The sequence below is a fragment of the Schistocerca americana genome, chromosome X (genome assembly GCF_021461395.2).
Source record: "Schistocerca americana isolate TAMUIC-IGC-003095 chromosome X, iqSchAmer2.1, whole genome shotgun sequence".
NCBI classification, from domain to species: Eukaryota; Metazoa; Arthropoda; class Insecta; order Orthoptera; family Acrididae; genus Schistocerca; species Schistocerca americana.
Genome location: NC_060130.1, coordinates 337,566,293 through 337,638,381, shown reverse-complemented (window position 1 = coordinate 337,638,381; position 72,089 = coordinate 337,566,293).

Here is a 72,089-nt window from a genome sequence, read left to right as displayed (position 1 = left end):
TACTTTGCCTATAAGAACTTTGTGTTTTAAACTAAATTCATATCCAGTTCTTGTAATTGTGGCGATTCCTCTATTCTCCTTTTTTGTTGTTCTCAAATAGTACTGTTTTGGTTTCTTTTTTATGGAGAATTAGGGTCGGCCATTGGTGGCCGAGCGGTTCTAGGCGCTTCAGTCTGGAACCGCGCGACCGCTACGGTCTCAGGTTCGAATCCTGCCTCGGGCATGGATGTGTGTGATGTCCTTAGGTTAGGTTTAAGTAGTTCTAAGTTCTAGGGGACTGATGACCTGAGATGTTACGTCCAATAGTGCGCAGAGCCATTTGAATTTGGAGAATTAGGCTACTGGTTCCTAGCAACTGGGTGATAGACTCAGACATCAGTCTAATTTTTTTATATGGTATCACATGAATTTGTGTCAGCGTTTATGCTGGTGGAATCATTTCGCTTTCTGTGTTAAGAGATGAGTCATTTAAATCCATTCGAAACAACAGGGACACTATGCTGCCTTGTTCTAGACCATAACTTATTTGAAATTGACAGATATTTCTCTCGCTCGAATTGTATTTTTACTGCTTCTTTCCTATTTTGCAGGTATGATTTATTGATACAAACAGCTGTTCCTCTAATCCCATTGTGATTAAGTTTAGCCGGCCAGTGCGGCCGAGCGATTCTGGGCGCTACAGTCCGGAACCGCGCGACCTTACGGTCGCAGGTTCGAATCCTGCCTCGGGCATGGATGTGTGTGATGTCCTTAGGGTAGTTAGGTTTAAGTAGTTCTAAGTTCTAGGGGACTGATGACCTCAGATGTTAAGTCCCATAGTGCTCAGAGCCATTTTTTTGATTAAGTTTCTTTACTAAAATATCATCTTCAACTAGGCGAAAGCTTTCGATAACTCATAAAATATACAAAGTGGAATTCGGCCTGTATCCAATCCCTCTGAAATTATATTTATACGTTCAAATTCTCCAGAAACAAAAATCAAATGGATATCATTTTTCCTATACCTTTTAAGATAATTGACAGTAGGATAACTGGTCTGAAGTTGCCTGAGCGCAGTGGACCTTGATCTTCGTGCAATGGTAAAACATTGGCCATTATCATTCTGTCTGGAAAACTACCTTCCGTCAGACACGAATTAACTAGATTGCAGAAAGGTTTCGCCACTTTATTTGTTGTTAACTTTAAAATTTTATTTGAAGGCCCATTTAGGTCAGTAGAGGTTTTATTATCGGATTTATCATTTTTACTACCTCTTGCTCTGTTGTAGGATTGCAACATAACTTCAGTTAATGATGGAACCTTGTTTATTCTTAAGCAGCTTGCCGAGGATCATTTTTATTTTGTTCAAGTCTTTGTCATATGTTGGTAAAATATTTGTTGTAAGTGCTTCTGACAGCTAAAGATTCTTCTATTATTCAGTTGTTTACTTGGAGCTTTATTGTTTACACTTATTGTCAGGAGATTTTTCCTGTTTCTTTTTTCATTTCTTAGCATGTGTTCCTGCCTCTGCTTGCTTTTAAGTAAATATCCAATAAAATTTTATCAGTTATATAATCAGAAAAGTACAATGGCCTCCAATTTCCATTTTCCACTTTTTCCTTATAATCTATTCGTTAGAGATGTTGATGTCTCTGTAAGAGAAACAGTAGCGAGTCTCTACCTTCACAGAATTTATGTTTGAGGACAGTGAACTGCGGTCAGATAGACTCACTTCCTTTATTGGGCACCTGTACTTGTTGGATTCAACATTTATAATCACAAAATCAGTGGCAGATTGAGTATTTTTGCTTAATCTAATAAAACACTTAACGGTATTATGAAAACCACATGTAATATTAGAGAGAAACTCTTTTACAACCTTGTGTCAGATAAAGAGTTAATACTGAAGTCCCCGCATAAAACTGCTTTACTTTTCCAGAAGTGCAACAGCGCGCTATCCATTTCTTGTATAGATCTATTGAAAGCACGAAATGGTGCCTAATATACAGATATTATTGTATATGTTACGTTTTGTAGACAAGTATTTGCACCATTGAATTCTCAGTGCTTTTTTGCAGCATATTTGTCTATGAGAAATGCTGCTATTGGGAATGTTATGCTTTCGTTTACAAATACGCAATTACCTCCACTAATGAAGAGTTTCCTGCAAAAATGTGACATTAATTTATAACTTTCTGTATAGATTTACTTACCTTTATTTCCTCTGAGCCAGTGCTCTGTTACACATATAATTAATAGTCTTAATTCGGCGTCAATAACAAGTTTAAAATTTTACTTTTTATGGACTGCATAGTTCTCCTTAAATGAGAAACATATCGACTTGTTCTTAGAAGGAATACATCATTCACATTCGCTTGATTCTACGAGCCGGCCGAAGTGGCCGCGCAGTTCTGGCGCTGCAGTCTGGACCCGCGAGACCGCTACGGTCGCAGGTTCGAATCCTGCCTCGGGCATGGATGTGTGTGATGTCCTTAGGTTAGTTAGGTTTAACTAGTTCTAAGTTCTAGGGGACTAATGACCTCAGCAGTTGAGTCCCATAGTGCTCAGAGCCATTTCAACCATTTTTTGATTCTACGATACTAGTCTTACCGTTCCTATTAGCGTTGTATTGCGAAACCATCGAATTGTGTCAGGAAACTTGACTGTTTACGTTGCATGCATTGTGTGCTGCACCACGGAACTTCCTTCTTACACGACAGTGGTCTGGACATGGAGTTTATGCTTTTCTGTCTAATGGCAGCCCACAAACGCGGCATTTGCAGGCTTTCTTGTATAAAGCATCATTGGGTTGGGGTTGGGTTGTTTTGGGGAAGGAGACCAGACAGCGACGTCATCGGTCTCATCGGATTAGGGAAGGATGGCGAAGGAAGTCGGCCGTGCCCTTTCAAAGGAACCATCCCGGCATTTGCCTGGAGTGATTTAGAGAAATCACGGAAAACCTAAATCAGGATGGCCGGACGCAGGATTGAACCGTCGTCCTCCCGAATGCGAGTCCAGTGTCTAACCACTGCGCCACCTCGCTCGGTATAAGGCATCATTCTCATGTGAGTTGGACACGAGAATGTCAGTGCTGTAAATGTGATCAACACACGAAACGATTTGCTCAAGCTCACCGTGCAACAGTCTCACAGAATTATCCCCGACAAATTCTCTGAAACGATTTTTAATTGAATCATAGGAGCACACAACTTGATAAACAGCTGCATATGGTACATGCCACTCTGTGTGGGTTGTATGGGAGGCATTCCAATTCAGGATGTACTGCAGGGGGAGAACGCTCCTGGTGGTGGAAATTCTTAAACTTCATAAACTTGTCTTCCTCAACTGGCATTTTTACAGATACTTGTTCTTGGGCGGAGCAATCAATAAGATGCTTCTCTTGACCCTTACTCATAGTAAAATTGTTGAAGCATCTGGAGCAATAATACTGTACATCATTGTGTTTATTCTGTCATGTGTTAAGTGGACACGTCCTTGACCCATATATAGTGCTGTTTGTGGCCCTTAGAGAATAACAGCAAATCTGCATGTTTCTCACGATGACCACATACTTTGGAAAGGCACGGGAGTCCAAGAGTTTTACGATTCTCTTGTTTCTCTTCCCACAGTACATACTTCTGGCTTCCTCTTTTGCGTGGTATATAAACATGAAATGAATATAGTGTTTTCTGCCTTTCAAACTGAGGCACAGCCTGCAGCGTCACAGGAAATAAGATGCCCTTCAGGCCAAATAGCGCACGAATATCGTCCTTCCCTTATGTGGAAGCATGTTTAGGTCGTAGAATTCAATTCTTTTCACAAGCCGGTATTGACCAGACAAAGCAGAATTCGTCTTTAAGGTTCTGAACAATGATACACGCGTTTTTAGCAACTATATCCTTCAGAAGTTGGATATAGCTTGATCCCTAGTCAAAGAAGTTGGTGTGGACATCCAAATAACATATACTGCTGAGTATATTACTACTCTGTCTTAACCGCATTTCAGAAAAATGGCCTGGTATGGAACTCAAGATGAAATCATAAACCCACTTTATAACTGAGTCACCCTACATTGTCACACCAATCCCCCCTACCCCAAATATAGATGGTAACTTTCTGCTCCACACCACCTTCATGTTTGGGTGTACATTAGTTAACAGCGAAGTACTGCTCTACATGTAATACTGGGATAACAAAGATCTCTTAAGATTCTAGTAAGCTTCACTCCCAGAAATGGTATACGCACATTAAGGAAAGGTTAGGGTCTATAAACCTTGCAGGAGAATTATGTATGTGGGCATTCGAGATCTACTCCCTAAATGGGCCTCTAATCACAGAGTAGTGTGATACTGGCATACTAATGACCTGGTCCAGTCCTAATCCCATAGGATGGGTGAATTAGTTGCTGCTGCTAGACTGCTGATAACTATAGTTAGATGATCCTGGGTGAGGAGACGGAGAGTGTTGCAATTGGGACCCTGCAGACATCGCCATAAGAGGACCCTGCGCGTAGGGAATTCATCCAATGAAGATCCTGGAGGTGGTAACGGCGCCATAGACGCTCCCTCATGGAACAAGTCCATCCATGACGACCCAGCATGCGGGAACTATAGAAACTATTGTCCCATAAATGGTAATGGTGCCGTAGATGGTCGCGCACTCAGAGGCAGTGCAACAGATAGCCCTATACATGGGAGTGTATCTACGAAGACCCCACACATGATGGTGGCGCCAGCAACGGGCATATCAATAACAATTAGGAGATGGTATTTTAGTTGCTGGCTGAAGTCCACCTCCAGACGGCATCCTCAGATATTCTGCAAGGAAAAAAAGACAGTGATAAGTATCTTACACGTGTAACGATGTCAGGAAAGAAAAAAATAATCGTATGTCAATGATAATCTATGGTACTAACTCATAGATTGAACTGTGTCGTATGTGGCTGTCATATCATTTTCGTCTGTTTGTAGGCCTCCTCTTGTTACCATCTTCAGATCATCTTCATCATTATTGTCGAGCACACACAGAAACAAAGAAACTTGTCATCAACATTCCACATAAATTTGACATTCAAAGTTATTGCAGAAGAAGCATTACTCATGCATCTGCTCATCTATTACGGGGCAGATTCATCCCTGTGAGCCAATGGATGATAATGGGGTCATAGGCTGAAACAGCTCAACCCATACTCTCCCCATGGCTTCATTGTTTTTTATACTATCTAGAAACAAGAAGACAGACATTCAGTTATCAGTTAATGCAAGTGTGACTTATTGTAGAGAACGAATGAATTGCTACACTTACATACAAATTCGTCCGTCGATTATTAATGGCCATTCCTGTGGGCAAAGGACAAAAAGTGTCAAGGCCTGGGGTGAATGATGCTGGAGTTGACGTCCTATGATGTTCCATATGGGCTCGACTGGAGACAGATCTGATGATCTAACAGGACAAGGCAACATCTCGACACCCTGTAGAGTATGCACAGCTACAACAGCGGTACATAGCGAGCGTTGTCCTGTTGGGAAACATCTCCTGGAATGCTGTTCATGAATGGCAATTCAACAGGTCGAATTACCAGACTGACGTACAAATTTGCAATCAGGGTGCGTGGGATAACCCTGAGAGTGCTCTTGCTCTCATGTGAAATCGCACCCCAGACCACAAATCCAGTGTGTCTAGAACACAGACAGGTGATTTGGAGGCCCTGAACCTGCGTCCTTCTAACCAACACATGGTCATCACTGACACCGAGGCAGAACCAGCTTTTATCGGAGACCTCCACCATTCCATCCAATGAAATCTCGCCTGACGAAATGTAGTCGGAAATGACGGTGGTTGGGGGTCAGTTGAATGCATGTTACAAGGCATCTGGGTCGGAGCTGTCCTTAGAGTAACCGATTTGTAGCAGATCGTTGTGTCACAGTGGTGCCAACTGCTGCTCAAATTACTGCTGAAGATGCAGTACAATGCACCAGAGCCATACTCCGAACAGTATGATCTTCCCTCTTGGTAGTGCCACGTGGCCATCTGGAGCCCCGTGTTCTTGCGACCATGCACTCTGATGACCACTGCTGCCGACAATCCTGTACAGTGGCTACGTAGCTGTCAAGTCAGCCTGCAGTATCACAGAAGGAACATCAAGCTTCTCATAGCCCTGTTACGCGGCCTCGTTCAAACCCCGTGAAGAGTTGATAATTGCGTCTTTGTCAACTTAAAGGTAGTACTGACTAACATCAACTCACTACGTCCAGTCTCAAAGGTAACCAACGCTCACGATTGTTACAGCATGTATTTAAAGCAAACCCGATTTGCATCCTCATAGTGGCGCTACTAACGCCACTGTTATGCGACTGTCATGAAATTGGAACAGACATCATCTTCCAGACGTAGAGACACATCTACCTACTCTGGTTTATATCGCACAACGCCTTCTTGGTGTTGTGATTTTATTTCGTCGGTGTATGTCGGGTAATAGGCTTTACACTGTAATACTCCCTTTCAGCTGTAAGTTATCATATGGAAAGAATTTTCTGTATAAATAACCTTATCATTATTTATTTAGCAGTTCTCGCATACACTCGAATCTGTCTTAAGGTTTCCGTGTCTAACAGAATGGACACCACCCACGATGATGTGGCTGATACATACATTTATGTGGAATAGAGGATGGGGAAAGAAATGGAAAGGGTGGGTGGGAATTCTTGACTTCACCCATACAGGGTCGTGTGGTAATGCAGTGACGAAAGATGAATATATGTACCGAACCGGGACTCTAACCTTGATGCTCCACTTCTCTAGAAAGAGAACGGTTGCCTTTATCATCCCAGCCATATATATATACATGGTGAGTCACCTAACGTTACCGCTGGATGTATTTCGTAAACTGCAACAAATACTGACGAACCGATTCCACAGACCGAACGTGAGGAGAGGGGCTAGTGAAATTGTTTGATACAAACCATACAAAAATGCACGGAAGCATGTTTTTTAACACAAACCTACGGTTTTTTAAATGGAACCCCGTTAGTTTTGTTACCACATCTGAACATATAAACAAATACGTAATCAGTGCCGTTTGTTGCATTGTAAAATGTTAATTACATCCGGAAATATTGTAACCTAAAGTTGACGCTTGAAACCTCCGACGTTCAAGAGCGTGTTGTAACAAACAGCTGCAACATACATCGCGTTTCTACAGAATGATCTGCCAACGTTGCTCGAAAATGTCCCACTGGAAACGCGTCGACGTATGTGGTATAAGCATGATGGTGCACATGCACATTCCGCAATTAACACTAGGCTGAAACTTGACAGGATGTTCGACGGGCGTTTTATAGGACGTGTAGGACGCATAAATTGGCCAGCCCGTTCTCCTGATCTTACACCTCTGGGCTTCTTTCTGTGGGGTACGTTAAAGGAAAATGTGTACCGTGATGTGCTTACAACCCCAAAGGATATGAAACAACGTATTGTGGCAGCCTGCGGCGACATTACACCGGATGTACTGCGGCGTGTACGACATTCATTACGCCAGAGATTGCAATTGTGTGCAGCAAATGATAGCCACCACATTGAACATCTATTGGCCTGACATGTCGGGACACACTCTATTCCACTCCGTAATTGAAAACGGAAACCACGTGTGTACGTGTACCTCACCCCTCATGGTAATGTACATGTGCGTCAGTGAAAAAGACCAATAAAAAGGTGTTAGCACGTGGACGTAATGTGCTGTTCCAGTCTCTTCTGTACCCAAGGTCCATCACCGTTCCCTTTGGATCCCTACGTAATTCGGTGCTCTCCGATACACACGATCGAACAGCGGAGGAGTGGTACTCAAGCGTCAACTTTAGCTTACAATATCTCCGGATGTAATTAACATTTTACAATGCAACAAACGGCACTGATTACGTATTTGTTTATATGTTCAGATGTGCTAACAAAACTAACGGGGTTCCATTTAAAAAAACGTAGGTTTGTGTTAAAAAACATACTTCCGTGCATTTTTTTATGTATTAATCAATTACACTAGCCCCTTTCCTCACGTTCGGTCTGTGGAATCGATTCGTCAGTATTTGATGTGGTTTACGAAATATATCCAGCGGTAATGTTAGGTGACTCACCCTATATATACATTCCTGGAAATGGAAAAAAGAACACATTGACACCGGTGTGTCAGACCCACCATACTTGCTCCGGACACTGCGAGAGGGCTGTACAAGCAATGATCACACGCACGGCACAGCGGACACACCAGGAACCGCGGTGTTGGTCGTCGAATGGCGCTAGCTGCGCAGCATTTGTGCACCGCCGCCGTCAGTGTCAGCCAGTTTGCCGTGGCATACGGAGCTCCATCGCAGTCTTTAACACTGGTAGCATGCCGCGACAGCGTGGACGTGAACCGTATGTGCAGTTGACGGACTTCGAGCGAGGGCGTATAGTGGGCATGCGGGAGGCCGGGTGGACGTACCGCCGAATTGCTCAACACGTGGGGCGTGAGGTCTCCACAGTACATCGATGTTGTCGCCAGTGGTCGGCGGAAGGTGCACGTGCCCGTCGACCTGGGACCGGACCGCAGCGACGCACGGATGCACGCCAAGACCGTAGGATCCTACGCAGTGCCGTAGGGGACCGCACCGCCACTTCCCAGCAAATTAGGGACACTGTTGCTCCTGGGGTATCGGCGAGGAGCATTCGCAACCGTCTCCATGAAGCTGGGCTACGGTCCCGCACACCGTTAGGCCGTCTTCCGCTCACGCCCCAACATCGTGCAGCCCGCCTCCAGTGGTGTCGCGACAGGCGTGAATGGAGGGACGAATGGAGACGTGTGGTCTTCAGCGATGAGAGTCGCTTCTGCCTTGGTGCCAATGATGGTCGTATGCGTGTTTGGCGCCGTGCAGGTGAGCGCCACAATCAGGACTGCATACGACCGAGGCACACAGGGCCAACACCCGGCATCATGGTGTGGGGAGCGATCTCCTACACTGGCCGTACACCACTGGTGATCGTCGAGGGGACACTGAATAGTGCACGGTACATCCAAACCGTCATCGAACCCATCGTTCTACCATTCCTAGACCGGCAAGGGAACTTGCTGTTCCAACAGGACAATGCACGTCCGCATGTATCCCGTGCCACCCAACGTGCTCTAGAAGGTGTAAGTCAACTACCCTGGCCAGCAAGATCTCCGGATCTGTCCCCCATTGAGCATGTTTGGGACTGGATGAAGCGTAGTCTCACGCAGACTGCACGTCCAGCACGAACGCTGGTCCAACTGAGGCGCCAGGTGGAAATGGCATGGCAAGCCGTTCCACAGGACTACATCCAGCATCTCTACGATCGTCTCCATGGGAGAATAGCAGCCTGCATTGCTGCGAAAGGTGGATATACACTGTACTAGTGCCGACATTGTGCACGCTCTGTTGCCTGTGTCTATGTGCCTGTGGTTCTGTCAGTGTGATCATGTGATGTATCTGACCCCAGGAATGTGTCAATAAAGTTTCCCCTTCCTGGGACAATGAATTCACGGTGTTCTTATTTCAATTTCCCGGAGTATATATATCTATAAGTGGTATCTGTTTTGTCGGGCATGTTTGAGAGAGTAGAAACCACATGTTGTCGTGCATCTGGTGTTTACATTCACATGAAATAAAAAATGGAAAAAGAAAAGGGAAAAGATGGGTGGAACTTCATGACTTCTACCAGCACGAGACATTGTAATAATGCAATGGCAAAAGCAGAAAACTTTTGCCAGACCAGGATTTGGAACTGGATGGTCCACCTCTCTAAAGGAGTTGCCTTAACTGTCTTAGCCACCTGGACGTGCTCTCAGTCTGAACCCAATTCTCAACTTACTGCATACTACAATGCAGCGTCCTTTGTCCATTAATCTCCTTCTCGAAAATTATTGATCTCCATAGGAGTTTTGACAATGCTAGCGTATAAATACTGAAACAAGTAGCCATTGCGCTCTTACAGAAATGTCGGACATGTCCGACAGAATGGATATCACTCAATTATATACAAAATCAGTTCTTATTTCGAGTGCATCATGACTTGCCTCATATGTTCAAGGAATCCCAAAAGCATCTTGAGTGGTAATCATAACATAAAGAAGTCATATTCACGTACCGATCCGTTCAAGGAATCCCAAAAGCATCTTGAGTGGTAATCATAAAATAAAGTAGTCATATTCACTTACCGATTCGTCTATAACCTGTCCTGCACTCTGCAGGCATCTGACATTAGAAATTGTTGCAGAAACTTATGTCTGAAGGTTCCATGTGATATCCACGTAACGAGTGTGGTAAATTCTAATGCCAATCCATTCATATCTTATTGCTTGAAACGGAAAGGTGATCGCATTAAGCATGAGTCACAAAGCTAATGTAAGTACTCCATTTTTTCGTAAAAAGAGCAATTCTAGATAATGGAAACTGTTGCTATAAATTATCAACGTATCCTGTTGTTGAATCATCATTCCTAATTTGTCATGGTTAAGAACGTCGCTGAAGCAAACTGTTTATGGTAAATATATACCTGATGGATGACTCGTTCATCATATTGAACTAGAGCTATTGTATCTAGTGATGCCATAGCAATGTTTGAGAAACTTAAAATTTTCTGATGCTATCGCACTGTGCTTCCATTGCAAAGTAATGTACCGACGATTGTGAGAGTCAGATTTCTACTTAACATATATATCGCTGCAGATGGAGAGAGGTAACTATCTCCTCACCGCAAAAAAATCAACTAAGCTTCCGTCCTGATACAGAATATTAAGCCCGAGATGGTCTAATGTCTAGACAGTCACTTGAGGATATATCAGGTTGAGTGTAACTGTTACAGCAATGTTTTCTCAACCTACTGTATGGTAGAATCCATAGATAGTTTGTTTTAGCCGGTCGTTCAAGTATTATTTCCTCGAAATCTACACTCGACATAGTTCGTGCTTACCAGAAATATATTCATAAGTTCTGCTGACTCGTTAAATTTAGCGCATATCTTCTGTAAACCTTGGCTCGTTGAGAAACCCAGCACTGGACCTATTGAACCTTTCTGAGTAAAGTCTATTGTCTACTCCAACATTTTTATATACGTTTTAATCATGATAACGTTTGCACATAGCTCAAATCCATTTGCAAATCGTTTCATAAATGCATATGAACCGGATTGTATTTCTAAAACTTCGCCACCTGCTAGGTGAAGCTTGTTCACCTTAGTGATGTTCAGAATGGCTAATGGCTCTGAGCACTATGGGACTTAACATCTGTGGTCATCAGTCCCCTAGAACTTAGAACTACTTAAACCCAACTAACCCAAGGACATAACACACATCCATGCCCGAGGCAGGATTCGAACCTGCGACCGTAGCACACAGTGTCACAGTCTCCACTTTTCCACATCATCTTCGGTACTGACTTCCTCATAAAAACTCCATGGAACCCCCAGATGCGGATTTTTTTTATGAATTTAAGCAGATCTGAATTAATAAGTCATCTGGCGGGAAGTATGGCTATGAACAATTTTTTCCACAATCCAAGCCCACAATGGACTCCGTAAGTGTGTTATGTCTTTGCACACCCTGACGTTGCTGTTCCGCACTCTGTGCATTCTTCACTGTCTGCTCTATAGCTGCAGTGCCTCGGGCCACAGAACCGATGCTTGATAACACAACCAAGGCTTGAATTAAAAATGGAATAATTCCATTCAGTGCCTTAGCTTTAGTAGACTCATGGGTGTTTTAACATTTCTGCTTCTACTTCTCACTCCTTTCTGCTTCAGAACACTTTCGGCCACTGAAACGTTGACTGAATGCAATGTTTGAACTTTGCAAAGGGTACACGTAATCTGAGGCATTCCCGGCGTATACGCTATTTGAAGGGTTCTCGGGTGTCCAACCGGGTATGATCGTGGAATACTCACGATATATTGGCAAATAACCGCTCCGCCATCATAAAATGGTGCTGATGCAATGATCTGTCCGCTCTCTGTCGCTAGTATTTATCTCTCGCGGGTCCACGTGCGATTCCGTGCGCCGACTGCGTGAGGAGTGTTCACGTGTAGGGGGAGTGGTGGCTGCGGCAGGTTATGAGTGGGGGCGGGGGAGGGGGCGCAGTATCTCTTTGATGGCCTTAGTGAAATGCCCTCGTGTCCGCTTGCAGCTTTGCTCCTTGATAGAGCTTCGTATTCGTTCCCAGGCGCTACTGAGTTGGTAACCAGTGCCCCTGTTGACGAAGTTACCTCTTGGGCGAATTTCTAAGGCCTCTTATAAAGATGCAGTCCCAGTAGTTCTTTATGGAGGCCAGTACTTTTGTCTCGTCATAATTCACTGTGTGTCTAGTGCTTATGCAATGTTCTGATAGGACAAATTTCCTTGGTTGGCCTTGGCGGGTGTTGCGTTGGTGTTCTTTACATCGATCTTACACCGCATGAACTGTATAGTCGACAAAGGATTTGCCACAGCCGCACGGAATTTTGTAAGCGCCCGCTTTATTGAGGCCGACATCGTCCTTAACCATTTCTAGTAAGGCGCGCGTCTTAGCCGGTGATCGAAAGACAGTGTCGATCTTGCGTTGCCTCAATAGTCTTCCTATTTTGGATGACACGTTCCCTGTAAAAGGCAGAAACACCAGGCCTCTTTACTCTTTTTCCGTTTGTTCTACATCTTGGCTCCTACTGAGCTTCTGTTGTACCAAGGCCCTTAGGATTTGGTGATTGCCGTATACATTGTCGCGGAACAAAGTCCAGGTGTTGAAGCTCCGTTGATAGGGTCAGTGGTTCCTAGATCGTAAGTCATCTGTGTACCAAGATTTAAGCACTCCATTTAGGTGAACCGCATGGTGACAGCTGGATGCATGTAGGTGCAAGTCAGTGTGTGCGTTCGAATCCTGCCTCGGGCATGGATGTGTGTCATGTCCTTAGGTTAGTTAGGTTTAAGTAGTTCTGAGTTCTAGGGGACTGATGACCACAGATGTTAAGTCCCATAGTGCTCAGAGCCATTTGAACCATTTTCTTCAGTGTGTGCGGACTTGCGGTGGACACTGTGACCCAGCGAGCCATGTGACCCGTGCTGCACCAGGAAATCAAGGAAGGGTAGTTGTCAATCTTACTCGATTTCCATAGTGAACGGTATGTTATTATGCTTGGAATTTAGATGTTGTAAAAGTATTTACAGTTAGTCCTTTCCATGTGGCCAGATTACGGTCTTCATTAGCCGCCTAAGGAGCTAACTTTGCAATAATCCGACATCATTGTCAGCTACGATGTCGTGTCACCAGTTATACGAGTCCCCCTGGAAGATTCCATCAACTTATTCAGTCAGAAATTCGAGGCAGAACTGACACAACTTTTCAGACATGTGTTAACATCGATCTACTTTGTCTTATACTTCTAGTACTAAGAGCAGACCGACGGATTGGCCATGGGGAGCCCCCTCTCTCTCTCCACTGGCAGCCAACCTATTCATGGAGAGTTTCGAAGAAGTAGCCCTGGAAACCGCCGAACTGAAACTTGTATGTTACTTCCGCTATGTGGACGACACATTTGTAAACTGGCCACATGAAAGGACCAACTACAAATAATTCTACCACATCTACATTCCATCCATAATAACACACAGATCATTATAGAAATCGAGAAAGATGGACCTTCCTTGATGTCCTGTGGCAGCTCAGGTCAGATGGCTCGCTAGGTCATGGTGTGTACCGCAAGTCCGCATGCACTGACCTGCACCTACATGCTTGCTGCTACCACCATCCGGATCAGCTAAACGGAGTTCTTAACACCTTGGTACGCAGAGCACATACGATCTCGGACCCACAAAACCAATCAATGAAAAATGGTTCAAATGGCTCTGAGCACTATGGGACTCAACTGCTGAGGTCATTAGTCCCCTAGAACTTAGAACTAGTTAAACCTAACTAACCTAAGGACATCACAAACATCCATGCCCGAGGCAGGATTCGAACCTGCGACCGTAGCGGTCTTGCGGTTCCAGACTGCAGCGCCTTTAACCGCACGGCCACTTCGGCCGGCCCAATCAATGAAACTTAAATACCTGGAGACTGAGTTCCGAGACGATGGATACGTCAATCGCCAAATGCAAAGGGCCTTCCGACAACAGAAGCGCAGTAGGGACGAAGATGAAGAACAAACTAAAGAAGAGAAAAAAGTCCTGGAGCTTCTACGTTTTACAGGCAACGTTTCGTCCAAAATAGGGAAACTATTGAGCCAACACAAGAACGACACATTACCGACCACCGGCTAAGACGCGCGCCATACTGGAAACGTTAGAAGACGATTCCGGTCTCAAGAAAGCGGGCGTATACAAAATTCTGTGCGGCCGTGGCAAATTCTATATCGGCCAAACAGTTCATACGGTGGAAGATCGATGTAAAGAAAACCAACGCTACACCAGCCTAGGCCAACCAAGCCAATCTGCCCCAGCATAAAAAAGCATAGAAACTGAACACAGAGGGAATTATGAAGTGACAAAAGTACTGGCCTCCAGATATAACTAGTGGGACTGCATCTTCAAAGATGCCATAGGAATTCGCCTAACAAACAACTTCGTCAACAGGGACACTGGTTACCTACTCCAGTAAGGTCTGGGAACCATCAAGGAGCAACGATGGAAGCGGACATGATAACGTTCTACCAAGACAGCTGAAGAGATACTGCGCCTCCCTCCCGCCCCATCACTTACCGCTGCCTTCACTTGCCCCATAAAGAGAGGACAGACCATTCCATCAGCACCACCTGATAATGGTGGAACGGTTATTCGCCGAAATATCGTGGGCATTCGACGGTCGTATCCGGCTGGACACCCGAGAACCCTTCAAACATCCCAAAGGGTTTTACACTTTCTTAAACGACTGACGAGCAACGTTCATAACCCTTTTAAAAGTTATTCCAGCACACAATCTAAGTTTTTATGTCTTTGCTTTAACAACTGCAAATACACTATATGTTGACCGATGCCTATATACCTTCTTCCACGTAGTTGTTCAGCTTTGTCGAATAAAATTCAGTAAGCGACGTGACGTTCTGCTTAAGCTTTATTTGCAGCATATGGCAAATAATATTCTTTGACACCTCGTCTAGATGGTTAATACCATTATTACTCCACATCAGGCACATACACAATTTGTTTTTAGGTCCAGAATAATACACCCTGGTATATGTACGCCCTAAGTTAAAAAAAAATGATGCACCATGAAGTAATAATCCTGATGGGACCGAAATTGGAATATGTGACGCGATATATGTGTACAGACCAACAAATAATTTAGTCGAGAAAGAGCTTCACAAATTGAGCAAGTAAATAACACCTTGGTCGATCCCTGGCCCTTATGCAAGCAGTTATTCAGCTTGGCATTGATTGATTAATATAGTTGTTGGATGTCCTCCTAACGGATATCGTGCCAAATTATGTCCAACTGGCGCGTTAATTTGTCAATTGTCCGACCTGGTTGGAGGTCCCTGCCACTAGTACTCCAAATGTTCTCAGTTGGGGAGAGATCCGGCGACCTTGCTGCCTGGAATAGGATTTGGCAAGCTCTAAGACAAGCAGTGGAAACACTCGCAGTGTGTAATTGGCGACTACCTTGCTGAAATTTAAGCGCAGGATGGCTTGCCATGAAAGACAACAAAACTCACCGTATGACATTGTTGACATACCCTTGTGCTGCAAGACTGCCGCGTATGACAACCAAACGGATCATATTATGAAATAAAACGGCACCCCAAACCATCACTCCAGGCTGTCGTGCTGTATGGTGGGCGATAGTTACTCACTGTCATGGGCGTCTCCAGACACGTTTCTGCTTGAGATCTCATTGACTGGAGTAGAATTGTCTTCAGTGATCAGTCCCGCTTCGAAATGAGTCCAGATGACCAGTGAAGACGTGCCTGGAGACGTCCCAGACAGCGGCGAGATACTAATCTGCACAAGAAATTAGATGTGCAGATGTTCTTATTTTAGTGTGTGCTCATGTTGCAGGTTGTGGCAGTGGCTACAGGCCTGGAGTCGGGAATGGAGCTGAAACTTGGCCCCTCATTGCCTCACGCACCACTGACCCCTCTTTCACTGACATCATCTCGAGCGCCACAGTTGGCAGCCCCATCTCTGGTGCCTTCACATCAATTACAAGACACCAATACTCCTCTGTCACAGTTGATGATCGACAATGGACTGACGCAGATGCAGTCGTAAGTATTGATTATCTTTATATCTCTGAAATACATAGAATCATGGTATATTGTTGGACCATTCGAAATATTACCAGTGCTGCCTATAATAAAAGATACACTCTACATGAGAGTACGGGACGGAACGTAACAAATATTTAGAATTTAGTCAATTGAGTCTGAGCGCGACTATCTGATTCTATGTCTCTAAGACCTATCTTTTGGGTAAGGTGGGCTGCATTCTGAAAGTATTTCCTGAGGTCTCTTTTGGGTATGGTTCACGGGCTATGAATTTCAGATGCTTAAAATCTATACACATGTAAGTTAAGGTGGGTGGGTAGAAGAAACATTGCTGCAATGTTCGAATACAGATGATGCTCGACTCAGTCACGTCGATTAAATATACAGTTATAAAGATGCCAGAGGAAGTGAATAGGAGTGCATCGTGAGGTCAGCTGTAGGGAAAGTGAACGGCCAACTGTTACTTTTTTTCTTTCTTAGAGTAGTGGAATGATGTAGCGCCCTTAGAAAAGGCAATTCGCTACAGAGCGTCTGTGCGACGCATTCTTGAGTGCGTCTTGAGCTCTTGCCGCCTTCACCAGATCATAGTAAAGGAAGACGTCGAAGCAATCCTGAGGCCAGCTTCTAAATTTGTTACAGCTCGGTCCGATCTTACCGATAGTGTTACAGAAATGCTCCGTGAAATGCAAATAGCCGGCCGATGTGGCCGAGCGGTTCTAGGCGGTTCAGTCCTGAACCGAGCTGCTGCTGCGTCGCAGGATCGAATCCTGCTTCGGGCATGGATGTGTGTGATGTCCTTAGGTTAGTTAGGCTACAGTAGTTCTAAGTCTAGGGGACTGATGACCTCAGATGTTAAGTCCCATAGTGCTTAGAGCCATTTGAACCATTTTTTGAAATGCAAACTCTTGGAGACAATATGACGACACTTTCACGAAATGCTATTGTGGAATTTCAGCGAACCATTTTTTCCGACTGTTTATAGACGATTCTACAGTCTACAATATTCATTATCCTTAAAGGTCGTAGTGACAAAATAATGGGAGGTAGGGCTCGTCCTAGAGTGTAACAGGTAGCCGTGCTTTTTCCTCACTTCATTTGCAAGTGAAACGCTGGATCAGGACAGTGAATGGCTAGCAGCGGTGGAAAGACTCTTCCCCCACCGCCAGTGTGTCGAGGCATGCCGAGTAGATGTGGATATAGATCCAACTGCCTGTTGCTCATGATATCAAGTCGTATGCTACTTCATCCATGATATTTCGTATTCCTGTGACATGTCCTATATGTTTCATAACGCTCCTTGCCACAAGTGTGTATTTCATTGACCAGTATGTTGTCGCTGCAGAAGAGCGCGGTGTAATGTTTAGATGTAGACTGCTGATCCATTCCGTAGGTGATAAGATACTATTTCTTTTGTAGCTCCTGTGCTCAAGGGCAGAATCTGGAGGCAAGACATCCGGTAACAGGGACGAGTAACAGCCAGGTATCAGGAGACATGTGTAGTGTTCCCTTCACTTCCATAAGCGATGTTGGTCACAATGGAAGGAATGTAAGTATGGTTAGTCCATCACATCTTAGTAATTAAAACCAAAGTTTGTGAAAATCATTTTCCCGACATATGAGCGTTTGGACACAAACACTTTAGTTTTGCATAAAAATATATACAGTAATATTGGTTTAAGCCTAAATTTCATTGCAATGATAAGCTACTTAATGTAACGTTTGAATTATTTTGAGATAAAAACTATAGTGAAAATGTTCCATGCCATAATATAATGGCGGTCTTTTAGAAATAAAAGTATATCCCGTAAATAATGACCCAGAAATGCATTTAGTGCAGTAGAACGTATTCACAGTTCCACACGTATCACCTTTTGTGCATAAAATACGAAAACGCAGTTTTCAATAAAGAACTTAACTTAGGTGCTAAAACATGATTGACATCTATACCAGTCGATGTATGAGTATGACGCTACACAGGTAATACCAGTACAACGTTTGATAATCCACAGCATGAACAGAATACATAAATCAATTATAACTGCTGTTAAATGTACTGTCTACGAAAGAAGCAAGATTCATTTCTAATGAATTGCCAAAGTGGAGTTCATTAGGAAATAAGTGCAAAATATGACTGGGAAAGAAAATCAGCAATGCCTTTCAAAGGAACTCAATATCTGGCGTATACAGTTTAGGGAAATAGCTAGAGCCGGCCGAAGTGGCCGTGCGGTTAAAGGCGCTGCAGTCTGGAACCGCAAGACCGCTACGGTCGCAGGTTCGAATCCTGCCTCGGGCATGGATGTTTGTGATGTCCTTAGGTTAGTTAGGTTTAACTAGTTCTAAGTTCTAGGGGACTAATGACCTCAGCAGTTGAGTCCCATAGTGCTCAGAGCCATTTGAACCATTTTTGAAATAGCTAGACTACTATTTTGAATTTGGAGCTTCTGAGTTTCACGGTGCGCTACACAGAGTCTTTCAGACATACATGCACATTACACCGTAAAACACAGACACTGCCCAATAATATTACAGTCCGCGAAAAATAAGTCCTTCCTGGCGCGAAAATCACAGCAACTGTGCGTGTGCAGCATGTGGGAGGCAAAGTTGTTAAGGTGAGTACGAGCGTAAAGCGGGAAATTCGGGCTTGAGTCTCAGTCCCGCAAAAATTGCCTTTTATCACCAATAAATTTTGCAGCTGAAGTCTCATCGTATTAAAGTGACTCCTCGCGTAAAGCGGGAAGTTCGGGTTCGAGTCCCAGCCAGCAAAAATTGTCATTTATCGCCAATAAATTTTGCAGCTGAAGTATAATCGTATTCTCAATTGTGAATACATCTCTTGTATTTCATACAGTCGTAGATCCTAGCAGCGTCTATTTCTTTAGACATCCATGCGTATCTGAAGAACACTGCACAGCACACCGTAAAACACACACGCTGCAAAATAGTGTTACATGTCTAGACAGGCCGTGACAGTAATAAGTAAGTCGCCCCCAATGCAGGAATCGCAGAAACTGTGAGACTACAGGACGTGAACACGTGGTGACATTAGGTGGTTTCTGTCGGTCCGGGAGGTGTGCTCGGATAGCCGAAGTTGTTAAGACGATCGCTCGCGTAATGCGGGAAATACGGCTCTGTTGTGATAAGCCAGTAGAACATGGCTTTTAATACATTCAATTGAAATTCGCCTAGGAGACGATCCTAGGGTTACCTTTGTAGCATCGCCCACTGCTCCGAGTCTCGTAATTATTAAGTATATCATTTCCACACGCTTTAACAGCGACAGACAACGTGACAGGCGATGGGGATGTTCGAAATGATTTGAATTGTGATAGATAATGATGGACTCCAGATTCTGGTCAAGTCATAATACGTCTCTTGTCAATTTGTAATGTAAATTCAGACTCCCATTGAGATGCAGTCAAATGTACATGTTGGTGTGTGCGTTTTAAATGCTACCGTCTGCGAGGAGCCTTGATCTGAGATGGGCTCACATAACCCAGTATTTGCCAGTTTAAATAGCATGCCCCAACTTAATACGACAAGACAATGAAATTTACGTAGCTCTTTTTACCGAACAGGATAACTCACAAACAACTTGAAGAATGAAAACATCTCACCAGGAGTTTATAATCATCCGGATAATTGGTATGCCAATCCCTTAGTTCTAGTTCTATATTCCGATATCCACAGAGATCGATGATATTATTTAACTGCACTTTCTTTGTAGCTTCTTGGATCAGCAGAATAAATATTGTGTCAGTTTCATTGAACATTCCACGGATATGATAGCGGAACAAACACTGGTAGCAGTTACTTCTGTAAAATATCTGGGAGTATGCGTGCGGAACGATTTGAAGTGGAATGATCATATAAAATTAATTGTTGGTAAGGCGGGTACCAGGTTGAGATTCATTGGGAGAGTGCTTAGAAAATGTAGTCCATCAACAAAGGAGGTGGCTTACAAGACACTCGTTCGACCTATACTTGAGTATTGCTCATCAGTGTGGGATCCGTACCAGATCGGTCTGACGGAGGAGATAGAGAAGATCCAAAGAAGAGCGGCGCGTTTCGTCACAGGGTTATTTGGTAACCGTGATAGCGTTACGGAGATGTTTAATAAACTCAAGTGGCAGACTCTGCAAGAGAGGCGCTCTGCATCGCGGTGTAGCTTGCTCGCCAGGTTTCGAGAGGGTGCGTTTCTGGATGAGGTATCGAATATATTGCTTCCCCCTACTTATACCTCCCGAGGAGATCACGAATGTAAAATTAGAGAGATTAGAGCGCGCACAGAGGCTTTCAGGCAGTCGTTCTTCCCGCGAACCATACGCGACTGGAACAGGAAAGGGAGGTAATGACAGTGGCACGTAAAGTGCCCTCCGCCACACACCGTTGGGTGGCTTGCGGAGTACCAATGTAGATGTAGATGTAGATCAGGATCTATGGTATTCACCCACGGCTGTCACAGTTCATCGGATTCTGACCGATGAAGTATAAATCGTCAGTCACCGGCATGCTCTCCAAGAACCGCAGAAATAATACAGTTTTAAAGTACATCTTGGATGTACATCTTCCACAGCGTGTTCAACACAGGCTGAGTTCCTAGACAAATACCAGCAATGCATCATATCGTCATTTCTAACTTATTTCATTTTGTACAGAAAAATTATCGCAGAATTAAGTTTTATCGAAGGGACGGAACTCCAAAGCAGCCACATTCGAACTCTCTTACAGTCATTGAGAGGGAGGTGTTTCATTATTTCGCCCAAACACTGTAACGTAAGCATTGAGCAGTTTCCCACTTACCGAATTCCAATTCGACCTTCTATATCAGTCTTGGCTTCACTGTCGTGTACCTCTACTCGATATAAAACCGTCACTCCCTTTTTTCTGAGTTACCTCATAGGCCACCACTCCGTACTGTTTATTGATTTCTACGTGATTATTACTTACTACAGTCTAGCTGGTTCGAAAATTAGGAATCGGACATCCATAAGTAAGCAGTTTTGGAGGGCGAAGTTACCACCAAGGTACTAGCGCCGATAACTAAATATCTGACGGTGAGCCTATGACGTATGCCCTTTTTTCCCTCACAATGTTCTATAAGTCATACCCTTCCAAATTTTCTAATAATAGTGAGGAGATTGCAATTTGTGAACACATCTGAACAACACAGTTAATTTATTTCACTTTAAATGTTCAAATGTGTAAGAATTCGTAAGGGACCAAACTGCATAGGTCATCGGTTCCTAGACTTACACACTACTTAAACTAAGTTAAACTAATTTATGCTAAGAACAACACACACACCCATGCCCGAGGGAGGACTCGAACCTACGGCGGGAGTTATTTCACTTTAAATTGAAGTATTACCTCCCTACATGTTCTGACCGCACTCAGAATTGCAGTAACGCATCTATCGCGAGCTTATATATGTTTATCACTGCTGATTTTTTGCCGTACCGTGGTCTTTTAATTATGTAACAACCACCCCGATTCGTTCGTTTTCATTGTTCCTGTGGTACAATACGCCATCGTAAACATGGCAATATGTTTTGATTATATCTTCTCCAGTGCAGTTATATTTTCTCTTGAATAGCATAGTTAATCACCTTTATTTTGATGTCTCCTGATGTTGCTTATCATACTCTGTAGCACTCCTTCATGTGTGACCCATTCTATAAGCCAAATACTGTTTTCCCTCAGATGAGACTGTGCTGCTTCGTTCTCTAGTCCTAAATGCAAACATTACAGTGGATGCAACACTATTTGTTGCGTGCCTGGCACGTAATGAATACCAAAATAAAATTCTTGCAGAGCAGGTATCAATGTGCTGTGCCAAAGTTTTAACATAAAAGACGATGCTTCAAGATTTGTTACAAAAAGTGATTTTTGCCCCATCAGCCAGTAGCTAAACTTCGCCTATCTGAAAACTACTGCCAATGCTTCCTTCTCAGTTAGGGAGTACTTTTGCTCACGGGTATTTAATATCCGACTACCGAAGCCATTTGTTTTTGTCAAGTCCTTCCCATCTTCTTCTTCCTTTTTATATAAATGGACCCCAAGGCTGTAATCCGACGCATCACAAACGAGATACAGTGCTTTCATCATACCTGGATGAGCCATTATTGGAGAGTTACAGAACTTTTGTTTTATTTGCTCAAAATGTCTCGTACATTCTGCCGTCCAAGACCACACATTATGTTTCTCCGTTAGTCTGTACAGTGCCTCTTTATTTAAAATTCACCGTCAACAAACCGACGACAGAATCCGAAGAGATCGAAAAAAGTTTTTAATTGCTTCCTATTTCTTGGTATTGGAAAATCTCTTATGCCTGCCAGATTTTCTGGGTTGGGTCTTACCCCTTCTGGCCGTGTGATTTGTCCTAGGAAAGTTATCTGCTATCTTCCAAATATATTTTTGAAAATAAGGTCTTCCACCAGCAGGCACACACTTTTCTAATATTTCTCCTAATACCTCCATGTGCTCCTCCTATTTGTCATTGACTATCAGTATATCATCGACGTATTTTATTCAACAATTCTTCCCTTAGCACTCGGTCTAGTGTCCTGATAAAAGCTGATACCGGTACGTTCAATCCAAAAGGTAGCGCTTTGTATTGATAACATCTCCCTTTATATAATAATGTTGTATATGGCCTTGATTCCAGGTCATGCAGAACTCAGTGATCTCCATATGTTAAATGAAGACCTGTAAAAATTCTTTGCTACCTTCACTTTTTGAAGTACCTCGTCTATGTTTACCAGTCGATCTCATTGGTTCAGATACTTTGTTGGCTTGCCGTACATCCAACACAAGCCTCACATTTCCGTTTTTCTTTGCCACAATAACCAGAGAGCTATGGTACTGACTTCGAAACACTCTCTGTTACCGCTGTATTCAGCACTTTGTACAATTCTTTTCCTATTGTTTCTTTCCTACCTGTGGAACAATATAAGGTGGCTTAAAATATAGTTTATCAGGCTTTATTTTTGTACAATATGGTGGGCATTTTATTATTTCGGCTCTTTTCTAAAAACTTTCCTGAATCTTTCAATTAATGATAATAACTGTCCCGAAGTTACACTTCCTTTACCAAAAATCTCAGTTATTTTTCTGTTGATTCTTTCCCATGTAAGCTCATTTGCTTCTTCCTCACTATATGGAGGTATACCACTACGGTTATGATCTACTAAATTTTCCTCTTCGGCATCATCTTCTCAAACCGCTAATCGGTAGAAGTTGCAAAAACCTTGTATCCTATCTACCGTCATTTTGTCATTACATGCTTCTTTTCTCCATTTCTCTATGGTAGAACCTCATTTCTTTTGTCGCATAATTTATCTCTGCTATGTGCTCCGGCAACCACTTGGAGCCTATAATGATTTCCTCTTACTAATTAGGCATGACTACAGCGGGCATTCGATATGATTCTTCTTCTAATTCAACCTGCAACGTTACCTCACATGTAATTGTTTTCTTATGTTCAGCAAAAACTACTTTTACTTTGAATCCACTGGTCAGTAAACTCAGTACTTCATCTCCTGATTTCAGTAATTCGTTATACGCGTTGTTTGCTATCACAAACAACTGGCTTCCTGAGTCGACTAATGGTCTAGTCACACGCCGACCTACTTCAATCTCGATTATAGGGGTGATTACTGTCTTATTTTTTCGTATAATATCTTTTTATAACAGGGGTTTTTATTCATCACCTAATTTTTCTGCTTTTATCACTTGTTACCAATTTGTTCGATGCCTCTCCATATACACTCCAAAAATGATTAAAGTTTCAGGAAAATTGGATAATTTATTTAAGAGAATGGGATCACAAACTGAGCAAGTCAATAACGCGTTGATGCACCTCTGCCTCTTATACAATCAGTTACTCGGCTTGGCAAAGGTTGGAAGAATTTTCGGATTTCCTCCTGAGGGTTATCGTGCCAAATTCTGTCCAATTGGCGGTTGTCGGATCGTATGGCTGGTGACAGTCCGGTTCGTATGCCACCGCTGTCTTGGGCGTCTCTAGACACGTCTTCGGCCTGTAATCTCATTTACTGGAGTATAATTTCCTTCACTGGTGAGTTCCGTTACGAACTGAGCCACGATGATCAGCGAAAAAGTGTCTGGAGACGTCCCGAACGGCGGTCGTTGCCTGACTGTTGCCCGCCATAGGCCCAACAACCAGGAGTAATTGTCTGGGGTGCCATTCCTGTTCGTAGTAGGATCCCTTTGGTTGTCATCCGCTGCACTCTTGCAGCACAGCAGTACGTCGAAGATACTGTACATGCCGTTTAGTTGCCTTACATGGCACGCCTGCAGGGCTTACATTTCAGCAATGTAGTTCATACCTGCACATAGCGAGAGATTCTACTGCTTGTCTTCGTGCTTGCCAATCCTTACCTTGGACAGCAAGGTCGCCGAATCTCTCCCCAGCTCAGAACATTTGGAGCATTATGGGCAGGGAATTTGACGATCTAACGCTCTAGTAGTATAGCGATAGGCACACATTCCTTCAGCAGGGCATCCAGCAATATCAATCATTGCCAAGCGAAAAAACAGCTTGCATAAAGACCATAAGTGTACCATCACGTTATTGACTTGCTCAATTTAAGAAGCTCTTTCTCTTGCATAAATTATCCAGCTTTTCTGAAATTGTAATCATTTGTTTGGCTGTACATGTACATCATATCTATCGATTTCTGTTCCATTCGGATAATTCTGTCATGGTGATTCTTTTTATTTCCTTATAGTTTACTTTCAGTGTTCGTTTTCTAGCTGCCTACTACAGTTATATGCTTCGCCCTCCATTTAATTTTCGACGTAGCAATATTTTGTCATTCCCCATTTACTGCAATAAACCGTGGAAATTTCTTATCAATGCAACTGGATGCAACTTGCCTTTAGGATGGAATTTACTAAATTTATAGCTATGTACAAATTTCACTCCTGGCCAATTGTTGCCTTATTTTCACTGTGTAATTTGCTACTGACTGCCTGGTTAACCAGTTGTTCAATAATTGGCTGTACTTTCTCTACCACTTGCTTTGCGACGTCCACTTTCTACTCGATCTCTTTTGTACTTTTACTAGTTTCTTCTTGCCGTTGGGCCGTCATATTGTCACGTAGAAGAAGGTGTAATTAAGGAAGGTTATTCAGCACGTGCACATACAACAGCGCGGAGCGAAGTGCCTCCGGCCAGAACACATTCAGCATATATGCAGCTACAGGACATTCAAGTACAATGATTCTTGACATTTCTGGATACTTCTAGAATGTACTCGAACCGAATGTAGAAGTTAAAATTGTAGAATCCAGGTGAGTTTTCAACTCACAACCCTCCATGCAACACTTAAGCAATAGAACCTCTACACCACTGTGTTACTCCGACTGTTCTCTGACATCGCTCCGTCCTGAATCGAACAGCGCCTTGCTGTTACGTCGTCCTATTCCGTGAACGAGTCATCGGTCCTGTATACACCGACTCCCGGATGACTGAAGCTCGCCCTGGCGGTGATCTTCTTGGAACTTCTTTTGGCGCAATGCTCTTCGTCACGTTTCCGCTTGTTGCCTATCGCTGGAGCTCCGAATTTACCCTGGGTTGCAGGATACTTGTAGGGCTTCATTCGAAGAACGTGGGCCGTATCTCCGATCTTTCGTCGTCTTGCGTTGGGGTCGAAATCTTCAACTTCATAAGTAACATGAGACAACTGTCTTACAACCTTATAAGGCCCAAAGTAGCGCCTGAGGAGCTTCTCAGAGAGAGACCAACCTTCTGAACAGGAGTGAAGATCCAGACGAGATCACCAGGCTGATAGACAACAGGGCGGTGACTCGCGTCATACCTTCGCCGATCGTTTTCTTGAGCCTGCAGCGTGCGGAGTCGAGTTAACTGCCGAGCTTCCTCAGCTTTGGTTAACACCTGGTCGATGTAGTCGTCGTCCACGTCATCAGGATGTAACGGAAACACAGTGTCCATCGTCGTAGTCGAATCACGCCCATGCACCAGGAAAAATGGCGTAAATCCTGTGCTGTCATGTTTGGTGGTATTGAAGGCAAACGTCACGAAAGATACCACCTCATCCCAGTTGCTCTGCTCAATATTGACGAACATTGATAGCTTGTCGGTCAAGGTCGTATTAAGGCGTTCAGTAAGCCCATTAGTTTGCGGGATGGTAGGAAGTCGTCATGTGATGAGTAACGTTGCACTGACGGTTTATCTCTGTCACAAGATTCGATTGAAAAACTTTCCCTCGATCCGTAATTAACGACCTTGGAGCACCGTGTTTTAATACAATGGCTTTCACAGTGAATATGGCTACGTCGAATGCTTCGGCTGTTTTCACGGCTTTTGTAATGGCATAGCGTGTCAGATAATCAGTGCAGACAGTAATCAATCTACTGCCACTAGCAGACGTTTGAAATCGCCCGAGGAGGTCAATACCAACATACTGGAAAGACGTTTCGACTGGTGGAATTGGTATGAGTCGGCCAGGTGGTTTCTGAGAAAATGCCTTTCTCCTCTGACACTCTCTACAGTGCGATGCATAGTGACGGACACTCCTACTAAATAAACCTGTCCAGAAAAATCTCCTGCGGATTCTATTGCAGGTCTTAATAAACCCTAAATGTCCGGCCTCAGGTGTGTCATGGAATTTCTCTAGAACATCTAAGTGCATGCTGACCGATTTAAGGCAAGCACAATTGGAGATTTCTTGGCGTCCTTCTGCTCAGCAGAGAGATCCTAGAGTGCAGCGTGACAGTCACTATCTTCATCAAAGTCTTGATGGTCGTGCACAGGGTTTCTTGAGAGACAGTCGGCATCTTGGTGTCTTCTTCCACTTTGATACACTATGGTAATGTCATACTCTTGAAGACTTAGTGCCCACCTGGCGAGTCGTCCTGTGGGATCCTTACGACCTGTCAGCCAAGTGAATGGCCTTCCATAGAGATACTGTCGAAATTTGAACATGGCCCAGATCACAGCAAGACATTCTCTTTCTGTAGTCGAGTAGCTTCTCTCGGCTTTTTTAAGTGTTTTAGAAGGCATAGACTATATAACCTTCTCTTTTCCACCCGAAATCTGCACCAGGACAGCACCGATCCCATACCCACTAACATCTGTGTGTAGTTCTGTAGGTGCTCTCTCATCATGCAGACCAAGTACAAGGTCGATCGTCAGAGATTTTCGCAGCACATCGAAAGAATCTTGTTGAGCAACACCCCAGATAAATTTAGCATCAGTTTTTAACAACTGTTGGAGTGGCCTGGCTTTGATACAAAACTCTTTGATAAAACGATGGTAATAAGATCATAATCTGAGGATGTTTCTCACATCTCTAATACTTTTGGGAATTGGAAAGTCCGTTATAGTTCTCACTTTTTGTGGGTCTGGCCACACACGTTCCTTTAATACAAGGTGTCCAAGTATTTTTATTTCTTTTGCTCCAAAGAGACACTTTCTTGGATTAAATTTCAGTCCGCCTTGTTGGAGACACTTAAGAACGGCCATAAGTCTTTTTATATGTTCTTCAAATGTCTCTGAGGACACTAAATGTCATCTAAATAACAAAGTCACATCGTCCACTTCAGATTATCCATCATCCGTTAAAAGTTGCTGGTGCATTACACAAACCAAACGGCATTACCTTAAACTCATACAGGCCCTCAGGGGTGATGAATGCAGTTTTCGCACGATCAGCATCATCTACGTCGATTTGCCAGTATCCCGATTGCATGTTCATGATTGAGAAAACTTATCCCCTTTCAGACAATCTAGTGTATCGTCAATTCGTGGAAGAGGGTAATCGTCAGCACAAAAGCGCCAACTGGCATCCTTCTTCCTGACGAGGACCACTGGTGACGACCATGGGCTCTGCAAAGGCTGAATGATGTCATTCTCCATCATTTTCTCTACCTCGCCGCGAATTATTCGACGTTCCGTTGCTGACATACGATGTGCTCTCTCGCTTAATGGTTGATGGTCTCCAGAGCTAATCCGCTGCTTCACCGTCGATTTGTCTAATTTGCTGATCACCTGTGGATTGAAGCATTCAGACAACTCTTGAAGAATGGGAAGTAGCTCCTTCTGTTGTTCCTTAGTGAGATCTGGTGATAGTCGAGCTAGAAGATCTTGACTCGACGTGGAAGCGCTAATTTCGCCCACAGACTCAGCATGGGAGGTTTCTATGACGCTCATCTGTTCATTTGACGGCTCAGCGTTTACTATACACATGCGTATTGGAAGAATCTGCGGTTCTTGGCGACAGTTAACTATCCATAATTCACCGAATCCGTTCTTAAACGAGACGACAGAGGCTGGAATGACCAAGTTATTCTTCTGTTGTATGCTTCTCTTACATTTCAGTACAAGATTCATGGGTTGATGCATGGCATGACAAGTGGCAGTTATCTTTCTAGCGCTGACTGCAGGAATGATCACTTCATTCAGGACACATAGTCTCCACACACTCGGATGCGCATCTTCCTGTCCACAGTATCTCATCTCGTCTAGCATAATCTTCGAGCGACCACAATCTATAAGTGCCTGAGAAGCTTTGGAAAAGTCCCATCCGAGAATGACATCATAACTACACTCTTGTAAGACGATGAGTTCTAAAGGCTGTGTATGGCCACTTATACCCACACGAATGAGACATCTTCCTGTCGGTTTAACATATTCCCCATTAGCCACCTTCAGCAGAGATGTTTTGCTGTCGACGAATACGGTTTTCTGCAACTGGCGACGGTACTTCTCCGAAATGACTGAATATGATGCTCCAGAGTCCACAAGAGCTTTGGCTGGTCGGCCACCCATGAGGATCTCGTCGTAGTTTCCTATCGTTTTTATAGTGATCGACGGCAGACGATTTTTCTCTTCGGCGCCCTCACCTCCAAGGATGGTCGCACCCTTTAGTTTCCCAGGTTGCAGCGGCTTGGTGATCGGCTGGAGCTTCTAAACGGCGATGGAGACCTTGATCGGCGTGTTGTGGAGCATCCTCTCCAGCGGCTAGCTTGCGGCGATGGTGACCTACGTCGTCCTGCATCCTCATCTTCTTGTTCATATTCGTCGTCCCGGAGTTGGCGTCGGCTAAGATCGGTCTGCTGTCTTCTGACTCGGGCGTCATCAGATATCCGCCGCCTTTCTCGACAACAGCGCACCGCATGTCCCGGTCGTCCGCAGTGGAAACATACTGGTACGTTATCCTGGGTCCTCCAGACGTCAGTCTTCCTTGGTGTCCAAACAGGTTCCTGATGCGGCATTGTACGAACGTAACCCCGCCGTGGTTTCGACTTTGTCACCGTTGTAAAGGGAAATGAAGGACGGCAGATTGTGTTCAATGTCTGTTCCACTTCCTTCCTTATTACCTCTTGAAGCGTCTCGTTTTTTTTGCTCGTCGTGCAATCCAAGTGCCTTCTGAACTTGCTCCCTCACTATCTGACGAAGAACACTTAAGTAGTCAGTTGCTTCCTCCATCACAGACATCGATACAACGTTTACAAGCCGTTCAAACTTCTTGCGTGTAATTCTTTTTTGATGCACGGTCTCGATAATACTGGCACCAGTTTATTAAGTCGTCTGCTGTCGAACCCTCCTTCAGGAACAGGGCTAGATATATGTCCTCAGCAACACCCTTCATGAGATTTGCAACCTTATCTTCCTCCTTGATTCGAGGATCCACTATTTTACACAGCTCCAAGACGTCTTGAACGTGGGATGCTGTAGTTTCTCGTGGACGCTGTGCCTGCACTTTAATTTATCTTCAGCCTTGCACTTCTTATATGCTGTTTCGCCGAAATACTTACGCAATTCCACCCGGAATACCTCCCAGCTTATGAAATTCTCATCGCTCTTCTCATTCCATTGCTCGGCAGTGTCCTCCTTGTGGAAAAATACGTTAGCCAAACACACGGTGTCATCCCATTTGTTAAATTTGGCTATATGCTCATATACCTTCAGCCACTTGTCTGGATTTTGGCCATCGTCACCAGAGAACCCGGAAGGGTGTCTGATGGGGTGGCACATAGTTGCTGTCACCGTAACGTCCTCTTCTTCTTCTGTCTCCGATAGATTGCGATCTGCTGAATATGGCTCGGACTCGGTTTTCTCGCCACGTAAACGGCAGCTCTATCGTCGCCTAATGGGAAGCAGTGTGCCGTCGATAATGTGCGCTATCACAAGTTCCAACACCCAACGCCTCCACCAGAATAATGTCACATAGAAGAAAGTGTAATTACATGAATGACGAACACTAACTTCACTTAACGAAGGTTTATTCAGCACTTGCACATACAAGAGCGCGGAGCGGACTGCCTCCGGCCAGAACACATACAGTATATGTACAGTGTGAGGTAACGGGCGAGTCCTCGCACCCTGAAAATATTCTAAGTTCGGAGGGAGCAGTGGCCGCACGGGCCCACTGGCAGGCGCAGGCCGCTCGGCAGGTCGACCACGTGGTGTCAGACGCTGGCTGAAGCAAGAGGGGTCCAGCCACGTGGCTGGAAATTCCATGGTGACGCTATGTTGATGAATGAGACACGCCGGGAGTGCCAAAGATGGCGGACTTTGTGAAACCTTTATGGCAGACATTTCACAGTTCGTATAGAAATTAATAGTAGCCAGATGAATCGTGATACCACAAAAGGAAATATGTACATTACCATTATTTGCACGGCGATTGTGATGTGGCCGTGCGGTTAAAGGCGCTGCAGTCTGGAACCGCAAGACCGCTACGGTCGCAGGTTCGAATCCTGCCTCGGGCATGGATGTTTGTGATGTCCTTAGGTTAGTTAGGTTTAACTAGTTCTAAGTTCTAGGGGACTAATGACCTCAGCAGTTGAGTCCCATAGTGCTCAGAGCCATTTGAACCATTTTTTTTATTTAATTGCAATTTTTCATTTATAAATTTGTATGTTACTTTTATAATTCGCAATTGCCGAGCGATAGAAACCTTCGAGCATTCGATTCATGTGTGTATTCTTATCGTCTACTGTAGACTCAGCTGTATTTGGCCTGTAATGCGGCAACTACGTATCCCACCCCGTAGACAACGAAATCAGCCAAAACTTTTAATATTGCAACTCTGAGTCGGAGGGTACGTAGTTATTGGAAAGCCCGCAATAGTTATAGAACATTTTAGTACAACGATTCTTGACATTTGTGGATACTTCTAGAATGTACTCAAACCGAATATAGAAATTAAAATTGCACCATTCAAGTGAGTTTTGAACTCACGACCCTCCATGCAAAAGTTTAGTATAATAACCACAACACCACAGTGACTGTGCTACTCTGCTTCTTCTGCGACATTATTTGCTAGGCCAACTATTGCCTCTACTTCTTTCGTTACGTTCTCACTGCTAGCTTTGATGTTTCTTTATTGCCTTAACTACTGTTTCCTGTTTCCTTAGTTGTGACTTCACTTCTTCGTTTATTTTCTTTTGTTCTTCCCTTCCTTTCTTTATTTTCTTATTTTTTTCATTACTTCCATATCTTAAACATTTTCTTTACATTCTCTTCTTGCTTATGCAACTTTTCATTGATCTTCTCTATAGTTGTTGCACTAATTTCCTTTTGTTCACTCCGCATTGCTCTCAACGCTTCCATTCACTGCTCGAGACGGATACTGTTTCCTACCTTTTGATGTCTCTACAATCGCATCATACCCATTTAGTGTTTCATGCCTTTCTGGTTTGAGTGTGTTTAAGTTTCCCACGATTAACATTCGGGCCGCGGCTAAGATTCTCGCTATTTACTATGCTATGCTGTTCTCAAAGGAGATCTCAATCTGGTCACCACTAACCTCTTTTTCCTATTTAATTACGCTTTCTGATAACGGGTGTTCCTCGTCCTCTACATTCGATTGATAATCGTCTGCGTGTGATAACTATCTTGTTTGATCTTATCCATCTGCAGTTTTGGCTGTATTTCTCCAATTTTAGGTTTATTGTTACGTTTCCGGAATATTACACTATTTCTATCAGTCTTCAAAGTTCTGAAATATGATTTTTTGTCGCTTACAGTGTTAATCACTTCATATCCTATGCTCCATTTCTAAGCTGTGTCTATTGTTATAATTATGGTTAGTGGCCTGCAGCAACTTGTGAAACTTAAGCTCTACTTTTTATGCATCTTCTGGCTGCTGTCCTGCTGGCTGCAGTTCGTTTTGATGTGGCACCTGCTTGATCTTTTGTCTCGGTCATTGGTCCTGCTCCTTCCTCTGTCTTGTAGCGGTTGATCCGTCGTATACAGATGTTTCAAAACTATTTTGCATTCGTTTGACTCTTCCTACGATCACCTCAGAAGATTTAAGCAGTTCATGTTGTTACGCTACAGAAGTAAACTGGCAGCATATTTTTCTCCCGACGTCCACGCCTGAAGATTTAAACAGTTCGGTGTTGTCAAGCGTCGCCAAATGTAAGTCGCCATTCCGCACTATTTATTGACTTATACTTGATTATTACTAGCTATAGTGAGACTGGTTGTAAAATTAGCATCGGATATTCATAAGTAAACAGTTTTTAAGGGCGAACTTACTGACAAGGTAGATGCGCCGATAATTATAGCTCTGACCGTGAGCCTGTAACGCATGCCCTATCTGTTCTCTCACACTGTTCTATAATTCATTCCCTACCACAAAATTTAAATAAAGCAGTTAGTTTATTTCACTTTAAACTGAAGTGTGAGCTGCCTACTTGGTCTGATCGCACTTACACTACAACTAGAGTCATTCTCCTGCTACGAGCTTACATTAGTTTGTCATTGCCGATTTTTTAACGTGCGAACACCTTTTAACTATAAAACAACTCCCCCGATACGAAATTAATCTTGAGTCTCAAAATTATTGTTTTGACCAAAATCGTTTCTAAATGGTTCAAATGGCTCTGAGCACTATGGAACTTAACATCGGTGGTCATCAGTCCCCTAGAAGTTAGAACTAATTAAACCTAACTAACCTAAGGACATCACACACATCCATGCCCGAGGCAGGATTCGAACCTGCGACCGTAGCAGTCGCGCGGCTCCGAACTGAGCGCCTAGGACCGCGAGACCACCGCGGCCGGCAAAATCGTTTCTCCCACTCACATACGCGTCCTACTCGCCTGATGGCTCTGGTGCGATTCGCTCACTCCTTCTCGCCAAACGATCTCTAGGCGCCAACATGTTACTTGTAGGACAACGGGGCCTACAGTGAGGCCGCTGCGCTGTAGCAAAGAAGCGTAAGGGCAGATTAGATCAATTAAGTAAAGGATCGATATCTGCACCGTTACAACATATGGAGTGCGAAACAAATGTCATATTGTTTTTAAAGGAAATGTATTGGGAAATTTAGAGCATATATGTTTAATTGATTTCATGCCTACTTTTTCGTTCACCATTCCCTTTGACTTTTCTGTCAGTTGAATTTACTTCTCTGAAAGGATATGACTGGAGTAATGGTGAAATAAACTGATGAGGTAAAATAAATGTCATGAGATGAAATACAACCAAGAAAATCGGTCGGAAATGCTGAACCTCTAGCATAATAAATATCCTTGCGGTAAAAACTTTTGCCTGTAGTGTGTCGCGTTAACAGGCGGCAAACCCCAGCGACGGTGAAAACTACGGTTGCTTCTGGATGCATGTTTGGATATCCTAAATGATTCAATCGATTTTTCGTGACGAGCCTGAGATATGGGCTGCAACACTATATGGTCTAAATTTTTATTTGTTTCCTCGTATTGATTAGGCGTTTCTCCCTGTTTACTCAAACACGTCGAAATGGTCTTAATCGCTCATCCTTTCTGAGTATAACTTTCTGGTTCCAGATTCGTAATCGTAACGCAGGCTTCTTCAACATAGTCAGTCTTCAAACAGAAGTCTCGATCTTCTTAAATCTTTTATTAAAGGTCCCTCCAAAGTTAAAAAGTGTGGTACTCACTTTATCGACAAGCATTCGAGGAACGAACTTTGCCATTATGTACAGGTCATCAGACGAATTTCTTTGACATGTTTCGTAACTAAATTTCAAGATGTGACAGACTCATTGAATATGTACTTTACGTCAGAACCAGAGCCTCCACTTTCGCTACTGTTCCTTCCAGAGGGTATTTGAAGGTACAGGGGTAGTTTTACAAGATTCTTGCAGTCCCTTCCCGTATTCCGCGCAAGAAACACCAGTACAACGAAAAGTTCATCTGGGGTACTTACTTACATGTCTTTCATGGGATGCTAGTGGCACTTTACTATTTCCAGACTGTTGTCCCACGATTTTCGACATTTAAGTTTACCAGTAACAGCCTAGGAGTACATAGACAGTGAGAGGCTCTTGTTCCGTTTATATGATTCCTATTATTGTTCATTAAATTGCCCAAGACAGCTGTTTATGTCTAAGTCTATGAGGAAGTATGTCATCACTCTCCCATATTACTCGATTATGGCCTGATAAGAAGACGACCGGTTAATTATATAAATTATGACTGTAAAACACCACCCTTGATGTGCTATCATTTATAAATATGAAGTTGCTATACGTAGTAGCGATGGCGGAATCAATTAACGGTACTACAGATTTTTAAGATTTGTACTTCTGCAACTGTAGTGGTTTATTAGCATCATTATTAACATTTGAGCCCTGTCAGACTACGTGATGAATAACAAAGGCATTTCCTGTGTTTCTTTTTTTTAATTTCTTTGCGACCATGTTACTTGCAGTCTCTCTGAATGGGCTCTTCTCCAGTCGTCAAACCAAACTTATTTTGTCTCGTTAGGGTTTCCTGCCAGACCAAATGTCCAGTCGTGAATTTTTTGCCTAAGAACTTTTCTGTCTGGTATATTAAGTTGTGTTACTCTTGGTTCCATCAGTTCGGCTTCTGCAGCACCGATCCATTTTATTGTTTCCATTTTAACTATTCTGCATTTGTTGTAGAATTTCGCTGTCCGTTTAGGTAATCTGCTAGGTTCCATTTTTTTGATACGCTAACAGCCTGTGTTTTTATATCCCAATAAGTTATGGTATAATTTTGAGTTTATGTATTTGCTTTTAATCCATATATTCCTACTTCAGTAAACTTTAGGAGCAAAAATTTTCTTGATTTTCTATAATTATCTCTTTTGATTTCCTCCAGTGCCTGCCTTTTTGTTCGAAACAAATTTTTATGTTTCATAGAGACACTTTAATTTTTTGGCTATGTTTTAGTTTCCGAGTTTCGTATATTCTGAGAGCCATCGTTTGTTGTAGATGTCTTTTGCAAGTTTGGACGTTGTTTTCATGTTGTGGCAACGAGTTTCATAGCGTAAATTTCAAGTCCAGTCGTCTAAAAGGTTTCTCTTAAATATCTGAATTGAGAAGGAACCCCTTGAGTGCGAGGTCGCAAGTTGAAAGTGTTGTGTTAGCAACAATAACAGGGAAAATATTAGAGGCCAATAATCCACCATGTGCATCAGGATGGCGACAGAAAATTACTGTCCGGGAGGTGCAGAGTTCAATTTTCTATGGGTTCGATGTTTTAAACCGCACAAAATGGGCCTTGTCGACATTCAAGAAGTGTTCAAAACAAACCTTTAACTTGAACTATGGACACCGAATGAAAAATGGCGCACCACAGTGATCACAAATGTTCGCACGATCAAGATCTAAGGCGAACTGCTTGGCAGTTAAAAACCATGTAGGACCTTCAGCTACGTATCCACTCTTAAGGAATGCATATAGAGCCATATTGATGTGGCGGGTTCATGAGAAATGATGGAATGTGGTGGCATGAAACCGAATGCGAAACAGTCTGTCAAGGGTCTTATGGTGAAAGTGGCTATCCTTTAAGGTGTCGCTGCAGGTAGTACGATAATATGTTTTATAGACACGGAAAAACTACCTTCCAGAGGCTGAATTTTTCTAGTGGTTCCAGGTGATGTCAATTGTAATGTCACATACTTTTCAGGAGGGATGGTGTGCGCTAAAGGAGTATGTCTTTTATAGGCAGACCGGGATTCATGTAAAAGCAAGTTACTTTCACCAGCTACTGGTCAAAATCAGCTCATATCATACTTGCAGTTCTTTTATTCTCATTTTTTCACTCTTGCTTGCTGTAACGTAGTTATTCTCTACTGCTCTTGTAAGATCATCCACACGAGAAAGGACAGGAGGTGGCAGAGCACCTCCATCTTCTCGCATCACAAAAAATAACTCTCCAGCCAATTTGCCATTCAAATTAACAGTTGGCATAAGTGTATACGAATGTGTTAAACGTTTAAAACATTGATGTTAGTTAATCTTGATACAACTCTCTTGGTATCTCTAATTGCTGGCGTCTTTTTCGTATGCATTTCCTCTTCAAATCGCGATTGATCGGAGATGAAATCAAATCCATTACTGAACGATGAGGTAAGTTTGTTTATCTCGCCTACAAATAAATTTTCGGGCCGATTCCGCAGTTTGCTGAGCGTTGTCAAGTTAACGCTCTGTGTGAAATTTCGTTATCTCACGTCTTCCAATTCTGTAGCAATGTTTGAAGTTATGAAACCACTCAGTGCTTCACTTGAAATCACTGTAATCTATTTCGCGCTCAGTTTGGTGTGGATAGCGTAGTAGGTCTCTATCATGCACATCCTGTAAATTGTATCAAGCGTCCTTGAAACATGCAAACATCAGTTATTGTGAAATGTGCATCTTGTACTCTCTTGAACATCCGAATTTTTTCTAATGGGCTACACGGGCATATTATTCTAAATTTGCTCATAATTGATTTTTACTATGATGCGGACGATCTTCCATGTACATAATTATGTTCAGTACTCGCTCCTTGGACAGCGATTGTCTTTTACCGTGTTTCGCTGGAGATGGGATTTGTGGCTTCCTGTCCGACAAGGATGATGAACTAAGTGGCTAGACACCTGTTTCAATATCATTTTTATGTGTTAAGCACGTATCGCCACCATTGTACTCCTCATGTTCATTGTCCGTTCAGCCGAGCGTATACGACACCGCTCATCCCACTGACTCATTTGCAGAAACACTAATATTTCATCTCCCACGTCTTTCTCATTCTGCGAAATTCCTTATGTTCCTTTGTGACGAAATTTCAACTTCTGAAACTGTTGTTGTAGACAGAACGTATTAGATTTGTTTATCGTTTCCATTGTTCTACTGTGTATCAACACCAGTAGCACTGCACCCCTATTGTGAATTACTCGTCGACTAAGCAGTTCACCTACGCCCCATAGTATTATGCTGAGTTCACCAATAGATGCCACATCTCCCGCCTTCTGTTGCCATTAGCAGAAAATATTGCGGTTGCGTGGAAGACAATAAGGGGTTCGTAGGAAGCAGTAAACATCATTCGACTTTAGCGAACTGGCACTCAAGAGGTTTCTTGTGAGAAGCTTTCTTGATTCTCTCGTATTTAGTTTTTAGCACATTGCGTGTCCTCAAAGATATTGGGGACCCACACTTTCTACTGTTTCTTTTAGAATTTCTATTTGTCTTTGCTCTGTTTGAATGTCCGATGTAGAACGTGTCGTCTCCAAAAGCTAAGTAAGTTTTAATGTATTCGTTGTCCAGGTGAGTGGCTTCGACGAGACTTCCGGTCACTACAAGATCACAGCCGAAGATGTTGTTGAAGCAACGAGCTGCAATGAACTTGAAGGAAATCAACAAGCACAATGGTAAGATTTCTGTACTTTATCTATCATCGTAGCTATGCTTGCCTGTTAGCAGATTCATGTGAATAATACACTAGTTTCTATTGTAATACTGAATGAGACGGCATATAAACAAAGCAAAAAAAGTTTTGCAACACCTTTGTTCCGAGGGTTCCAGAACCTGTACAGAAAATTGGAATAGAGATCAACATAAACATCCGTTTCCAACCTTTTTATTGCTCATGAAAACGACACATTGCATGTTGTACTACCATGCAGCGAGACCTTCAGAGGTGGTGGTCCAGATTGCTGTACACACCAGTAACTCTAATACTTAGTAGAACGCCCTCTTGCACTGATGCATGCCTGTGTTCGTCGTGGCATACTATCCACAAGTTCATCAAGGCACTGTGGTTCAGATTGTCCCACTTCTCAACGGCGATTCGGCGTAAATCCCTCAGAGTGGTTGGTGGGTCACGTCGTCCATAAACAACCATTGTCAATATTCCATGTTCGATAGGGTTCATGGTTGGAGAACATACTAGCCACTCTAATCGAGCGATGCCGTTATGCTGAAGGTGGTCATTCACAAGATGTGCACGATGGGGGCGCAAATTGTCGTCCATGAGGCGAATGCTCGCCTATAAGCTGCCGATAGCGTTGCATTATCGGTCGGAGGATGGCATTCACGTATCATACATCCGTTACGGAGCCTTCCGTGACCACCAGCGCTGTACGTTGGTCTCACATAATGCCACCGCAAAACATCAAGGAACCTCCACCTTGCTGCACTCGCTGGATAGCGTTCAGCCTGACCGGGTTGCATCCAAACACGTCTCCGACGATTGTCTGGTTGAAGGCATATGCGACACTCATCGGTGAAGAGAACGTGATGCCAGTCCTGAACGGTCCATTCGGCTTGTTGCTGTGCCCGTCTGTACCGCGCTGCATGGTGTCGTGGTTGGAAAGATGGACCTCGCCATGAACGTCGAGAGAGTGAAGTTGCGCATCATGCAGCCCGTTGTGCGCAGTTTGAGTCGTACCACGAGGTCCTGTGGCTGCACGAAAAGTATTATTCAACATGGTGGCGCAGCTGTCAGCGTTTCTACGAGCCATAATCCGTAGGCAGTGGTCATCCACTGCAGTAGTAGCCCTTGGGCGGCCTGAGCGAGGCATGGCATCGACAGTTCTTGTCTCTCTGTATCTCCTTCATGTCCGAGCAACATTGCTTTGGTTCACTCCGAGACGCCTGGACACTTCTCTTGTTGAGAGCCCTTCTGACACAAAGTAGCAATGCGGACGCGATCGAACCGCGGTATTGACCGTCTAGGTATGGTTGAGCTACAGATAACACGAGCCGTGTACCTTCCTCCTGGCGAAATGACGAACTGATCAGCTGTCGTACCCCCTCCGTCTAATAGGCGCTGCTCATGCACGGTTGTGTACATCTTTGGGCGGGTTTAGTAACATCCCGAAACAGTCAAAGGGACCGTGTGGTACAATATTCACAGTCAACGTCTACCTTCATGAGTTCTGAAAGCCGTGGTGACGCAACACTTTTTTTGTGTGTAGGATACAGTTAAGTATAGTGTGTGCCCAACGAGATTTGGGACTGAAATTAACCCTTTTATAGAAGTCTATCGCTTGTTAACCCTTCTACCGATTGCTACACTAATCCAAGTTGTGAGCTCAACAGTTATGGAACTGATGGCAGGCACACAGACAGATGCAAGAATTCCATGTGTGAAGTCCTGTCACATCGTGTTAATTGTAAGAAAGACACTGACCAAAAATCATGCGGCATTGCGCTGCTGTCCAGATGTAATTGTCCCTAACTTCCTTTTGTTGCCGCTAAAAGACAGAGTTTTGTGACGACTGAGGCGGTCGAAGCATCCTGGATGGTGTGCCTGAACAGCCTTTCAGTTGCCGACCTACAGGATGCTTATGAAGACAGAAAAAAGATTCCTGGCAGCAAATTGTTCAAGTGGGAAGCTCACATTCTGAAAAGTATTCACACACTGCACACATTAGTTCAGTGATTTCCTTTCGTTAATTCATTCTCGATACTTATTGGGTAAACTTTGTATTCCGTACTATAACAGAGAGTTCATTTAAGAGCTGTTAGTTTATCAGTTTTAGTCAACGGCCTTGCCGCAGTGGTAACAACGCTTCCCGTCAGATCACCGAAGTATTGTCGGGCTTGGTTAGCACTTGGATAGGTCACCGTCTGCATCTGCCGATTGCTGTTGACAAGCGGGCTGCACTTATCCCTTGTGAGACTAATTGAGGAGCTACTTGACTGAGAAGTGGCGGCACCGGTAACGAAAAGTGACAACGGCCTCGAGAGCGGTGTGCTGACTACAAGCCCCTCCGTATCCGCATCCGGTGACGCCTAAGGGCTGAGGATGATACATCGGTACCATTGGATCTTCAAGGACTGCTCAGACGGTACTTTTTTATTTCGTTAGTTTTATGTTCCTTGGATTATTCATACGATTAATCGTTATGATGTGGAAAGAGTCTTTTTATATTCGCAGTATATATTCATATAGAAAGATGCTTATACGCTGACCATCTACAAGGTTTTATATATACATACATACATTTGAATTCAGTTGGTTGCAATCCTTCTACTTTGAATTCGTCATCCCACCATGACATCTCACAAACTCAGTCTGACATGAGCAATATTGCATTGACTTCGGGATTCAATCCGATTACCCCACTGCCGCAAGAAAGTGAAACTAATTGGTACAATTTGTAAAATATTATTAACCAATATAAAATAAAACTGCTCAATTTCATTAATACTACTGTTTACATTTATTTTGATTATCAAATACGCCGGGAGAAACTCAAGAATCAGTGCTCAAAATGTTTAGCTCCTGACACAGATGTCCGTAAGATGCTCGTTGATTAGCACCACATATTATAATTACAGCACGAATTTGAGCAATGAAAATTTCCATTCTTAAATATGAGTTTCCTCAGTACATTATTCCATACAAAATTTTTGAATGGTAATACACCAACTATGTTAACTTACTAATTTGTTTTTCGCCAAGGAATGCATTGATTCGAAAAACAGAAGTTCCTTTGGAAGCTCAAATGGTTTTAAAATTGATTTACCATCAATAAGACATCTAAAAAGGTTACATTCCATCCTACTTAGTATTTCGTCAGCATATGTGACCACTGCTGTATGGTGTAGTACCTGTAGATGTGCAGAACAAAAAAATTTCTATCTTTTTAGAACTGAGAGTGAGATCGTTTGCAGAGGACTACTCAATAACGCTTTTAAGAACTTTATTTACCATTTATTTAGTTGCTGAATGTGTGACTGGACTGATTACAATAACAATGTGATCTGCATAAAGAACTAATTCTTATTTTTATATATTAGGTTGAAAGTGGATTACACAGTATGTAAGAAAGGATAGTGGACCTAAGATAAAGCGTTGTAGTACCCCAGAAGTGATTTTTCCCAGTCACAATAATCAACCCTGATTGCACTGCTTGAATTATCAAGTATAGCTTGTTGCATTCTTTTTTATGTGACATTATCCATTGTTATGTAGTTTCTCACTCAAATAGTTTATAGCTAGACTAACACGTATTTCTGTATGTTCTCTTCCCAGTGTTGCTGATACGGTGGATGATGAGTCGCTCGCAATTGATTTCATATTAGAAAACTGTAACTCACAGCATGCTGAATCTACAATCATCGAAGAACTCGAAGATATTTTGAATAAAGTAGACGAAGACAACGTTAACTCTGGTTCAGTACCTAATACTATATCACACAGACAGGTGAATTCATCTGGTAAGATTGCTAACAAAATCTTTTGTACTGCAGATACTACACACTGCAGTGGCGCCGAATTAGGTTTCTGCCAGCCTAACTCAGAAACTGAAATGGAACATCATGAAAGCAATTCTCGGTTACATGGAACAGTAGATAACGACATTAGCACATTTTCTTGTGAACTATCTTTGGTTAGTCAAGAAGAAAATGAAACGGTAGACCTTTGGAAGGAAGCTATAGAGAGCATGAAAGCGGAGGCCACTAACAGCACTAGAAATGAGCAGCAGCAGGATAGCCAACATCTCAGTACCACTGCACCTGCCACTTCACTATGTATTGTCCAGCTTCCTCAGTCTACTCCGTTACAGGCATCAACAGCGGCGGCTAGAAAACAGTGTTCTGCCGATGGAGCTGATGCCCTTTCTTGTGAACTATCTTTGGTTAGTCAAGAAGGAAATGAAACGGTAGACCTTTGGAAGGAAGCTATAGAGAGCATGAAAGCGGAGGCCACTAACAGCACTAGAAATGAGCAGCAGCAGGATAGCCAACATCTCAGTACCACTGCACCTGCCACTTCACTATGTATTGTCCAGCTTCCTCAGTCTACTCCGTTACAGGCATCAACAGCGGCGGCTAGAAAACAGTGTTCTGCCGATGGAGCTGATGCCCTACAAAAAGAAAATATAAAGCAAGTGTCAACTGCAATGTCAGGTGGCCCATCTCATCACCAGCGGCTAAATCCAAAACCATACGCAAGTGATATGTCAGCTATAGCTACCCATTTGCTTCAGTTCAACACGCAGCTCACTCCTATTCCTGATGACATTAGCGGAGCTGCAATTCCATGTTCAGTAGCCCACGGTGGTCATGAACAGCAGAACAGAGCCAATCTTCTTGAACCAGTTACTGCTCAACAGCCATGCACAAGCCTGGCTCATCAAACGCAATTAACTGATGATATCGGCTCTTACACTCCTAAAGATGCAAGTGGCTCAGTCTTTCAAGATCATGTTCTTCAACCGAAAGGAGATGAGCAGCAGCTGCTTCGCCATCTGCCACAGCAGCAATGTGACAAGTCAAACCCAATCTCGTCAGCGACTCATGTCTACAGTTATCTGCCATCAACATCAGGAGTCACCGCACCTTCACCTTTTCCACCAGCCGTTGAAGATGGCAACAGGATTGCACAACCTGGCGATACGCCTGCCAGAATGAAACAAGGGCAATCTGCTGTGCTGGCTAATTACCAGCAACACCAATTGCAGCAGGATCATAAGCAGCTCCCGATAGGAACAGTACCAGAACAGAAAAACCTTTTCTTTCTAAACATTCCATGTCTTGTTTCCTACTGGTCCCCATCTTCTTCAGAAAATGCAGGATACAATGTAAACCTGCAACCATCTGCAGAAAGACCTGCTTTGCAAAATGTAGAAGCAGGTAACCTGACAGCCGTCTCAGGTCCTGAAAGGGGAGCCGTCTCAGCCTGCAGCGAGCTGCCTAAAATTTCCATCAGCCAGGAGAGTACAGCACTACAGGCTAATAACGGACCTCTTTTGCCCTTTTATTACGGAAGGTAAGTGTTTTAATATCATTTCATTTATTATCCTTATTTTGCACATTACTAATGACATAGATTTAAATAGTGACAATATTGCTGACTGCACATTTTCAACCATAAAGGATGTATCAAACCATTAATGTGAAAGTTGTGTGAAAGTTAAAGGGTCATTGCCTGAGTGCTTTGAGATAGGGAGAAGCTGGAATGGAATTTTTGAGCACTTAATGGGTCTTGAGTGTACATAGCATGTGAGGCATGTGTTTCTCAGCTGCTTACGTTTTATAACTAAGAACTGTCGGCTAAACCGGCATCGATTTCACTAGTTTGAAAACATTAGCCAGATATCTCTAATGTGTCCACTGTAGAGTGTGTCACTGTTTATGGTCAAAGAGTGGTTGTGAAAGATTCGATCTGCTCATATATCGTAACTCATAGCACTCTATCGTACGAGACAGGAAGGCGACACACACCCAGGTCGAAACTGCTGGATGGGTTAACGACCGTGACGAGTGCACTGGACAGCCTGGGTGTAATTTTTAGCCGTTTCAAGTGCAGATGGAACTCAGTAGTGTGAGAGGTAGTGGCAACCGGCTGGTGGGACCACTAACGCACTGCTGATAGGAGGAAATGTTGTATTCAGCTTCAACATTACGTTTTTAGTAATGCGAAGCAGTCACGCCCCACTCCAGTGACCCTATGCGGTGACGGTTTGCAAGAGGCTGTCTTCTGCCCTGCTGAAGAGTTGCACGCATAGCGTCCTGTGTTATTGATGTCAGGCTGGGCAGCAGCCGGCAGTATGCCACAGCCCCAACATCAACGGCACGTTCCTTCTTCTGCTGCAGCAGCGTTTTGCTGCGGAACAGTCTCACCCAGTAACCCAGGTCTGACATGCTTGAACTGCGGATGTGAGTGGAGACTGCCGTGGACGGGGCAGGACCTGCTTGCCACTGGCAGGAGTCTGGCGGTATCCCCACAAGGAGACTAAGTGCAGGTGGCGGATGGCCCAGCCCGGTCTTGAACCCATGGCTGCAGCAGGTGGTGTCCAGTCTTCTAATCACCTGGGAAGGACTTGGCGTTGTGGTGATGCTGCTGCACTCTGAATGAATCTGCCTCAAAATTCATATCTCTTTATGGGGCCTCGATGCGCCTTTGTTCCTTTACTATCCAGAACCCAGTTACGCAGCTTACAACGATGGTCTTGACCTAGTGGGGTAACATCAGCCTGTCTGCTTCAGCTATCATTGCTGAGAATTGTTAGCCTATCTTGCAATCTTGCAATCCTTTTACGTATATGTCATTGTGTGCCACATGTCCTCACACTCCACTTGCTAGGCCGCAGTTGCCAACACAGTAATTCACGATGGCTTTCTTACAACTTCTTACTAATCTCACTAAGAACTGAACAGCGACGCTACTCTACAGCTCTCGGTGCAGAATCGGTTTCTCTCTGTGACTACATCCACTTTTGACATCTAAAGTAAGTACGCACTACGAAGATAGATATTCTTGAATGCTATACACCTACTAAATTAAAATTCAATACTGCTTTGCATCTACCTTGAGCTCTACAAATTCGTTTTTCTGTGATAGTTATAGTACAATATTCCTTATTCTCTAGCTGTGCCAATCATCTCTTTGGACTCTATCTTTAATCTCGCAACATCTTTGAAGGGTCTCTTGCCCTAGACGTTAATTCAAATACTTCGGAACATATTTCACTGCTAGCCATCTTGCCATACTTATGCGCAAATAACTTCTGATTCTCCGTTCCACACTTACAAACTAAATTGACTTGGTTTTCTGCTAATTCTGCTCACCCAAAACAACTTCCAGGAGCCTGGTGGCACTATATCATGTGAATTACGCCTTAGTGCATTTGAACATGGTTTAACTGGTTTGTCTTGTACAATAGACGCAAAACAACTTCCAGGAGCCTGGTGGCATTGTATCATGTGAATTACACCTTAGTGCATTTGAACATGGTTTAGCTGGTTTGTCTTGTACAATAGACGCACCTCGTGAAAGCTCTACACCGAAGGCTATTTTTGGCATGACGTTCAGCCAGAACGTCTACTTCCAGGCTCGAGTTGTACCCTTCACCCACTTCATACTCGTTGCATGCATCAGACCATGTAACCTGTAGTGTGCTCAGTACGACCATGTAGCCTGTAGATTCCTCGAATCTCGCTGTAGGTGGTGGGTTCTCCATTCCATTCCCACCTGAGAGCTCAGGGATCCACTACACAAAGGAAGTGATGACATAGGTGGTGAGTGCTCTTTTATGTCGGTTTGAGGATCTCGGTAAAGTGCAGAAAGGATGTCAGTCTAAAAGGATGCAGGGTAATCACAGAACAAGCATCGACCTAGCAACAATTGGTATTGGATTTGCAAATTGTCGTGGCTGTGTTGCAATAGAACCACGGGGCCAAGGGCTAACAGAAAGCTTTGAAGCTCAAATCGTTATAGGTAGATAAAGCTGGCTGAAGACGGGCATAAGATCAGCCAAAATATTTACAAAAGACCTATCCATGTTGAGAAAGGGTAGATTAAGTACAGTTAGTGGTGGCGTCTTTATAACTGTCAGAAGTATTTTACCTCATAGTGAAATTGGAACTGATAGTTCCTGTGACTTAGTATGGACAGAGTTAACAGTTGAAAACTGGAATTAATGAGTGCTTCCTTCTACCGTCCACCCCCCCCCCCCCCACCCTCCCCCATCCTGACTCAGATGTCACAGTTGCACAACAAGAAAACTTGAGTCACATTTCAAACAGGTACCCCACTCAAAGTTTTAGTTGGTCGTGACTTCAATCTACCGCCGATATTTTTTCGAAAATACATCTTAAAAGTCCTTGGTAGGCATAAAACGTCGTCTGAAATCATACTGAATGAATTCTCAGAATTTTGTTTGAACAGTTATAATTAGAGTCACGTACGACGGTCGGTGATTTTAGGCTTGTTCTGCGCACCTATGTCACACATTTTCCACCAGCCAATGAGCGTTCAGTAGTGTTCATAGCGCTCAGCTGTGAACGTCGTAGCCAATGCGAGCATTAGACGTGATCATACTGAGCCATTTAGTGAATTTTATTCCATTTGTTGCGAGTTGTCATTGCTGATGGTGGCGGTAGGAGACAAATTCTGTATAAGCAAGTGAGACACACATTCTGCAGGATATACGCTGTTTTCGCGCGAAGCACGTCTATGCGCGTACCGCAGCTGGCGCTTGGAACAGGTAACAATGCGAATCCCGTCCGTGCCTAGACCGGCGCGAACCGAGATCGTTGATGAATATCACTATAGTTCAGGAGTCCACTAGCAGTGTATGTGGTTGCGGAAACGTACTCAATCTCTTGGAAACAAATACTCCTCATCAAATAGCGAGTATCATAACGGCTACAGGGATTAGTAACCACAAGGTTGTTGTAGTAAGATTATCGTAACATCCAAATCCACCTAAAATAAGCGAGCAATTTAGCTATTTAAAAAGCAGATAATAATTCACTCGACACTTTGATAAGAGACAGTCTCTGCTTCTTCCAGTCTGACTACGGACGTGATGACCACAAATGGCTTAAGCTAGAGGAAACAGTGTCAACGGCATTTGGGGGACATGTACCAAAAAAATAATAAAATATGGTGCTGGTTCTTCAACGTACACAAAACAGGTCAGAAAACTGTTTCAGAAGCGACGGAAAAAGCATGCTGAATTTGAAAGAACGCAAAATCACAAAATTTGCAAAGTTTTACAGAATATCGAAATTTAGTGCAGTCTTTAAAGCCAGATGCTTTTAATAGTTTCCACAACGAGACTCTGTCTCGATATCTGCCAGAAAATCCAAAGAGATTCTGATCACATGTAAAATACACCATGGCGAGATGCAATCAGTACCTTCATTGCGCTGCGCTGTAGCAGTGTTAGCGTTACTGATACACTGCCACTACAGCAGAGTTACTAAACACGGTTTTCCAAAATTCTTTCACCGAAAAAGAGATGAAGTAAATATTGTAGAATTCGAAACAAGGACACCCCCAAACATGAATAACTCCTCCTCGGTGTATTGAAGCAGTTAAATCATTTAAGAAAGGCAAGGCCTCCGATCCAGATTGTGTATCAGTTAGCTATCTTCCAGAGTATGCTGATACAATACTTCCTTAATTAGCTCTCACATAAAACTGCCACTCGTCGGAAGATTTGTATCTAAAGACTCGGAAGTTGCACAGGTCACACTAATACCTAAGAAACGAAGCAAAAGTAATCTGCTGAATTACAGACCCATGTCACTAATGTTGTTTTGCAGTAGTTTTCTCGGACATATATTGTGCTCAAACATCATGAATTACCTCGAAGAAACTATTTTTTGAGAAACAGCTAACATGGATTCAGAAGATATTGTTCTTTGAAACACAACCAGCCCTTTACTCTCACAAAGCAATGAATGCCTTCGATGAGAGATGTCATATTTATTCTATATTTCCAGATTTCCAGCAGGAGTTTGACTGTCCGTCACAAGCGACTGCCAATGAAATTGCGCTCCTACGTAATATTGTTTCGGTTAAGCGAAAGGTTTCGTCATTGCCTGTGAGGAAGTTCACAGTTAGCAGTAACAGACGGAAAGTCATCGAGTAAAATAGAATTAACAGCTGGCGTTCTCCAAGAAATTGTCATAGGCCGTCTGCTGTTCGTGATCAACGGAAGGGAATTACGAGACATTCTGAGCAGCCCTTTTAAATTGTTTGCAAATGGTACTGTCATTTTCTGTATTGTAGAGTCATCAGATGGAAACAGAAATTGCAAAACTAGTCAGACAAGATATCTTTATGGTGCGAAAAGTGAAAATTGACACAAATTAATGAGAAATAAGAAGTCATCCACATGAGTACAAAAGGGAATCCGCTAAATTTCGATTCTACTATGAATCACACAAGTCTAAAGGTGGCGATTCAACTAAATACTTAGCCATTACAGTTACGAATAACTTAAATTTAAAAGATCTAATAGATCATGTTGTGGGGAAAGCGAACTAAGGACTGCGATTTATTGGGAAACACTTAGAAAATACAACAGCTCTACTAAGGAGATTGTCTACACTATGATTTTTGTCCTTTTCTGGAATACTGCTCAGCTGTATGGGATCCACATGAGATAGGGTTAACGGAGGACATCGAGAAAGTTCAAAGAAAGGGCAGTTCGTTCGACACTATTGCGAAATATGTGATACAATGTCTTGAATGTGATACACGAGTTATGATGGCAGTAATTAAAACACTGGCGTTATCCGTTGCGGCAGGATCTTCTCATCAAATTTCAATCACAAACTTTTTCCTCCGAATGCGGGAATATGTTGTTCGCACCCACATACAAAGGGAGAAATAGTCATCATAATAAAATAAAAGAAATCGGAGCTCGCATAGAAAGATGTTCGTTTTTCCCGCGTCCCTTTCGAGAGTGGAACGGTTTGATGAATCCTCTGCCAGGTACTTAATTGCAAGTTCTAGAGCAAGCATTTAGATCTAGAAGTAGATGCGCAAAATATGGATATCGCAAGATTCGAACAGCCTGCCAAATGGAGACCCACAATGATGCCCCTTTCAAACCCTGTCAGGTGCTAATAATGTTGTCTCATACGAGTACGCTGCATTTCTGTGTTTCACACTGATCACGCAACATTTGACGCCGTACACGCCCTCACGTACCCTTCCAGGCCCGTCAACAAGACTAACCACCGACACCTCTTCTGCACTCTGATGTCTGTTCTACCTGTCACGATAATTGTAACTCTAATCATATACATACCTGCCGATGGTAGGTACATATACGAAGTTATATTGGCATTCGACCATGTCCTCTAGGTGCATCACCTTTTTTTGTGAAGTAGTATTTCATATACGTTGCAAGTGAGCGTTGTGCTTCCATAAACAAAGCTTGAATTAGCGCATCTGCGGACGAGCATCAAAGGGTGGAGGATTGGAAAATGACTTTCGAATTTAAATTTTAATATTATACAGAAAATAAACAGAACATCTTATTAATAAGACACACAAATGTCCTCTAATGGAGGCACCGGTGTGCAGAACCACACATTTACAAATGTAGAAACGTAACCCTATATTCATAATAATCTCTGAAACATTAATAACTGGGAAAGTAATACGAGGAGCCACTGATATGGTTGGGTGAATCAATGAAAACCAGATATTGATCCCTATTCTAAGAAAAACGTAAATGAACAAAGAGCCAGCATTGCCCACGTGAAACGCAGTTTTAGAGCACCTTCCGCAAGTAAACTTGAAAATTCATGTAAAATGTAGTTATGTCAGTACAGAAAACGTCTCGCCAATAATGTTGGACGATGTAGCTTCAAAATTCTCATTTTAATAACACAAGACAAATATCTATGCTTTGCAACTCGGCAACAGGGAGAAGGTGTTTACAGGTCCAGAAGGAAACAAATAGTGTGCTGTCTGCCCATCAACGCTACCCTAGCGAACTCAAACCTCGACGTCAAGGAACATAATTGTCCGGCGTGACTCAACGTTCAAAGTGCTCAGTACAGAAATGTTTTGCACTTCGCAGCCAAACAGTAAACTACACTTTTTTAACGGAAAACTTTACTATAGTGCATTTGAGTCAGGAAAGTACTTAGCAACTCGCGTACCAGTACATGACATGAAAGTCGTTTATAGGAGATGTCTTTCAGGTCCCCCACAGTCTGCGGAAAATTTCATTGTGAGGCCCTTGCGAATCTCTTGCTGTTTACAAGCAGCGTAAAGCAACGAGAGAAACTTGTGTACATATCTTCGTGACAGTTCGACAGAACTGATAATTTTCAAGTTTTCCGTTACTTAATAGAACATATTTTTGCTCCAGACATGGCTATTCGTGCAGCACGATGCATCGCCGAAGCCTATCTAGACGCAACTACTAGCAACTCTAATACCAAACTAAATAATTTAATTTAATCGTATGTCGTATGGCTAGGGCACACCGTCGGGCAGACGGTTCACCGGGTGCGGTCTATCAATTTGACGCCACTTCGGCGACCTGCAGTCGATGAGGATGATGGGATGATGATCAGGACAGCACAACACCCAGCCCTGGGCGGATAAAATTCCCCGACCAAGCCGGGAATCGAACCCGGGCCCAGAGGATTGACAATCCGTCACGCTGACACCACACGGACACCAAAGTAATGAAAGGTCTTTAAAATTTTATAACAGTGTCCTACACTGAGATATTCATTTGGCTGCCAGTCTTTCAATTCATGGCCTATGTTTCGAGTTAAAAAGCAATTTTATAGGTAGCTCAATTTTTTGTTGTGTAGTAATTGGTGTTTGTTGCAAGACGAAGTATAAAATGTTTTGTGTTTTAGTGCCGCGTCATGTCTTAGTTAAAAACATGAGCTTTCGAAGATAATCACAATATCATTCATCAAGATCTGACTCACTTCCGGAACCGATGTGTATCTGTTACTCAATGATGCTCTGACCCACTTTTGGTCAAGTGACGTCACGAGGGGTGGCATCTGTGTGACTGAATGTGGAGAAACAGTGAAAATTTTAACATAGATGTAACAGTGTCAGTTGGCTGTATTTGAAGTTGGGTGTCGCACGAAACTTTTCAGTGCTCTATTTCTGTATTGCAAGCTTAGAAAGGAATGATTTTCTCAACTCGGCACGTTGCTTCCAGATAGGCCATCCTAATAAATTATATTTCAAGAAATGCTATTTCGGGAGCATGTGCAGATTATTACCTGATAGAAACTCTTAAGATCGAACATCAAAACACAAGGAAGCAAAATTTGTGGTTTACATAGTCTTCATTTAAATCCAATATGTTGGACACTCAGACATCTACCATGGGCCAATAAGATTGCATGGAGGTAACGTAACGTGAGTGCAGTCTGAAACCAAGCAACTCAGTCACCTCCAAACGCCACAAATCTTATTAACACGTTATAAAAGTAAACATAAAGCCTACATGAACACTTCTAATACCATGCTCTATAGCCTAGCATCTTTAGTACATATGGCAATGTTGGCGCTAAGTATTGTTATTTCATACCCCTACCCAATATGGGCAGAGGTGGGCTGACAGTGGCACAGTTCGCAGTTCTTCAGTCAAGGAATTGTATAAAATATCAAAGGGGAAACGTGAAATACATAAAATATGGGGATAACAGATGAAGTTGACACAAGAGAAGGGGAAAACAATGGTGGTTAAAGAAACGAGCAAGGAGTAGTTTGACGAGGCACATTTACATCAAATCCACATACGGATACAATGACACTCCACGAGGACGTAGCACAGAGAGCACGAATAAAGACGCGATCACAGTATGAAAGCCACATGGGACGATGATACTTAAACACGGTTCACTTATGTAACGCACATGGCAAGCACCAAAACACGACGAAGAGTAACTGGATTAAAACTGAAAGGACCTGCCAAGAGATGCGAGGCCAAAGACGAGGAAAAGAGGAAGTAGTGAAAGGCGTCGGTGGGGACGAGGGAGCAGGAAGGGGCTGAAGAGAGGGGGAGCCGGTAGCACACCAAGGGACAGGACACGTGGAGGGTGAAGAGGGGAACAATCCATGAAGGAGCGCAAGGACTGGGAAAGGAGAAGCAGGAAGGACAGGGGTAGGCGGGGGGAACAGTAGAGGGGGAGAGACAGGAGAGGGAGTCCTAGGGATGAGGAGAGAGGAAGAGGAGGATCAAAGTTGGAATGAAGGATAAATCTTGGGGCGAAGCACATCATCTGGGACAGGGAGAAGCTGAAAGATTCTTTGGGAGAGGAGATGGAGGGTGTGGAAATACAGAGAGGGTGGAAGACATCGGCAGAGGCGTAGCAGCAGGTGGGGAGTGGAGAGGAAAGGGGACACCAGGGAGTGAGGAGATATTTATGATTGCTAATGCATTGGTAATGTTGCTCATACATAGTGAGGAGTAGAAATAGCCACAGCTAGAGGCGAGAAAGCAGGAATGAAATCATTTCGCAGAAGTGGTGCAATCTGAAGGGGCAGTTTGGGACTGATTCCTCATAGGGAGTTTGCAGGTGTGGCTTAACTCCCTACGACAGGTGCAGGTGAACGTTCTGCATGCTGCTTCATGCAGGATTAACCTCGTCCTGCTGAAAGTCCAATGCGGAGTGCTTCCCTCTGGAGGGCTGTAGTAGGAAAGCAAACCCCAGTTTTGACCCATAGCCGGCAACGTTTATTTGTCCTAGGACGCTTATCGACCAAACACGGCTGAGATTTACTTATTTTAGAGGATATGTGAGGTTCCTTAAAATAAAATACTAGAAGAAAAGGCGACTATGGGGCTTCGTTTATTTCGACATATTTTACAGGATGTGTTACCTTCAGTAAACTAAAAGATCAGAATAAAAGATGGCTATTGAATTGAAAATTATTGAGGGTTGTTTAACACCACGATAACATCGTCCACTACCCCTGGGTAGACGCCGTCGAAACCTCCAAGACCGTACATAAACAGACGTCTGTTTCAATGTAACTATAGAACTGTTCACCAAGTATGGACTTTACAGTCGAATGGCAGTCTGCTCTATTCTTATTTCACTTAAATAGAGCGCACAAATGAAATGGGATAAACGGTGTCATCGTGCGGGATGACGCGACGGTAGCCTACTTCTTGTATTGACTTATATCACTTTTGTTATAACAGAATAGACGCCGAAAATATCAGACACACAGCGATAGTCTGTCTTCCCTCGAAAAATCTAGAAAGTTTCCTATGACATTCTTAAACAAAACTTCCTGATATAATAAAAAAACGTGTATCTGACTATGTCTCGCCGAAGGTGATGTGCCGCCCCTGCGGCGGGGCGGGGTTTGTCTGTAAAAGCAGCAAATTAAAATTCACCTACCTCAGAACGGCGTCTGCTCGATGTCTTTTCATTCGGCAACGTATATACTTACAAGATGATGTAAAGGCTGTATTGATAAAAAACACCATCTAATATCTACACTTACTGAGGCCGCGCAACTCTAGTAATGAAATAAAGTTCTGTAGAAAAACTGTCATTAAAATTGTATCAGGCAGTAAGAAAATGGATTGGCTTCTCGAAACAATGTCCAAAATTTCAACACAAAAATGTTTATTTTGTCCTTATAGCCAAAGAAACGGTACTATTCAGTCCACATTTAAACTATTGGCTATTACCTTCCGGTTCGTGATTCGTACATACATTTCACACGCACAGCAGCCAGAAATCTGTCCAAACCCGACACGATTTAAAATACGTTTTCACAGTCATTAATTCCACCATTAACATGAGTTATTACATTCAGTCCTTCTTGTGGATGTCTAAAAAAGAAACTGCTCGCCAAAAATGCTCAGTGGTTGAATACTGAAACATGCTATTCGGATACTATTGAGGCCAAATTTTCACACGCGAATATCATTCCAACAAAACAATTCCAAAACTTCCAAACTTCACAAAACTGTCTGTAACTACATCAGCGTTAGTCACGAAGGCATCAAACGAGAGGAATTCAATATTCCTTCATTTTACACATAATGAGAAATATCACATTTAACATCTCCTTCGCGACCGAAGCTGGCGAGCAACTTCCTTCTTGCATCGTCACTCCCAGGATAACTGCTGGCCGCGGTGGCCGTGCGGTTCTGGCGCTGCAGTCCGGAACCGCGAGGCTGCTACGGTCGCAGGCTCGAATCCTGCCTCGGGCATGGGTGTGTGTGATGTCCTTAGGCTAGTTAGATTTAAGTAGTTCTAAGTTCCAGGGGACTTATGACCTAGGATGTTGAGTCCCATCTGACCTGCAAATATTAAAGTAATGTTTGATAAATGGAAACGAAAAGGCAGTAATTCTGAAAATATCCTTTAGATACAGATTTTACTCCAGCTGACTTTCTGGCTGCTCTGTTACAATAGGAATCACACCTAGACATCATCAGCAAAGTGGGTAAATTCCCTAGGATCATTTTCCCACGACAGGCTTGAGTAAGTCTTGTGGGTTACTTAAGACGATATATAATGCAACATTTAAATCTGACGAATGTCCCACGTACACACTCTCATTCACTCACATCTATTCCCACAACAATATTAGACACAAATAAGAATTTTGTCTGATTTTTATATTACTAAACTATGATAATTACAATGCTGAAATTTTTATACAATCTTCTCCTGAATAACAAAAGGTAGTGTACCGATTTTGAAAATGATTGAATAATATTTAATATCATTTATTTAGGTTCATAGGTGGCATGAATATACAGTCGCTCGAAGTGACACGCTGGTGCGTTCACACGCTGCACTAGCAGCAGGTGTACATGATTCATTGATAGGACCCAACTTGCGCTTACCTTCACAGCCTCCAGCCCCAATACTGCAGGTTGTATAGCAACGAATGTTATCGCGTATTATCTCGTGACGCTACAGCCCGACAAAAAAATTTTGTCAACGAAAATAGCTAGCCATATATTCTGCTTACTATTAAAATCATTCAATTTTGTAAAGACAAGACACATACGAAAACTAATTTTTCCCGTCTTATATACTGTAAATAATACATAGTATGACTATTTACTTCAGTAATTTTGAAAATCTCACAGCACCACACTTTGTAATATACTGATCACAAAACATTCGTTTGCAACTGTGTCAAGTACATCTTAACTTTGTTCCAGGTGACCAGCTTTCAGCAGAAGAAAATATAACCTTAGGTATCTCAGATTAAATCATAAATTATATATGTGTCAATGTGAATAATTTGTTTATCTCTCAGTGCTTCAGAAACTATTAGATATTAACATCTTTTTCAACTCATTCATATCGAAGTAACCTTAATATTTTAATATTCCTTATTTCTGCAGGCAATGTGTCAGAGACTACTTTAGGTTGATGCATCGTACACTTACGATATATGGCTTTGCAATGTACTTATCTTTGAAAATAATTGTTGTTTTTAGTTTCATAATTCTAACCTTAGCTGGTTAATGCAGAATATATTGTGTGATTTAAAGTATCACACAATCATATATAAATAATTTGGGAAGAGCTATAACTTTAAATTCCTTAAAATGATTCCCATACATTTCTTTGTTGGTAGGCACTCTCATTAGACTTTTTCCTTGTCGAATTTTCAATCTCTGTTTTGCATGAGTTACATTTCCCTGAGCAGTACCCCATACCGCAGCAGGCTATAAACATTTTCATATTAAGCACGTAACACTTTTTCAACGTTACAGTAGAACCTAAGCATTGTTAATATGTATGTGTATTCAGTCAAACTTTGTCCAGTTGTAAAATAAGTTTTCCTTTCCTTATTAAGTGATAAAATATCCATACTTCAAGACACTTCACGTAACACCACTTGTCACAATTTCAATGTCCTTCAAGTTCAGTATGGCACAACTGGTGAGATATTGGTAACTAATATAGGTATCAACTGGGTTTAATACTAATCCTGTACTGGCGTAGAGAAACAACTAAAAGAGCTGAAAACAAATAAGTCGCCGAGTCCGGATGGAATACCAATTCGGGCTTACAAAGAGTTCTCTACGGCATTGCCCCTTACTTAGCTTGCATTTATCGCGAATCTCTGGCCCAGCGCAAAGTTCTAAGCGATAGAAGAACATCACAGGTGGCTGCCGTATATAAGAATGGTAAAAGAATGGATCCGGAAAAAATAAACCAATATCCCTTACATCGGTTGCTAAGTTAGAATATAATAAATTATCTTGAAATGGAAAAGCTTACGTCCACGAATCAGTCCGGTTTTAGAAAGCATCACTCTTGCGAAACTCAGTTAGTCCTTTTCTCAGATGATATACAGTGAACTATGGATGAAGGGCAACAGGCAGATTCCATGTTTCTAGATTATCGAGAAGCGTCCGACGCATTGCCCCATAGCAGACTGTTAAGGAAGGTACAAGCATGCGGAATAGGTTCCCAGGTATGTGCGTGGCTCGAAGACTTCTTCAGTAATAGAACTCAGTACATTGACCTCAACGCGAGTGTTCATCAGAGACAAGGGTATCATCATGAGTGCCCCAGGGAAATGTGATAGGATCACTGTTATCTTCTGTATGTTAAATGGTTTCGCAGACAGGTTGGGCAATCATCTGCGGTGGTTTGCTGATGATGTTGTGATGCATGGGAAGCTGTCGAAGTTGAATGACTGTAGAAACATACAGGATGGCTTAGACAAAATTTCTAGTTTGTCTGATGAATAACAGCTAGTTTTAAATGTAGAAACATATAAGTTAATGAGGATGCATAGGAAACATAGTGTCCTGCTTGACATAGTCAAGTTGCTTGAATATTTGAACTAAACGTTGTAAAGTGATTTGGAATGGAACGAGCACGTGAAAGTTCTGGTAGATAAGGTGAATGGTCGGTTTCGGTTTGTTAGGAGAGTGTTAGGAAAGTGAAGTTCATCAGTAAAGAAGACCAGCCATAGGACGCAGGTGCAACCTAGTCTTGAGTACTGCTCGAATGCCTGGGGTTCACACCAGGTTGGATGAATTAAAGACATCGAAGCAGTTCAGGGGCGGGCTGCTAGATTTGTTACCGGCAGGTTCGAAAAACACCTAGGTGTTAGTGAAATGCTTAGGAAACTCAAATGGCAATCCCTGGAGGGAGGCGACGTTCTTTTGGAGGTACACTGTTGAGAAACATGAGAAAAAATACCACCACAGCTGTATCTTGTGAATGTCTGTATTCTATCACACGATTAGTTTCGGTGTCACATTACCACCATCCTCAGGCCCCACCACTGACTAAAGTGTATTTGATTTCCTTATTGCGGGATCCTTATTAGTAGCACAGGTGGGCTAGTTTTCATCGGGAGTCTAGACTACCGATGAAATCTAGCCCATCTGTGCTAGTAACAAGGGTACCACAGTAAATGCAGCAAGGAACTCAAATACTCTTCTAGCAGTGCTGTGGCCTGACGACGGCGGTAATGTGCCGCCGAAACTAGTCGTGTGATAGAGTAAAGACAGTCTCAATTTAGTGCTGAGGTTGTACTTTTTCTGATATATATCGTTAGCTGAAAGTCCTCGTCCATGCAAGAAAATGGACATCCATAAACTATTGAGAAAATTTAGAGAACCGGCGTTTGGCGCTCACTGCAGAATGATGCTACTACCGCCAACATAAATTTTGCATAAAGACCCGCATATAAGATACGAGAATTTAGTTCTCATACGAAGGCATATAGACAGTCGTTTTTCTTTCGATCTATTTTCAAGTGGAACAGGGAAAAAATGACTAGTAGTGACAGAGGGTACCCTCCACCACGCACTGCAGGCGGCTTGCGGAGTATGTCTGTAGATTGTAGATGTAGGTGCAGACGTAGATCCAGTACATTCCTTTGGCGACGCCAACTTGTAGTCAAAATAATTCTAGTGTAAAATAAGTAAGATTTATTTTGTAAGATATGAGAATTTCTTCGCAAATAAAAGAGTAATCTTCAAATATAGTCTTTTTGTGAGATACTTCCCGAATTGACTTCTAACGTTTACATTGTTTCAGTGCACCTGTGGAGTCAAATGTGCAGTACACTCCTCTGCATCCACGTGAGGACAGTGGAGGAGGCGTGAGAGGAGGCGGGGCTGAGACGGATAACCAGCCAGACAGTGTTGAAGATGGCAGCCCCCAGCACGATTGCACAGCTCTGCAGTGGTCAGTATATCTTCACTTCATTCCTTTCGTTTGCCCCATCATCTGCCTTTTTTTCTAGAGATAGTGCTGTTGCGCAACTAACGGACTACTAGCAACGCTCTCGCGTACTTTAAATTAACTACACTCCACGCTACGAGATAAAGAAGCAATGACTGGTACAACCTATATACATGACATTATTGAGAGTTAGTTAGATTGGTTGGTTGGTTGATTTGTGGAAGGAGACCAGACAGCGTGGTCATCGGTCTCATCGGATTAGGGAAGGATGGGGAAGGAAGTCGGCCGTGCCCTTTCAGAGGAACCATCCCGGCATTTGCCTGGATTGATTTAGGGAAATCACGGAAAACCTAAATCAGGATGGCCGGACGCGGGATTGAACCGTCGTCCTTCCGAATGCGAGTCCAGTGGAGTTAGTTAGAGCTGGTGAGAGCTGCGAAGGAGTAAAATTGGGCAGGAGGAGAGGGGGGGGGGGGGGTAGACAATTAGCACATCCCTGTTTCGACCGTTAATACCAAATCATAGGTGCTACTTCTCATTCAAGTATCTCCTCAGCTGGCTTCAATAGACTAGCTGCAACTCATTCCCTTCCAGTCATTAGATGAAGGTTGTTTGCACAAGATGGAAATCAACTCAAAACCTCTTCATAGCAATCTGTCACATTTATGACTTGGTAATGGAGACAGAAAGTAATTTCTATACAATACCAATATTTAGCTCTGAAACTTATTTCCGTAACCTGACTGAACCTGCAGGCATTTATTTTTGTATTAAAAGAAGTGGGAGGTTTAATGACAGTGGAGAATGTTGAAAGACGAGAATTTCAGTAGAGAACTCTATAGACACACAGGAGGTAATAGTGGTGGGGGAGGGAGGATTTACGAGAGTGACTTGCAGAAGAGATAGCTGTTGTGATAGAAGGTAGGCCATTAGCTGTGTTCTAAAGTTTGAAAGAATTTTAATTTGTCCAATATGCTGAAGAACAGTGTTCCAAAGTCCGATTCCTGATACAGAAAATGCTTATGGCAGCCGTGTGTAAAGGTACAGAGTGGATTTTACTCGGTTGGGAACGAGTTTTTCTGCTTCATTGTTCAGATAGGATGTAAGGGTTGAAGATAAATAGGAGAGAGTGCAATGATTGAGAAGATGATACAGCAGACACGTGGTATAATGATCTCTACGCTTATTCACACGTAACCACGATTATTATTTTTATAGGCAGGTTGATACGGTCGAAATACCATACAACGCAATACGTCACACACAAGCGTTTATCGACAGTTGCAGCCAACGTGAGGACTCATACGAAACTCTTTGAAGAACAGGATCACAATAATGAAGGATGGGGAGTGTTAGTGACGACACAAGTTTCTTTTTAAGTTTGAGAGGAGATGCTGGTACCTTTCTACGTACTGCAGTTGAGTGTTCAGTTCAGTCTAAGTGATGGTCCAGGAGTATCCCCAGATCCTTTGCAGAAGAAAACAATGACTATTTCTGTGATGTTAAAATTAAAGGTGGAAGAGATTCTCTGAACTGAGGAGGAATATTGTTCACGTTTCAGATAGTATACATTGTAATGAAATATCTTAACATGTAAAACCTTTCTCAGAGACTATGACCCGATCTTTGACCTCCCATGAAACATAGTAAGTACGAGAGAGTACTGCACGATTGGAGCTATAGTCATATCGAGAAACATGTTAGTATGACTAAGGTGGTTGGTCTGTTACCCGTAAAAGGCGATGTATCAGTTCATATGGCACACTTTTCATATTTCGTATTGTTTTATTTGTTTATTTATTTAAGCTGATCTGATTAGAGCCACCAGGCCCTCTCTTATATTGGACCACGGTTTCTCACACATGGTACCTTTTTTCATCATATTGACCGAAGAAACAACGTTTTTAATGCGACAAATAGTATTAAAATGATTTGAGTGTCTATAGCGACACTATGAGTAAGTAATAGTGACTGTTGTTGTTGTTGTTGTTGTTGTGGTCTTCAGTCCTGAGACTGGTTTGATGCAGCTCTCCATGCCACTCTATTTCGTGCAAGCTTCTTCATCTCCCAGTACCTACTGCAGCCTACATCCTTCTGAATCTGCTTAGTGTATTCTCCCTCTACGATTTTTACCCTCCACGCTACCCTCCAATTCTAAATTGGTGATCCCTTCATGCCTCAGAATATGCCCTACCAATCGATCCCTTCTTCTAGTCACGGTGTGCCACAACTTTCTCTTCTCCCCAATTCCATTCAATACCTCCTCATTAGTTAAGTGATCTACCCGCCTAATCTTCAGCATTCTTCTGTAGCACCACATTTCAAAAGCTTCTATTCTCTTCTTGTCTAGACTGTTTATCGTCCACGTTTCACTTCCATACATGGCTACACTCCATACAAAAACTTTCAGAAACGACTTCCTGACATTTAAATCCATACTCGATGTTAACAAATTTCTCTTCTTCAGAAACGCTTTTCTTGCCATTGCCAATCTACATTTTATATCCTCTCTACTTCGACCATCATCAGTTATTTTCCTACCCAAATAGCAAAACTCTTTTACTACTTTAAGTGTTTCATTTCATAATCTAATTCCCTCAGCATCACCCGACTTAATTAGACTACATTCCATTATCCTCGTTTTGTTTTTGTTGATGTTCATCTTATACCCTCCTCTCAGGACACTGTCCATTCCGTTCAACTGTTCTTCCAAGTCCTTTGCTGCCTCTGACAGAATTACAATGTCATCGGCGAACCTCAAAGTTTTTATTTCTTCTCCGTGAATTTTAATACCTATTCCGAACTTTTCTTTTGTTTCCTTTATTGCTTGCTCAATATACAGATTAAATAACATCGGGGAGAGGCTACAACCCTGTATCACTCCCTTCCCAACCAATGCTTCCCTTTCATACCCCTCGACTCTTATAACTGCCATCTGCATTCTGTACAAATTACAAATAGCCTTTCGCTCCCTGTACTTTACCCCTGTCACCTTCAGAATTTGAAAGAGAGTATTCCATTCAACATTGACAAAAGCTTTCTTTAAGTCTACAAATGCTACAAACATAGGTTTGCCTTTCCTTAATCTTTCTTCTATGATAAGTTGTAGGTTCAGTATTGCCTCACGTGTTCCAACATTTCTACGGAATCCAAACTAATCTTCCCCGAGGTCGGCTTCTATCAGTTTTTCCATTCGTCTGTAAAGAATTCGCGTTAGTATTTTGGGGCTGTGACTTATTAAACTGATAGTTCGGTAATTTTCACCTCTGTCAACACCTGCTTTTTTTGGGATTGGAATTATTATATTCTTCTTAAAGTCTGAGGGTATTTCGCTTGTCTCATACATCTTGCTCACCAGGTGGTAGAGTTTTATCAAGACTGGCTCTCCCAAGGCTGTCAGTAGTTCTAATGGAATGTTGTCTACTCCGGGGGCCTTGTTTCGACTAAGGTCTTTCAGTGCTCTGTCGAACTCTTCACGCAGTATCATATCTCCCATTTCATCTTTATGTACATCCTCTTCCATTGCCCTTATATAGACCCTCTATATACTCCTTCCACCTTTCTGCTCTCCCTTCTTTGCTTAGAACCGGGTTTCCATCAAAGCTCTTGATATTCATGCAAGTGGTTCTCCTTTCTCCAAAGGTTTCTTTAATTTTCCTGTAAGCAGTATCTATCTTACCCCTAAACTAATGAACTAATAAAGTTAATACTCGCGGTACTTGTACTGCTGCTGATGCTGCTGCCTCTAGTAGTAGTAGTAATAATAATAATAATAATAATAATGATAATAATAACAATCATCACACTAATGAAAGTGGTAAATACAATGAAGTTATAGGTTTACAAAACAGATGTATTCTGGTATAGCGAGTTCTGCGGAAAGGATATGTAAGGAGAGTACACAAGGTAAGAATACTACGTAATGAGGACGAAGATCTAGTTGGAAAGAAGGATGAGCAGGGGTAACAAGAGCGTTCAAGGACAATGTTAGTCATTATGCGTAACTAACTCTCTTTTGCGTCTGGTGGTGTTATTTATTTCTCTAATGTCGTGAGAAGGGTTATCAAAGTGCCGGACTTCCAGAAAGTGGCTGAACGATGCAATGAGACAGAAAGAGTTTTGTTCTGATGGGATCGGATGATTCTGCCATATATATAAGACAAGAGCTTTATGGTCGAGGAAATAGACACTGGAGAAGACAGAAGGTATGGAAATCTCTGAGCTTATCTGCACACAGCGAGGATAACTGTGCATTTATGGTAAGACGTGATGAAAGAGTCAGACATCCAAGACACATCTAATACAGGCGTTCATAACCAGTTCTAAGAGCCGTGAGCTTTCCTGAGAAAGACATTGCAGTCTAACATCACGCTAATAAAGAACTGGAAATATAACTGCCTATACAAGTTTCTTTTTCGGGTCAAGAGGGATGCACTTCTTATATTTTTGAATGGCATGAAAATCCGCTGATGATCTCTTGCATACAGAAGTCACGTGCTGATTCCTCTTTAGATTTTCATGCAGTATTGCTCCTAGACTGTTCGCTGAGGGAGAGGAAGTTTACATTCATTTGTGAACATAATGTCTCTTCTAGGAAGACTAAATCATGTATCTGAAGAGTGAAATACATTCTATACGTATCCCGTAGACTGTGTCTGAAATATTCACCACCACGTCCATTCTTCATCATATGCTACTTAGCACATTATGCAGGAGTACCCACGCTGATTTTAGAATAGGAATGCCGTCGTAGCAGGCTGTCATTATGTATCTATTTTACCCTTCGTCTGCCATCTAATGACTACGATTGCCATGTTAACATTTTGACACTCGTTCTCACTTATTGCTTTTCCATGTAAACCACATAGTTTTCACCAAATCACTGTATCATGAAGGTCATTCATATGATTATTTGGCACCAGTGGTCCTTTTGTTGTCTTGAAAAATCCCAACTGTCACTACAGGTGTCCTGAAGCAGTTTCAGTTTCGAGTCCTTTCAGGTTGTGTGCCCATTTACTCTAGATCTTTTTTGATGGCCGTGTGTTTTGTTATTCTTGTTTTCGACTTCTAGTGTAGGAAGTTTGTCGTATTAACAAAGTGCGCTTGACGCCAAATGTATAAATGTGGGATGAAGAGAAACCCTTACCACTTAAAGCAGCTGCTGGGAAAAGGTGACTAGCTTGTACGCAGCAACTGCACAGCTGCATCACAGGCCTAAACAGGTTTAGGCATATCTGTGGCAAAAAGTGGCAACAAAGACTGGCAACAATCAGCAAACCTCCACTCCACCTAACTCTGATTATAAAACGTCATATATCCTGAACAATGAGTCGTACATCGATATAATTTTTCACGTTCGTTTAGTGGTATATAGGAATATTGTATGCAAAATGGGTTATGAATAGAGTAAGTAGTAAAGAAGTAAGAAATTAAAACGTCATGGTTGATAATGCAGTTTTATTGCATGGGCATTGAAAACGTAGTAAACAATCACTTTTTTTCTTTCGTCATTATGAGCGCGGTAGGGGCGGTGGTGTCAACGAGAAAAAGTTCCGTAAATGTTTTTAATTATGTGCAGAGTTTGTTGGAAATAGCTTAGTTCTCTCAATCTCAAATACTGAATGAATGTAGTGTTGGTAATTTGCGCCCCATGAGTTCCACTGTCTCAAGACATAATCAAAGTTTGTAACTGTAATACTTGACTTATTGCGTTAAATCTTTAACATACGTTTACAGCTCTTATTGAACTGAATATGATTGCATTTTAAATATTTAAATAGCGTCAATATCTGTATGAAGTGCTGTTTTCTGATGGTTTTTTAACCACTGGGAGACATTAGATAAACAACCTGAGATTGGTACTGTTCCCCAGGTTAGATATTTAGTAATGTAGGTTTACAGTGATTTATTAATAAAGATTTTACAACACGTAACTTGCATCTGAAAATTGTGTGTGGAAAGTGACTATATGTTTAAAAATCATTGGCACCGATCTATCCTTGAACATTGCTATAGTCCTGAATCCACTAAAAGATGACTAACGTCACTTGTAGAACGTTCTGTTTGACTCATCTTGGCAGCGACTGTGGATGAGTCTTAATGCTTTCCTGAGGTACTGTGCTGATACCGTCTGTTGAGTGAAGCTGTCTGTCACTTCCATTCACGGTTAGCCGGCGGATGCCCACTAGGATTCTATTTGTGTAGCGTCAAGAGTAAGAATAACGTTTTCTTGATGTGCTCCACCCCAGTGGAGTCGACGTAACGACGTTGCCCCTCAGCTTTTGGCAGCTTCACACTCTTGTATGTAGGCTGTGTCCTGTATGTCCTTGAGTTTCGTCTATCTGATATTATTCATTCTTCGTATGTGGCCAGATTACTGAACTTTGCGTTTTTTTCATTGAGTCTACATTTTTTTTTGTTTTAAAATATTCTCCATGTTTCGTTTTTTTGTGTAGATCCCAGTTCATAATTTGAGCCGAGTATATTGAAGTAGATCTTGTCTTCTCTCGCTGATATTTCTCATTGCTTTCGCTTCCTCATAAGATATTTGCTAGCCATTTTATTCTGTTAATAGTTTCACAACACTAATGTGTTTTGCTGCTGTTGCAAAATCTTCCGTCATTTTGGCTACATAATTTATAAAACCCAAACAGTCTATTACTACAGCATTCTTCTTAGTCCCAATCTAGAAAGTTTAGAAAGGTTCCAAAGTCTTCACTAATACGAAGTTGAACAAGAGTGGTTGGTGACAGTCCATCTCCCTGGTGAACTCTCCTTTTGAATTCAGAGGGCTTAGCTGCAGGAGCGGGCATGTATCCTGCACGTGTGCGGTGCACTTGCTCGTGTGCAGTTACCAGGTATTCTGCGTGCACACAGGGGCAAGTAGGCCACCCGCTTCTCTCCCCTCCTCACCATACCGTCTCTCCGCTCCTTCCACCGTAATGCGTTTTGTTTCCTAGCTTGCTTTGTTGAATGAAGGAATAAGGTTAGTAGGAGTGTTTGAAAGAAATCATGGTTTGAAAGAATACCTATTATCTACGATACGTTTTATTTAATTATCGCAGGTGGAGTTTACAATACGTTTAATGTTTGGAACAAAATTTCTACATACAGACAAACGCAAACAGTTAGGTAAATTTTCATCACTGTTGTTTGCTCTTAACCGAGACTTATTAATTTTCATAACAGAAAAAAATCTCTCACAAACGTATGTAGAGCCAAACATTGACATTATCTTCGCGGCTTCGTGATGGAGACGAGGAAACTCTTGCTGTGGAAAGTCGTGATAAAAGTCACGTCTTGCCAAAAGGAACTTGTCTCTCAGACGAGAATTACACAGTAGATCTATTAATTCCATTTGCAAATTGGGATGAATATCATCTACAGAAACAGCAAATGGTCTCGAGAACCATTCAAAAGCTTGGGATAAATATCATATATCCCCAAATCGCTTGAGAAATTCCTCTTTTATTGCACTAAGACGGAAACATATTCTTTGCAATTCTGTTGTCGCACAGTAGACAGAGTAGGGAAATGCACTGCGTTCCCTGACGAGAGCTGTCGTTCCCACAGCTCAAGCCTGCTAGTGAAAGCTTGCACCGTTTCAGCCATTTCACAAATTATCTGATTTTCTCCTTGCAAACTTGTGTTCAATGCATTCATGTGTCCGGTAATGTCCACTAAAAATGCAAGGTCGGCAACCCACTCTGGATCTTCTAACTTGGGATCGTACCTTCCTTTGTCCTTTAAGAACTGATTTATTGGTATTCTCAGCTCAAAAAATTTTTGAGTACATTACCACGGCTAAGCCAGCGGCCTTCACTGTGGTATGGTATGTCACCGTACTCTTCCCCAGTTTCAGCTAAATATGTGTGAAACTGTCTTTGTGTAAGCCCGTGGGATCTCAAATAATTAACTGCCCAAATAACCACTTGCATGGCGTCCCCCAGTTTTGCTGCTTTTGCACAGAGTCTTCTTGGTGCAAAATGCAGTGGACGCCATACAATGATTCTTCTGTACGCTGTTGCTTTTTTCTTAGCAATCCAACAAATCCCATTTGTTCCCCTTTCATTGCAGGTGCTCCGTCTGTTGTCACTGACTACTTTAATTCAGCTGAATCGACAGCTTCTTCAACGGTTTTTAGGATGTCCGAGCCAGTGGTCGTGCTTTTTAAAGATATCATATCTAAAAAGTCCTCTGTTATGTGCAGAGCAGTGTCCACGCCGCGGATATAAATCAGTAATTGCGCGGTGTCTGAAATATCTGTGGACTCATCAAGTGCGATGGAAAATGCAATAAACTACTGCATTGCACTCCGTAATTGACGGTAAATGTCACCTGCCATGGCACTTATACGACGACTTACAGTCCGCGGAGAAAGAGTGACAGCTCGAAACTGATTTGCATTCAGTGGACAAAGTAAATAAGCAGCGTCATTGATGCACTTCTTTATAAACTCACCTTCAGCAAATGGTTTTTCAGCTCTCGCTATATTAAGCGCAATCATATAACCTGCACGTACCGCTGGGCTATCATCGTTGGTGTCCTGAAAATTTGGAAACAGTGCGCCATAAAATGTTAAATCAGTTAGATGAGAGACATGACGAAAGAAAGTCGCAGATCTCTCGTGACAACAGCAACTTACATCAGATTCATCTCGTATCGTCAAATCGCTCTTCTTAAGCTCACTCAATTTCCCCATCCGCTCAGAATCCGACAATAAATTGTACTCGTCCTTGTGAAATTTACTATAATGGCGTTCAATACTAAACTTCCGCTAACCAGCGAGAATACTGCCACATATTAAACATTTTGAAATTTCACGTTTGTGCACAAAGAAAAAATGATTCTCGCATTCCTTTTTAAAAGATAGAAAATCTCTACTTCTCCGTTTCCTTGATTCACTCTGCATTTTCCGGTTCTTGAAATACAACGTTCACTACGTAGTGGTCGCTTCGCATCAACGTACGCAGCTTAGCCTGGTACTACACTACCGCAATCTGCCGGCTGTCGGCACTGCCCCGGTTGACGATTGCACGCGAGCAGCACACTTGAACAGCTGTGCGCTCATGAGCCGCGTGCAACGTTTGCCCGGAACGTCAGTGTAATAATGTTTCAGATTTCATGTTGGCAAGATTGTTTTATTGTCTCTTATAATATTTTCAAGTTGGTGTGCTCTGTCAATATACTAAGTGGAACATTACTGTAGATTGAGGCATATGGCATTTCAAAATCTACTAATCTATTTTCCTTTCCTCAGAAAATTATTTATTATTAATGTTTTCAGTTCGCAGCTCGTGGTCGTGCGGTAGCGTTCTCGCTTCCCACGCCCGGGTTCCCCGGTTCGATTCCCGGCGGGGTCAGGGATTTTCACTGCCTCGTGATGACTGGGTGTTGCGTGCTGTCCTTAGGTTAGTTAGGTTTAAGTAGTTCTAAGTTCTAGGGGACTGATGACTACAGATGTTAAGTCCCATAGTACTCAGAGCCATTAATGTTTTCAGATTCAGTAATTGTTTTACTATTGACCGATATTTTCGAAACAGCCAGTGCTTGAATTGTCGCTCTAGTGATTTTGTAGAATGATACTGACAAGATCTTTTACAGTACTAGAGGATTAGATGCTAAGATACACTCCTGGAAATGGAAAAAAGAACACATTGACACCGGTGTGTCAGACCCACCATACTTGCTCCGGACACTGCGAGAGGGCTGTACAAGCAATGATCACAGGCACGACACAGCGGACACACCAGGAACCGCGGTGTTGGCCGTCGAATGGCGCTAGCTGCGCAGCATTTGTGCACCGCCGCCGTCAGTGTCAGCCAGTTTGCCGTGGCATACGGAGCTCCATCGCAGTCTTTGACACTGGTAGCATGCCGCGACAGCGTGGACGTGAACCGTATGTGCAGTTGACGGACTTTGAGCGAGGGCGTATAGTGGGCATGCGGGAGGCCGGGTGGACGTACCGCCGAATTGCTCAACACGTGGGGCGTGAGGTCTCCACAGTACATCGATGTTGTCGCCAGTGGTCGGCGGAAGGTGCACGTGCCCGTCGACCTGGGACCGGACCGCAGCGACGCACGGATGCACGCCAAGACCGTAGGATCCTACGCAGTGCCGTAGGGGACCGCACCGCCACTTCCCAGCAAATTAGGGACACTGTTGCTCCTGGGGTATCGGCGAGAACCATTCGCAACCGCCTCCATGAAGCTGGGCTACGGTCCCGCACACCGGTAGGCCGTCTTCCGCTCACGCCCCAACATCGTGCAGCCCGCCTCCAGTGGTGTCGCGACAGGCGTGAATGGAGGGACGAATGGAGACGTGTGGTCTTCAGCGACGAGAGTCGCTTCTGCCTTGGTGCCAATGATGGTCGTATGCGTGTTTGGCGCCGTGCAGGTGAGCGCCACAATCAGGACTGCATACGACCGAGGCACACAGGGCCAACACCCGGCATCATGGTGTGGGGAGCGATCTCCTACACTGGCCGTACACCACTGGTGATCGTCGAGGGGACACTGAATAGTGCACGGTACATCCAAACCGTCATCGAACCCATCGTTCTACCATTCCTATACCGGCAAGGGAACTTGCTGTTCCAACAGGACAATGCACGTCCGCATGTATCCCGTGCCACCCAACGTGCTCTAGAAGGTGTAAGTCAACTACCCTGGCCAGCAAGATCTCCGGATCTGTCCCCCATTGAGCATGTTTGGGACTGGATGAAGCGTCGTCTCACGTGGTCTGCACGTCCAGCACGAACGCTGGTCCAACTGAGGCGGCAGGTGGAAATGGCATGGCAAGCCGTTCCACAGGACTACATCCAGCATCTCTACGATCGTCTCCATGGGAGAATAGCAGCCTGCATTGCTGCGAAAGGTGGATATACACTGTACTAGTGCCGACATTGTGCATGCTCTGTTGCCTGTGTCTATGTGCCTGTGGTTCTGTCAGTGTGATCATGTGATGTATCTGACCCCAGGAATGTGTCAATAAAGTTTCCCCTTCCTGGGACAATGAATTCACGGTGTTCTTATTTCAATTTCCAGGAGTGTAGTTATTCATCTCAGTTGTATTTTCATTGTCAAACCGAGGATGAATCAAAGCACATTTGCAATCATCCCGTTCCTGTACTGGTAGAAGCTTCCGTAATTCAACAGCCTTTTTACAGATTTTCTCACTGATCATTTTAACGTTTCAAACGTTTCTCTTTCCTCTTCGCTCACCTAAAAGCAACCATTTTCGTTCATTTACGTGATGTTATTTATATTTATAGTGTTTATAAGAGAAAATTCAAATCACTTTCTACATCTACATTTATACTCCGCAAGCCACTCAACGGTGTGTGGCGGAGGGCACTTAACGTGCCACTCTCATTACCTTCCTTTCCTGTTCCAGTCGCGTATGGTTCGCGGGAAGAACGACTGAAGGAAAGCCTCCGTGCGCGCTCGAATCTCTCTAATTTTACATTCGTGATCTCCTCGGGAGGTATAAGTAGGGGGAAGCAATATATTCGATACCTCATCCAGAAACACACACTCTCGAAACCTGGACAGCAAGCTACACCGCGATGCAGAGCGCCTCTCTTGCAGAGTCTGCCACTTGAGTTTGCTAAACATCTCCGTAACGCTTTCACGCTTACCAAATAACCCTGTCACGAAACGCGCCGCTCTTCTTTGGATCATCACTATCTCCTCTGTCAACCCGACCTGGTACGGATCCCACACTGATGAGCAATACTCAAGTATAGGTCGAACGAGTGTTTTGTAAGCCACCTCCTTTGTTGATGGACTACATTTACTAAGGACTCTCCCAATGAATCTCAACCTGGTACCCGCCTTACCAACAATTAATTTTATATGATAATTCCACTTCAAATCATCTGCTATCAGTGTTTGTTCCGCTATCATATAATCATAGGTGACGAAATTTATAATTATAGTGTTTTCAAGCGAAAATTTTCCAGTAATTTCTAGTTACTTAGTCAATAAAGTAGAATCATATGAAAAACTCTGAACATATGGCATACGCTTGCTCATTAGGTATAATGGATCCTCTGATCAATTAGCGCCAAGTCTGATACGTCCCATTAGATAAATCTTTAGAAATACTTGGACAATACTTTTACCAGCTGTCATAGAATTTGCATTGCCGATGCGCAGCGAGAACATTACGCCACCGTTATAAAACTTTACTTCACGTCCAGACTCACAGCTCTACATTTTGCCGTACCCTCCAACAAGTATACACTTAGATTAACTTTCATCAGAAGAGCACCATAATCTAAAAATTTATGGTATGCATTTTTCATCAGACACAGCACAGAAAAATTATTATGTGAAAGTACTTTCTTAATTCAAGTTTTACATACTTTAGTAATGCTGATAATTAGTGATAGTATCACTTTTGGACATATTTCTCTTTATATATATTACATCACATAGTTCACAAAATGTGAATGAAAACATCAAATTTCGCTAATAATAGCTATCATAAAGGAACAGTCTTCGGATTTTATAAGCAATTATCAAGCGCTATTACTATAATTCAAGGAAGTTTTATCACTACTCACGATAGCAATACACAAATAGATAAGATGTGCAACTGATAAACATTTTCGCATTTTTCAGGTTGTAGAGCTCCCTGTGGAGCACGCCTGCGCTGTCCCTAGTTTTTGACTAGACGGTGGGCGTTCACTGCCAATGCGCGCGTGCACCACGATTATCCGAACGGAGAATTACGTACTGCATCAGTCCCCGGAGACGAAGTGCTACAGTTCGGAAAAAATACGAAAGGTGAACTTTTTTTGGGGTGTGGGGGATTTCCCAACTTAATTACGTGCTATGAACTTGGGTAATAATATGCCATGTGTCTGGAATTAATTTTCTGGCATATGAACCAGGACGAAATAATCAGAGTTTGTTTGGTGGCATGTATCAGAAGGGAGCACCGTAAGTGTTGCTACAAAAATGCAAACAACAAAGACGTTACCTGATCTGTAGTTTTATAATGACTGATTTTCTACTATTTTTCTACTCTTTGTACCTGACGATTACATGCAACTGTCAGATAGCCATCAATCCTGACTTCAATTGGCAATATTGACTCAGAGCAAATCAGACTGTCATTTAGGTCGTAATTAAAAAACCTAACACAGTTAGTTGATCTTTGTAATGGTGCGAATCTATAATGGAACAAACGTTTGGAAAGAGGCACTCACATAACAAAAAAAAAAATTGTAACACATATTTTTTATTGCACTGTGCTTCTATTGCTGCAAGGAAGGTATGCTGTTTTTCATTGTATAGTACGGCTACTGACAGTTGTCAGCAGGATTAATATATAATAATTACATGCAATAATGATGTACTGCTAATGTATGATCATATTTTACAAAAATAAAGAATATTCAGTGAGAAAAGGCATGTTGTTTTCTTCTTGGAAAGAATACACTGGATGATCAAAAATAACACTCTTCTGGTAGAAGTTAAGAAGTGTAAAGGAAGAGCTTGCTGCAGGCTTTCACAAACTCATGAAGAAATTTTGCACGAAATCCGATAAATGCCGCCAGATTCAGTCACATTGGTTCAAAGATACACTAAATTTGATAGTGTAGATATATCTTCAGAATACGATGGTAGGAGGAGGTGACATTGTACGGGCTGGGAAAATAACACATACGCTATTGGCGGTAAGAGCAAACAGTTTTGCAAAGTAATATTGTATCACTGTCAGACAATTACTTAAACAAACAGTCCTGGCTACAAATAGAAATCTCTTGAAGATTATCTGTGAAGATGCGTAGGGGGAAGAATCTGAGTCAGTGCTTCGGGGGGATGAGCGACATACCTCTACTGTCCTGACGATCCGAAATCAGCACGAAGATCACAAGTAAGTGTAATTTTTTTTAAAAAAATTGTAAGTTACTACTGGAAAGGCTGCGGGATCTGTACAATAATACGTTAAAATACACTTAAGTATGTCAGGTCACTAATTTATTCTAGAAGAACCTATTACACAATCCCCACATCTGAACACTGCTGTTGTCTGAGAACAAGTAATGTAAAAGTAATTATGTTAGTTAAGAACAATTGATCATTTGATTCATATGGGGTACCACAGCCGTAATTTGTTTATGTGCTGTAATATATATATAGTAACGAACCTAATACGATTAGCATGTACCTATCGTATCTTCAATCAAAAATATAAACTATACGAATGTCCCACTGCAGATGGCAGCATTGATCC